At 35.8% G+C, this 72089-nt stretch overlaps 1 protein-coding gene and 1 non-coding gene across 3 annotated transcripts; one reads left to right on the forward strand and one right to left on the reverse strand.

Annotated features, from left to right (window-relative positions):
* The first annotated feature begins 26269 nt into the window (after positions 1 to 26269).
* Positions 26270 to 55970, forward strand: FAM174A (family with sequence similarity 174 member A). 2 transcript variants are annotated; one of them, XM_037529571.2, is made up of 3 exons: positions 26273 to 26931; positions 40820 to 40954; positions 55375 to 55970. In XM_037529571.2, the coding sequence occupies exons 1-3, from the start codon at positions 26492 to 26494 to the stop codon at positions 55376 to 55378; spliced, it is 579 nt and encodes a 192-aa protein (XP_037385468.1). In that variant the 5' UTR covers positions 26273 to 26491; the 3' UTR covers positions 55379 to 55970. The 2 variants fall into 2 exon arrangements, with proteins under 2 accessions (XP_037385469.1, XP_037385468.1); XM_037529572.2 differs by lacking the exon at positions 55375 to 55970 and having other exon boundaries at positions 26270 to 26931; positions 40820 to 40958.
* Positions 55971 to 60246: 4276 nt separating this feature from the next.
* Positions 60247 to 60353, reverse strand: LOC119261474 (U6 spliceosomal RNA). The gene has a single exon (XR_005129019.1). It is a non-coding gene; the product is annotated as a U6 spliceosomal RNA (small nuclear RNA).
* Between the last annotated feature and the right edge of the window lie 11736 nt (positions 60354 to 72089).

Genomic DNA, 72089 nt, shown 5'->3' on the forward strand with positions numbered 1-72089 from the left:
TGGTAAGTGCCAGCCACAGCCAAAATAATTATTTCTGCTTTCCTATGCCTTTCTATAATTACACTAGCTCTTCTCATTGGCAGAATCTAACCTAGGATATTCCGTGAGGAATTCTTGAACATGTAGTTTCCAGATTCCAGCTCCTATGACAAAAGGAGAAAACAGAAATGGAAAAAAATGGGACTGACTGGCCAACATAATTTCATACACTGCAGCACATTCCTTAGTTAAATTACCATCCTTCTTTCCAAGGAGTAGTTCCCATTTGAACTACAGTAGCAGATGCTAAGTATGTGTTCTCTGATTAAGACAACACTAATTCATGAGAGACACTAATAGAAACCTATTCCAGTAAATTGAAGCTAGTCAGTTTTTTTTTTTTTTAAGTACTTTTTTTTTTTTTTTTTGATTTATTTATTTATTTATACAAGCACTGGGTACAGTCAGAAGCGCGGGAGGGTGAGAGAATTCACCAGAGCCAGAGCGGGGAGCAGAGCAGGCAGAAGGACCGAAGTACACTGCTGAGGGGAGCAGCGGGCGGCAGGAGAGGTCTGCGCGCCATGCGGGACCCTCCTCCGGTGGCCGGGGAGCAGCCGGGAATCGAACCAGCGCTGCAGAGGCTGCGGGCAGATTCGCAACCCAGCGCTCAACCGCTGCGCCACCAGGGAGGCCCGAAGCTAGTCAGTTTTAAAGGGCTAGGTTGATTTGCCTCTAGCTATTATTATTACAACTCCCTTAGCAAGAACCCAATAAGCATAGTAAATTAGTGTAAGAGTCACTTGTAGGGTTGCCAAGCAGAAACTCATAACAGTTCTACACTTTTGCTAAATCCCACTAAGTTGTTGGAAAGCCAAAATCGGGAAAGCATTTGCATTCAGAATAAGTTGCACTGCTCTATCTTTTGCATGTAATAAGTTAATGAAAATAATTTGTAAAAACTTGACGATAAAAAAGGTACAGGGCCTCCCTGGTGGTGCAGCGGTTGAGCGCTGGGTTGCGAAGCTGCCCGCAGCCTCTGCAGCACCGGTTCGATCCCCGGCTGCTCCCCGGCCACCAGAGGAGGGTCCCACATAGTGTGCAGACCTCTCCTGCCGCCCGCTGCTCCCCTCAGCAGTGTACATCGGTCCTTCTGCCTGCTCTGCTCCCCGCTCTGGCTCTGGTGAATTCTCTCACCCTCCCGCGCTTCTGACTGTGACCAATGCTTGTATAAATAAATAAATAAATAAAAATAAAAATCTTAAAATAAAATAAAATAAAATAAAAAAGGTACAGATGAGAGTGCTTTGAAGATTTTAACTTAAACAACTTTGTGTACTGACATTGGTAAAGAAAGTACAGGTTTAAGAAAGTTTTAGCATGATGTGATCACTAAAATAACATATTCACTGAGTAGGTGACAAGGAGCCATTAGAGTTCAATTTAATAGTGAGACTTTGGAAAACCTGAGATTACATAATATCAGTGAGTTCATGAAACCATGCTCAATCCCTTTGACTCTATGAAAAGACAACAACTATTTTATTTGCTTTTAAATCTGAATATGTTAGATATCTTGTCATTTATTTCTCCTACATAATCTTTGCAAGCATTTCAAAAATCATCTTGCTTTGTAGGAGGCTCATTTTATTTCTGTTTAGGGAAAGTCCAGAGTCTAAGGAGAACATGCTAGTATAACAGGGGCCATTACATGCTTAAATTGAGATTGATGGAAAAAGTATTGGAAAACTTGAAACATTCTTTAGTTTTAGGAGAAACTGAAATGTAAAGGTCATGCTTGGCAATGTTTGAACTTATGCCTTAGTAAGTACACAGCTTAAGACTTCAAAAATACAACACATGCAGTTTTTATATCATGAGCATGGGAGAAAAAAAGGCTGGATTTCTCACTTTTTTACTCAAACTTTAAATTTTTTTCAAAATTAAAATCATCATTCCTAAATTTATCAAGGAAAAAAATTCCTTCTCAATTTACTTGAAATCAGAGTTTTCATTTGATCAGGGCTCCTCACATCCCTAATATGTCAGGAATACTGTCACCTTTGCTGTATTGCAAGGAATACAGAATATGTTTGTATGACTGCCTCCTAACCACCAAATGTTCTCTCGCCTCATTGAATGGGTTGGAGCACATGAGGTTTGTAAATACATACTTTTTTTTGGTCTCTTTTAAGTTTAATATGTAAGCTAGAGAATGAGATGTCTTAGACAAACTGCTCTACAATTTTATGCTAGACCTGGAACCTTGTGATCTCGGAGTTCTTTGTATTACCACTCTCACTAAGAAAGAAACAGGAAGAGAACAGTGAGCTAAATATGGCTCCCCCATTTCCCTAAGGCCATCTGCAGAGCTGACCTAAAATTCTACTTGACTCCACCTTTGTCCCCAAATTCTTTCTAACCCTTCTTGTATATCAAATGGAGCTTAAACTTTTGGTATAGGGTTATTACCAAGGTCAATGAGATCACTTACAAAACAATAGTATCAAATGATTCAACCAAATACATATGTGCACATAGACTTTCATTTAAATAATAACATAAACAATATTTTAAAAATGTGTATGGCTTTGTGAATGAATGATGTCTGTGTTCACCTTCTTTGGAAAAATATAATGAAAAAACCTTCTGTCAAACTAAAGAAACTTTCCACAAAATCATGAGAGAAAAAAAACAGTTTTATGAATCAATTAGCATTAAATTTGAACATGATGAACATTATAAACAATCCACTAAGACATTGCAAAGATAAGAAGAAATTTCATCCTTTTATATAACCAAGCAGATGCAACCTATTTCATATTTGTTGTCAATAAAAACAATAACTGTTGCTCAAGTAAGAGCATTTGACAGCATTATTTGTCAAATATAGTTCTTCTTAAATTTACCTGGTAATTGAAATGATAAATTGTACTAGGTAATTGGATTTACCCCAAAATAAATTAATTCATAGCTTTATGACAGGAAGCAGTTTTGGAATCTGGCCAAGGTTAGTCTTTTACCTTCCCAGAGAAACTAGGAAATTGAGATGCTTTCTTCCTTGATGATTACTTTTCAAAGAGATGGTTAGCAGTTCTAGAAAAAGACATTCCTGGATTGTCAGACTGACTGACGAGAAGTTGACTTAACCTTTAAAAAGACTTAAGAGCTTTTCAAAGAGACAGAGAAAGTACTTAGAAGTTTCTAAAATAAATATCTAAAAGTTGGAGGGGAGGAAATTTCTTTCCTTATTTATCATAGGGAAATTTAAACCTCTTATTTAAAATTGACATTTGCCTTACACCTTACATATCAAGAATGATGACATTTACATAAAAGTGAGTACATCTCTATCATAAAATGTTATTTCCCAAAATTTAATAGTTGGGCTCTATGAGGTCATAACTGTATAGAAATTAAAAAAAAAAAAAGCTGTTAATGTTGGGTAAAAAAATATAAACTTACAGGATAAAAGATTGCTCTGAAAGCATGCTCAATACTTAATAATCTGTGTAGATACTATTTTTAGACCATTAAAAAATTAAACTATATACATATATCTATATACACACACATACATATACACCAAAAAAATAAATTTCAGTCAATTTTTATTTAGGGTAGATATAAAACCATGATCATATTGAATACTATATATTATCTCTCTTACTTAATAGTAATGGTATGATTGACACAGTGAAAAACACATATAGCAGATCCTGATGGTAACTGAAATGTTTGTCCTTTCTATTGTAGAAAATCAGTTATATTTGGGAATATAACAAGCTGACACATAAGGTTTTAAATTAAATAAATCAGTTATGCAAGGAGATAACACACATTGAGTTCATTATTTCTTGCCTGAATTACTGTATGATATAGTTCACTTGTGCATTCAGACTATTATATGAACCTGCTCAATCAGTATGCTTATCACACTAAACTATATGTAACCTTGTACTGCCAAAGTTTGCACTTTTTTTAGTATAATTATGGTATCCAATAAACGTTTATTGGATTAAATTTTGGAATGACTTAGTTTAAACCTCCAAAGATTTTTTTATGTATATTTATTTTCCAATGCAACATTAAATTTTTATTTTTTTCATTGAAGTAATATTTCATTATATTATATAAGTTTCAGATATACATCACTTCAAATAACCATATCTATACACTACATTAATGTCACTACTTTAAGTCCAGTGCTATCCTTCAAAAATGAGTCCAGCTTTTGCCATTTCTCAGGTGGCAGAAAAAGGAAGAAAGGAAATAGGACATAATGGGCTGTATCATTAGACCTTCCCAATCAGTTGTCTATAATATGAAAGTTGTATATGTCATGTATGTTTTTGTGTTAGCCAATGTTTGTTCAGATGGTCATTCATAGGAATAAAGCAGGTTGAGGAATATAGACTCTAGCGGGGAGAACAGGAGTCATGAAAATATGTTATGAAGTTGGTTGAGGTAGATTTGCTGGGATTTACTGTGAAGTTAATGTAGTATACCCTTTAGAGGCCCTCACTTACGTAGACTCATTCTAAGGCCCTGGGGGCCAGCGAGCTTACAACATACACAATTAAATACTACTCAGTTATAGAAAAGATGAAACTTTGTCATTTGTTACAATGTGGATGGACTTTGAGGGAATTATGCTAAGCAAAGCAAATCAGAGGGTGAAAAAAATCAATAATTTCACTCATATGTGGAATATAATGAAATGAAACAAGGAACAAGAAAAATCAAAACACACAAACCCTAGAAATACGACTGTAGAACTGAAGCTACCATAAAGGGAGGGCATGAGTGGGGAGGCAGGGCACACAATGGATTATGTTGGTGCCTTGGTGGTGGGTGTGATGTGGTAACATACATCTGAAGAGGTGGGGCCTTCATCTCTATTACTGTAAACATTACAAACAGTGTTGTAAACCAACATTGCCACTGTAAGACAAAACAACAACAACAAAATTTTAAATGGGAAAATGTTTATTTTTTACTGCTTAACCATTCCAATATAAATCTGCCCTGATATATAGGATCTATTCATAAAAGGACTATAAAGACAATAAATTCTGGGTGAAAATTCACTGTTTCTGTACCAAAATAATTTCTGTTATTTTACGATGAGGTCCGGAGAGGTTAGGTAATGTTCAAAAAGTACAGAGTTGGAACTTAAGTTTTAAATCCTGGGTCTGTATGACTCAAGGACATCTAACTATTGTAACTCTAATGCATCAAGAACTCAAATATTTTAGAACTTTATTTCCTCCTGGTACTATCTTAGGAGGAAAATTGGACAATCTAAAAATTACAAACTGATTGGATGCATCACTTTGTCCATATCTCTTCAGATGATCTAGGGAGACAAAGTGAAAGTGGAAGACAACATGAGAAGCTCCGCTGCCTAACTGACTTGACAACCATTTAGTTGGGGTTATGCCACTCTCAGATCAACACAAAGGTTAATAACACAGATGCAGTCAAAGATCTGATGGATAGAGGTTGTGAACTATGTATCAATAACTTACAGTGATTGTCTGGAGGTGGCAGATGAAGAGGCCTGCCATCAATTAAGCATAGCAACCCATTTTTATAAAATTGTCAGACTGGATTATTAAATTGCACATCTTATTTTCCTTGGGGAAAAATCAAATAACACTAAGGGTTGCATTTTAAAAACATTTAGTGTAAACACTTGCTTAAAGCCTCATGTCAAACTGTCAAAGAGGTGCTGTACAACTTGATCCATGTATTTGGTCTTTCCTTTTCTGAGTGAAAGTATTGCCTTATACATATTAATAGTTTTACAAATTTTGAGAAAAAAACTAATTGATAATATTTAGTTTAAGAATTTTGTAACTTCAGGAAATGTTTAATAATCAAGAAAACAATCTCAAACTCGATATGATTGCAAGTTGGAATATTTTTTCAGCACGTACATTTTTCAAAATACTTTAACAAAACATTAGATCCAGCCCTTGTTTTTACTGGATACATCATTTTGTCCTAATCTCTTAGGATGCTCTAGGGAGACAGAAAATTCAGAAAATCTGCTGTACTGAGCCACAGGGGACTTAAAGTAGTCTATCTCTAGATATGCTTTTCTCATTTTTATTAAATTTTACAACTGGATTCAGAGAATTTCATTTGAATTTATTCTAGTTCAGCTATATTATCTAATCTACAGCAAATTTTAAATTTCTAGTATTTGTAAACTATGAATGCTACAATTATTTTGGTAGTACATAAAAAAGGCTGTAGAGACCCAATGCAACACTTTCAAAAGGCATTTAAAAATATCCACTAGGCCTGAACGCTCTGTTCTCATCTTTCTATGAAATTTCAGCAAAACTATGAGATTTTTGTATGATGTTTAGTCTTTGGTTGTCGTGTCTTCTACAATAAGCATATTTAATTGTTATCGTCAGGCAAAATATAAATATTTGAGATTATTTTAATTATAAGTATTACTAGGCATGATTTTTTTCCCATAGCAAACTCGAATTTGCCTGGATTTTATTGATAAATGAGAATATTTTGCATTACTGTGATTAAGTAATAATTCATTGAACTTTGTACTGTTACCTTTATCACTTAAACTTACAGATAGAAAAGATTCTGCTTGGGTTTATCTGTTTTTATTCCCTTTTTATACTACAGTTTTTAGAGAAATTTTTGTTTTTAAGAGAACTTTTGTGTTCACAATAACTGACTAATGTTATTCACCTATAATCCTTGCCTCACACAGGCATATTCTCTCCCCCTTTCAACATCACACAACCAAAGTGGTATATTTGTTAGTATTGATGAACTCTAACCAAAGTGTGTCGTTGACAATATATTTCAGTCTTGCTGTTGTAAAAAAATAAATAAATAAATAAAAATAAAAAAATAAAAAAAAAAGAATTGCAACATTAAAAAAAAAAATGTAACACAGTCATGACTAAGTTTAACAAGTTCTCATCATCTTACTTAGGATACCATTCAGCTACCCCACAGTACACATTTCACACTTTCTGTTTCAGTAACTGTTTACTATCTTTATATGATTGTTCTAATACCCTTTTAAGAAAAATGTGTTTCTTTAGCACTGATTTAATATTATCTTAATCTACTTACTGTTTTATTTGTAGCAAGTTATACCCAATTCTGTACCAAAAATCACTTAACTTAGGAATCTATTTGATGGGATTCACTAAAATATTGTGTAAGTTTAACTGTAACAAAATGAAAAGTTAAACAAAGATTAATGTGAATTAGCACACTGGAAAACATACCATAAAACTGTAGCAAATTGCTGAGAATCACTATTCTATAGATTGATACAGATAAAGAAGTAATTCATAGAACTCTAGAATTTAAGGTATAGTGGTTATTTTGGCAAATACATGTCATTGGCTCAAAACTGGATTTTACAAAAAAGTCACATGTTGAGTTGACAGTTGATCCCAAATTTGGATCTTGTATTGAATGTATCACATCTTAATGCCTTCCCCAAGATCATACCATCCCCAAAATAGCATGGGAACAATAATAAGAGTAGTATTTAAATGTAATTGTTTGAAACAAGCAAATTATGGGTCAGCATTTTATTCTCAGATTAAAATGTCTCCGCTATCACCCCCACCTGCAATATATCAATCTAGTTGGAAGATAAAATCAATATGCCTGTGTCAAAGAAACACACAATGCTTCACCTTAAGTAAAGGGTTGGAAAATAATCCTACAGGCAAATGGTATCCAAAAGAAGGCAGGGACAGTCATACTTGTATGAGATAAAATAGACTTGCAACTTAAAAAAAAAAAATAGAAAAGGATGGATACTACATAACAATCAAGGGGAAAATACACCAGAACACATAACATTCATCAATATATATTCACCAAATGAGGACGCACCAAAAGACATTAGACAATTACTATAACCTCTGAGAACAAACATTGGAGAAAACACATATGTAACAGGAGACTTCAACACCATACTTTCATCAATGGATAGATCAATATGACCGAAAATAAACAAAAGCACAAGAGCCAAAAAACAAGAATCTAGACCACATGAGCTTAATATATCTATATAGAACACAGCACCTCCCAAAAAAAGAATACATACTTTTCTCAAGTGCACATGGATCATTCTCCAGGGTCAACCATATACTGGGTCACAAGACAAACATCAACAAGTACATGAAAATCAAAATCATACCAAGTATCTTCTCTGACAACCTAAAAATCAATGATGCAAAGAAACTAGAAATCAACTAGAAATCAACGATGCAAAGAAAATAGAAATCAACGATGCAAAGAAACAAGGAGATTCCCCCATTACATGGACTGAACAACAAGCCACTGAAAGACCACTGGGTGAATGAGGAAATCGAACAAGAAATCAAAAAAATACCTTGAGACAAATGAAAATAAGGCTACAACCTGTCAGAATATATGTAATACAGCAAAAGCAGTGTTAAGAGGGAAGTATAGAGCAATACAGGTCCATAGCAAGAAAGAAGACTAAACCCAAAGAAACAACCTAATCTCCCATCTTGAGGAACTAGAAAAAGAAGAATAACAAAAAATCCTAGAGCCAGTAAAAGGAAAAACTAAAAATCAAAGTAGAAATAAATGAAACAGAAATTTAAAAGATAGTCCAAAAGATCAAAGGAATGAAAATATGGTTCTTTGAAAAAATAAACAAAATACAGTAGCCAGGTTAAAATCATCTCAAAACACTCCATTTGGGAGTTACACAAGGCAGGAGAGTTTCCATTATGCCCAAGGGGATGTCTGGTGTGAGCATCCAGGCATTTTCCTGGGGGGGGGGGGGGGCGGAGTTCTTACCTTGGGTGAGCGACTCTTCATTCACGTGCTGCATGAGCTTCAGGTTCTGGAAATAAGAGCAGAAAACAAGGTTAACTTTTGGGGGGAACCATAAGGAAAGTCGCACGCTAAGAATCGCCTCTAAAGAAGTAATGTTGAGTCTGCGCAAGTGGTGTGGGACCTGTAAAGGCTGCCAGGCCTCCCTCTTGGACGCTGCCCGAATCTCCGCGCCATGGTGGGAATGCATTTCCTGGGCCCCTTCTCCTGCCTCACACCCTTTCCTTTTGCTTTTCATTCCTTTACCTGGCTCCAGCCCATCACTGCAGGGGAGACAGCATCTTCAACTAAGGACCACTGGTACTCAAGGGAGCAGGCACAGAGGCCTTCCAGGCTCCCTCCGTGGTTGTGGCTCACAGGAAGGGAGAGGCCACAACAAAAGTCTGGGCTAAGGTGCTTCCCGCGAGAACAGGATGCTTGCAGGTGAACAGGGTCAGAGACTAATGGCCAACAATGCCCCTTCCACCGTGGAAGCAGGGGCAGGGCCTGACAGAAGAGTAAACCTCATTGGCTCGTAAAGCTGACTGACGTGACTTTGACCCCCTATTTCTGTGTTTGCAAGAAGCTTTTGCAAGAATTTAAAAGGGAGAAAATCCTTAAAAGGGTCAGTGGTAAGTTACTGTGAGAAAAGATGGGTATTTGGGGGTGGGGGATGCTTTACTCTTGTAGACCTGACTCAGCCCAAAGTAGCAGAAACTGCTGAAGCAAATTTTGAGAAGACCCTCATCCTTTTCAGTGGTGTGGGCAGAATGTATATAATGTGTGCTTTTGCATGCAATGGGTCTTGAGTAAAGGCAAGGAACAAAGATAACACTGCTCTAGCTTGGCATTGCAATAGCTAGATATTGGATGTAGTATATAACAAGAGGGCAAGTATTCTTGGTGTGCATTTTTGGTAAGAAGGGAGACTCTTGGGAGTTGGAGGTAAGGAGGAGATAGATTTTCTCCTCCTCCTGGTGATAAAGTTGAGAAGATGGAGAGGAGAACTTGGGTAAGATATTTAGTGGTTTTCTTTTCTTGCTTTTCTTTTGAACAGAAAATATTTGTGTGGTTAGAATGCTTCATCTTTCCTGAAACCTTGGCTCCCTTTGAGATATATCGAGGCCTGAAATTTGACATTTTCTCTTATACAAATAACATTAATAATAATAGCAACAATAAACAGCAGTTATATCATGTATAGTTTGGTTAGTTAGTAACTTGTAGGCTGGCAATTATAGAATGTTAAAGTTGGTACCTTAAATTCCAGTTCCCTGAATTTTAAGTTTAATCATAGAGGCCAAGGCACGGGTTTTGTTGACTAAATAAATATTGTAACTTTCTTTTTCTTCTTTTAAAAAAAAAGTTTTGCCTTCTGAAAGTAAAATGTAAATTAACTGGTTGACTCTGGGACACACTAGAACTTCCCAAAGAGTGTTCAAGATCACCATTCTCTACAGGGTCCGCAAAAAAATTTCCAATATCAAACATAATTGAAAAACTTGATATGTGGAGTACCAAATCACTGAAGAGTTTTCAGTGAAACAAATTTCTAAATGTAACGGAAATCTCTTTAAATCTTTCTTATCCCCACTACATTTTTCCTGTTTTATACAAACATACAAATTTTCTATTAAATTATGTTTAATGTCAAAGAATGAAATTATGTAGTAAGTAATTAATGTCTGCTAGAGATATTATGATATTAAATAATCACAAAATATTTTCATATCTATATTTCAAAATTGGGACAATAATGCAATGTCTTTCAAAAGGCAGCTTTAGAATGCAAACTTTAAAATTAATACATCAAACTTTTCTATCTTAGAAAAATATAAAAAATATAAAAAATATATCTCTTAGTTGATATATTTTGTTCTGGAACTTATGATTGGGAAAAATCAGTTTTACAAAACATTCGGTTAATTTAAAAAAAGATGTAGTAGGGCCTCCCCGGTGGCGCAGCGGTTGAGCGCTGGGTTGCGAAGCTGCCCTCGGCCTCTGCGGCGCCGGTTCGATCCCCGGCTGCTCCCCGGTCACCACAGGAGGGTCCCACATGGCGCGCAGACCTCTCCTGCCGCCCGCTGCTCCCCTCAGCAGTGTACTTCGGTCCTTCTGCCTGCTCTGCTCCCCGCTCTGGCTCTAGTGAATTCTCTCACCCTCCCGCGCTTCTGACTGTACCCAGTGCATGTATAAACAAACTAAACTAAATAAATAAATAAATAAATGAAAAACATGCCTCTATTAAAAAAATGTTTAAAAAAATAAAATAAAATAAAAAAAGATGCAGTAATAGAGATCTCAATTTTTTTTTTTAAGATTTATTTTTTATTTACCTATTCATACAAGAACTGGGTTGTAGGTCAGAGGTTCAGGGGGTGAGAGGATTCACCAGAGCCAGAGTGGGAACTGAACAGGCAGATCTATTGAAATACACTGCTGAGCAGTGCAGCGGGAGAGACAGAAGTCTGCTGCACCATATGGGTGGCTCACTGGCGGGGGGACAGAAGTCAGGCCACAGTAGTGATATCACTGAGACTTAAACTCTAGCCCACCAGGGAGGCCCTGTTTTTTGTTTTTTTATCTAACAACTTTATCTTTTATTTTATGAGATAACGTAGAGAGACAACAAACCGGGAAAAAGGGTAGTAAGAATCATCTCTTTTATGTGGCCAAATAATTTATTTTAATGTCCTTATTAATGTGAACTGAACCTAAAAATGTCAACATGTAGGTATATTGATTGCTTGATTCCAATTTTACCTGCATTACTAAATTTTGTCTTGTAAATTGCATTCTAAGGAATAACTGTTGGATTGTATGTTCATTTATTTTTCTCAATTTCCAGCTAAATTTTCAATTACTTTATATAGTCCAGTAATAAATTATATAAAAATTAAAGCCTGATATACTACAGTAGGCTTTATAAAGTTTTAAGAAATACTTAAAAATAAAAAATTTATAGAATGCTTTGTCATTTATATTATCTTTGAAATTTCAAAATTTACAAACATGGATGACTGACATACCTAGGCTTTGTTTTTCTGTTATTATATTACAGAGTATTTTATTGTATGAGATTCTAACTTAACCAAAACTGAATTACAATGGATCACATAATTGTAATCAGCCATATGTCTGCTTCATTCTAAACTGGTTAGTTTTAAAAAGCCATTCACCAATATTCCTCACTGGAGGAAGAATAAAAATAGAATTACTAGTGTGTACCTCAAAGCTATATATTCAGCCAGTCATTCTGTTAGCTGGCACTAAATTCCTCAACAGCATAGTACTACAACACAGGTCATCTGTGTGATGATTAATGGAGAGTCTTCATGTGGTCTGGGACTAATCTGATAGACATGGCCTTTGTAGAGGTAGTTACAAAATACAGCATTAATTTTGAAGGAGCAGGGATGAAAAGAATCATCTCTTTCATGTGGCCTATGAATCTTATTTTAATGTTATTCTGCTGCACACAGACCTTAAAAATGTAAGAGAGAGATCTATTTTACTGTACTGAGAATTATTCTCTTGGAAGAGCACTTCTAATCTAAAGTACTCTCAGAAAGCATCCTACTTATTAAATATAACTATGGTTCAATTTCAGATGATGACTTGGTAGTTTTTTAAATCTTTTGGAACTTTGTTTAATGTTCTGTAAAGAGTTAAAATGTGTTCAGGGAAGGTTAGGATAAGCTGAAATAACACTATTATTGCTTATTAGCTATACTTCCAACCACCCACTAAACATACATTCAAATCATTACTCTATAGATGGCATTGTAGATTGGGAAGTCCTGCTTTGAACATAAAAAGAAAAATCAATTTCCTTTATTACTCTTCTTCATTCATCAATATATCATACCATAAAAAAAGATGGTAGTACAACCCATTTGTACGAAATAGCAACAAAGCAGCAATATCTACTGTGAACATTTTACAAATACAAGTTCAAAACTAAAAGGAACTAACAAAGGGATTTTATAATCTTTATTTTGAGATCATATCAATGACTACAATTTTACTGAAAAACAAAGCTTAGTTACAAACACATGTGTGACTGTGCACACACAAAAGTAGACTGGTGTGTAATAAAATACATCCTGAGGCAAAAACTCATAATGAAGGACAGGGTAGTCCCATTCTGAACAACATATTCAATTTTAGATTTTCTGAACAAGTGACTACAAAGTGGTACATCTACCAAAAGCAGTGAAGCTTAAAACATGTTTTTAAACCTAAGGGGGAAAAAAGAGGTTCTCTGATTCATCATTCAAGTTAAGATAGTTTGGTTTATTTTTCAGTGTTGGCTTATGCTTTCTGACTATTTTATTAAGAAGGATACCTTAGTAACTTTTAAACTTTAATATTAAATACTCACAAAAGGAGGCTATTAAAGAAACCATTTCTGAAACCAGAAATGTGAAAGGAAATTGTGAGCAATGTGAAAAGAAATACACAAAACAAACAAAATATTTATATTCTGTCTCAGTCAGTATTAGTATTTATTTATGCATATTTGTATACTCAGTGATTTTGGAAATGATTAGGGAAAGCTTATAAAATACAAAGAAATACAACAAAATGCATATGACAAAAAATTAAGCATTTGTGGCAAAGGTACATAAGGGTAGAAACAATAGAACAAATTCAAAAATTATACAAAATATATGTCCTGGGGTACAACAGCTAACATGAACCTCTAGTAATAGTAAAGCAAGAGAAAATGCAACAAGCTACTTAAGCTATAACTTTCAAAATATGAAAATAGATAGTTTCTCACATGTATGGCTAATATAGACATCAAACATAAGTATCTTTTCAAGACAAAGTGATATATATCCTCCATTCCTACAAACTGCCTCTCATGAGTGTACTATTTCTCTCTCTCTCTTTCTCTCTCTCTCTCTCTCACCCCCATTTTGCTTTCTTTTTTTTTCCCCCCTTTGTTTCTCTACCACACAGTATACTGCCTGACACTGGTAGACACTAAATCATTTTTTGGTTAAATGAATGAGTGCATAACTAGATGAAAGAATGGATGGCTGGTTTAATATTTATGCACTAAAGTAGTACTACTTATGAATAATTACTTCCCATTCCAAGTTCCAGAGCGCTGCATTATCAAAATCAAAAGGAAACCATGATTAGACTGTACCATTGCATCTTACTAAAACATGAAACAGGAGTTGACAATTCAGTGGCTTTCAACAAATCAACTTCTGTAGATCTCATTCTGCATTTTGTAGATTATATATTTCCTGGTGTTTGCTTCTGGGTAGACCCTTAAATTTTTGTAGCAGGAACAAGGTCTGAACTCACTGGGAGTAAATTCACTGCAAGCATGTCATTTGTTGAACATAAAACAGAACAGGAAATTGCATGGAATTGTTGAAGATTGGTGATAGCGAGAGGGGAATAACATTGAGTATATGTGATGTGACAGGCATATTTTATATAGTTTCACTAGTAAGAACTAAGAATTGTTAACTTCATTTGGTAGCAGAGTAAATTGAAATTTAAACTGTAAACAACTCGCCTAAATAACCAATTGTTAGCATGTAAAATTACAGAATATATTCATATAACTCTAAAATGCAGACATGAGATTTCCACTAACAAATGGACAGTTCATGAAAAATTATAATTTGTTGGGACCTCCCTGGTGGCACAAGGGGTTAAGTCTCAACACTATGAAGCTATCCCCAGCCACTGCAGCATGAGTTCCATCCCCGGCAGGGAGGTGACCCAAGTGACAGCAGACCTCTCCTGTCTCACCTGCTGCTCCCCTCAGTAGTGTATTTCATTCATCCACCTGTTCTGTTTCCCACTCTGTCTGGTGCTAAGTGTGGTGTGGCAACATACATATGAAAAACTATGAACCTATATCTCTAAATCATATACAGTGGATAAGCCACTGATACCTCAATTAAAAAAATAATAATAAAATAAAATTCTGACTATGAAAAAAAGTGATAAATTCTTTCCACTGAATTTTTCAACATCAGTTCTCTTTCCAAGCTGGTGCTAATTTACTGAAACTCACATTGTTTCGATGTCTTAGCAGTCTGAAATTGGTGTGGTTCTTATGATTTTGTTGATAAGATAGCAAAACTGACTAACTTGCAATTGTCTGTGTATGTGCATCAAAACTTACAGAAAGGGTGTCAGTAGCTTAAAAGAAAATCTCAGAGAAACAACAGAGCATTCTTTTACAAAATACTGCATCATCTATTCTCTTGTAGTCACAGAAGAAATTACAGGAAAAACATGCACACTGACCACTGAGACAAAAAGTGATTCACTAGAGTCAGCATTTCATGTAAAGATAATTCAAGAGCATCTTAACTAATTTGTTTTCCTGAATTTTTTTCTGCATTTACAAATGTTAAATATAATTAGTGTTTTTAAAATCCCTTTCAATACATGAAAATAAAACTGATGTCATAGGCAAGCATTTTATTATGGCTTTAATGGAAGTATTTGTGTATTTTTTTTCTTTTTTAATGGTTCATAACATAATGGTAGCACCTTGCAATTGATAGCATCTTAGATTTGATGACATACAATCAGGCTAAGAACTAAAAGATCATTTCCAAATTCAGAATAAGGATTTGTGCAACTTCTTAGCTGTACATAAACTTTATAAATTTATTTCCTTAGTACTTTCTGCTTCAGTTACTATAGTGTTTTTTTTTTTTTTACAAAAAGAAGTAAACCTATTTTTAAAAGAAAGGATATATACGAAGTGAAAATCTGTATTGGATATATATTTTATATTTCTTGCATATGTGGTAGAGTCTGCATTCAAACCTAGTTTGCTAATGTATCTTCTCTATTACTCTCTTTGATTAATCAATGTTGTACAATTTAAATCAACCAATGTTTACTTTTCTCATAAACATACAAATGATTATTAATATTTCTTTTCTGTGGTTAAAATGCTTTGAAATGGACTCTTAGTTAATAGGTAGCCTATACTTGAATTTGAAACTTATCCAATGAGTTGGTGCTGGTAAAAGGATGAGCTTAAAATAATGAAGTGGTCAGCTGAATATCTTAAGAACAAAAAGGTCATAATAAGAATTCAGAAGAATATATTTGGGACAATAAAATTTGATTAGAAGGAAGGTTGAGATCCCTCTATAATATTCCTGATTGTCAGGATGATGACAGGGAGAAAATATGGGAAGGGATAAGTATATGGTATTTACAAAATTCTGGGCACCACACAAAATACCTTACAGATATGCACTCATTTTAACTCTCCAACAACGCAGTACCATTATTACCTTCAACTTACACAGATAAGACCTGACACCAAAAAATACATACAGGAAAATTTAGAAAGTCCAGTCTATCTATAATGTTGCCTTCAGGGATATCTTTGGGTACTCAACTCCAATAGCAAGAAAACAAAGGCAAAAGTAAACAAATGCAACTACATCACACTAAGAAATTTCTGCACAGTGGAAGAAAATATCATTAAAATGAAAAGATATACCAAATGGGAGAGAAAGTTTTCACATCATACATTCAGCAGCGAAAACCTAATACCAAAATTCTACAAATAACAATTACAATTAAACAAAAAGAAAACAACCCAATCAAAAAGTGAACAGAAGAAGTAAATAGACATTTCTCCGAGAAGATATACAGATGGCAAATAGGCCAGTGAAAAAAATGCTCATCATCACTTATCATGAGGGAAATTAAAATCACAACCACAATTAGATATCACCTTGCATCCACAAGAATGGCCCATATCAAAAAGACCAGACAGAGCAAGGATTGGCAAGAGTGTAGAAAAAAAGATACCCACTGTTCCATTGTTGGTAGGAATGAATATTGGTAAAGTCCCTATGGAAAACAGCATGGACTTACCCAAAATATTAAAAATAGATCTATCATATTATCCAGCAATCCCTCTCCTAGGTGTCTATAAGAAGAAAACACTAATCAAACAGATATATGCATCCTAGTATCATTGTAACACTAGTTATAATAGCTAAGCTGTGAAAACAAAACAACCTAAGTACCCAAGGACAGATGAGTGGATAAAGCATATGTGTCATATATGCATAATGGAGTGCTGCTCAATTATTAAAAAAAAAAAAAAAAGGTTTGCTTCTCTGTTTTTTGGCTAAGATCAAGTGTTAAAAAAAAAGGTTGGGACATTTACATGGATGGGAACTGGAGGAGGTTATAAACAAAATAATTCAGGAGAAAGATAAATGCTGGATGATTTCACTCATATGTGGAATATAAATTACAAACAACAATAAAGGAACATATTAAACTAAACAAATACAAACCCTAGAAATCTGATTGACTACAGAATTGAGTCAACCAGGAGAAGGTGGGAGGTGGGAAGCAAAGTGGAGGAGTAGACCCCATGAACTATGGTGGAGGATTATTGGTACTTTGGTAATGGTGATGGGATGGTAACATACATTTAAGGAACTGTGAGCCCACAGCCCTAAACAATATACTGTATTATAAACCACTGTTACTGTTACAGGGCAGGGAGAGGGGCAGCCCAGACCCCACAAACCTGCCTACTCTAAATGGGTTCTGCCATCCGCCGCATCAACACAAAACATATAAGACTTTAATGGGAAGGAATTTTAATATAATTAGAAAACAATACAGGAAAGGCAAAGAATCTAGTTTCTAAATCAAGCACCCAAAGTTACCCGTCCCCTCGTGGGTAAAAGTCCACCCAAGCAGGATTGGCCCAGAGCAAGGCCCCAAAGCCTATCACAAGTCTAAAGCATCTTCCAGCGGGGGGACCCACAGAAAAGGATCAGAAACAACCAGACAAGTCTAAAAGGAAAACAGCAAAATCAAAATCAAGACAAAAACCACCATTGTCACCTCCCCACGGGTCTCTCACCCACATCTGTGTCACCCAGTCCACGACCAAAAGACAAGCGCAGTTTCTTCCCGTGTCTCTCTGCTCCATGTGCCTCCTCCAGGTCTCCTTCTGGCTCCATCCTGCTTCCTTCCTTCCTTACTAGGTCTCTGCTGCAGCTTCTTCTCTCCCTGCTCAGCTCCACCCTCCTTTTGGGTGGGGCAGGGAACCTGGAACCTCCCCCTTTCCTGGGGTCCATCCTGTTGCATTACCTCAATAAAAAAAAAAAAAAAAAAAATGAAAAAAAGCAGGCAACATATCAAATTATAAACACGAGTGGATAAACAGTCAACCTCAAGTAAAACAACTGTAAAATACTTTTTATTTTCAAATAAGTAAAGTTTAAGAAGAAAGCCCGTTGTTGGTAAGGGTGTTGGGAAAGAAAATGCATAATCACTACTGGTGTTTGTTCTTTTTGGAGGGCATTTGCTTTTCAGTGTCAAAAAGCATTATTCAGTCACAGTAAAATTCTCTTTCTAAGATTTTTTCATTAGAAAGCAAACAGAATAATTCCTGCACTGCTCTACTCAAGCAGGACAGGACCTAGCAGGGACTATGTTTGATGATGACTATCTTAAATTCACCTTAAGGCACATTTTAAAAGGCTGCAACTTATTTGGCATTCCTCTCATTGAGATGCAGAGTCTATTTCCTCTTCCTTTCAGCTGATCTCCTTGGCTTGCTTTACCAGGGATGTAGAAGTGATTTTCTGTAACTATCAAGGTTAGGTCCTCTGAAGTTTGAAGCTACCACTGGGTTTCTTGTGATGTTTGCTCTTAGAACTCCCTTTCTGAACCCAGGCATCATTCTATAAAAAGCTCAAAATACTTGGAAAATCCATGTGTGGGCATTGAGATGCACAAGTTCAGTTGAAAAGACCAACAAAAAACAAAAACATACCAGGAACAATCTAAATTTTCAACAATATAAGTATGGTGATATATGTACATATATTTTGCTACCTAGAATACTAAATACTAATTAAAATTGAAATGAAAGGATAATAATTGATATGAAAAGAAGCTTATACAAAATCAGTATATACATTATGAAGCCAGATTTTATTATTATTATTATTGAGGTAGTGGTTGCCATTGTTGTTTGTGCAGGATTCCCTGTTCCAGTGAAGCTGCCACAGTGCTCACACCACCAAAGCACCCATAGTCTTCTACCATAGTCTGTTGTACTCGCTCTCCATTTTATGCTCACCCCTCTTTCTTCCCTTAAAAAAAAAAAACAATTAGGTGTATAACTTACTATTGTAGAGAGCTTTGTAAAATGTAGATCTTGCTTTTAAGTTTGCCTCCTTAAACATGATTTTTTAAATAAGACACATTTTTTTTTTTTTAATAAATATTAAGTATAGACCAGGTATACAGTTTTAGAATAGGCTCACAGTCAATGAAAGTTACAAGCGGGAAGCATTTGTTTATTGAGTTTTACTGTTCAGGGTAACAACTTACCTGGAACAAATGTAGTTTAAAGATCTGTACAATCTTCATTCATTTTAAGATACAGACTTTTTTCTTTTATTGATCTTTCTCTGCTCATTATGGATCACTTCATCTCCCTTTGATTTGCTTGTCTTACCTACTTGGGGCTTTTTGTAGGTGCTTCACTTTTCACTAATGGCAATTGCTGACTATTGACCTAATATGACTACTGAATTGAAACTTTTTACATTATTATAGCTCAATATTGGAAAATGAAGCTTTATACACTCTAAATTATCTCTGTTGATAGTATTAAGATATCTGAAGCTCATAAGGACCAATCATAATAAAATTGTCCAATAATACAATGTAGTTTAGAGCTCTCCTAATAATATATAGTAAAATAATTTGCTTACCTAGAATTAAGCAACGGGATTCCACAAATATCCCTTTACTTAATTAATATTTATGTTCTATCATTGGAATTTTTATTCTATTTTGTAATAGAACTGAAAAGTAAAATTAATCATATAGGTAACTATTTGGTCACTGAATAAATCAAGCAAAGAAAACAGGTTGTCAAAAGATTTTTCACATTTATACTTTGATTCCATTGTAATATCTACCTTCCTAGACACTCTCCTCTTTTTCAACTTAACTATGTTTTACTGATTTTCCTTAGTGGAGCTCACTGTTACATATCTGGCTATCTTATCATTAGTTTTTCATCTTCTCTTTCCTTGATGTTTGATCAACATCTTTGTTCCTATTATCTTTCTACAAGCCTATTCAGGATATCAACTAAAAAAAATACCTGCTTGGATGTTATGCTTTGTAATGTAGGGGTCAGATCCTAGGGATACTAGTCTGTGCCTAAGGATATTAGTTTCCACAACTGTGTCATCTGCGCCTAAGGCTCTTAGTTTTCATAGCTGTGTCAATGGCTGTGCTAATCTCTTAGCAAACCTGCTCTTTCTGGGCAGCTTTTCTTGTCTGCTTGTACCTTTACAAGTTTTCTTTATTCTTCCATCCCTTTCCCTAATAAAACTGCTCTTTGAATATAAAAAAAATTCCTCCAGCATTAAATTTTTTCATGAATGTATGGCATATTTTAATTTAATAATAAACTGTCAAGAGGAAATACTCTATATGTTTTACCTTGGATGAAACTAAGAACCAGAGCGAATAAATTGCAGTCAATAAGCCAGTAAAGCAAGTAGCTACTTGAATTATCTGATTGATAAATTCTATGAAAACAAATTTTACATATAATAAAACTTGCTTTTCCACCTTGTTTCAAATTTAATAACATCAGCATACACCAATCACTCACATTTCAAGAGACAGCTCTGACTATTCCATCTCCAAAAACACCTACATACAATTTGCTCATTAGTTTTGATAAATGAGTAGCCAAATTATATTTAACTAAATTCCTTTCCATTTTTTTTTTCTTCCACTATCCTTACTCACAGACTTTCTAATATCAGGTCTAGTTCATTCTCTTCCACTCACTACCTGAGTTAAAATTTTTAAGCTTAGGGCCTCCCCAGTGGTGCAGTGGTTGAGCGCTGGGCTGTGAAGCTGCCCACAGCCTCTGCAGCCCCAGTTCAATCCCCGCCTGCTCTCTGGCCACCAGAGGGGGGTCCCACCTGGCGCACAGACCTCTCCCGCCACCCACTGCTCCCCTTAGCAGTGTACTTCAGTCCTTCTGCCTGCTCTGCTCCCTGCTCTGGCTCTGGTGAATTCTCTCACCCTTCCGTGCTTCTGACTGTACCCAGTGCTTGTATAAATAAATAAATAAATAAATAAATCTTTAAAAAAAAAGAGTTGTTGAAGACCCATTTAATATGAAGACCCATTTATTTATTTTCATTTTTGATGTATATCATTTTAGTGTCATATCCAGCAAAATCACAGAAAGACCAATGTTATTATATTTTCCCTATGATTCTTGTCCCCTTTGACATTCCTTGAGATGAGTATTATGGAAATGTTACATCATATTGTTATAGAGCAACCCCGATATTAAACGGGTTCCTGGCTGTGGGTCCTCACCCGCGCGCTTTAAAGGGACTTATGAATACTCTACTACAGACACACGCAAAAGGGTTAATAAAAGGTTTATTTACAAGAGAAAAAGAAATAAGGAAAATGTACAACTCAGGGAGAAAATAGGGAAATAAAATCTTTAATGCGTCCTACCCGATCCGACGACCTGGAAACCCCAAAGTCACTCTCAGAGCTAGACGGACGCCGCGAGCTGGCCGAGGGCCCCAAAATGGAGAGAGACCCCAAAGCCCACGTGTCTGCCTTTTGTATCCACCTGGCTGCTTAACCCCACCCTCAGGTCCCAGCCACCTTCCCTTTGGTGGTGATGGGATTTGGAGTTCCCAGTGTCTTTGGCTTTGACCTGGGGTGGGGGTGGAGTCCACAAAGCCTGTATGGAATTTGCTTTGGGACTGCCTTTTCCCCTACTGAGGATTTAGTTTGCAAACTTTTACTATGCTGTTAAAAGTTTGGAATCAAGGTTGAGAAAATTTGTGTTTTACATCAGTTGAACCATTTTAACATTTTTTCCCTGTGATTTTGATATATTTGCTATCTTGTTTTAGCCAATTCTCCAAATTTTTTTTTCTTTTGGCTTGGATAATGGACTATTTTTAAGTAATGAAACTCATACTGGACATTCATGGACAATGCTGCTGACTAATTGTTGCTTCTCTTACACACATTGTAACCCTGAAAAAAGACTGTCTCCTAAAATTACACCATGAAATCTGTGCCACCATAGATATGGTGGAATAAAAATTAAAAGGGGGGATTGTAACAGGGTGGTCCCCAGGAAAGGGGGAGGTTCCAGCTTCCCTGCCCCACCCAAGGAAGGGTGGAGCTGAGCAGGAAAAAAAAAAACTACAGAAGAGACTGAGGAAGGAAGAAAGCAAAATGGAGCCAGGAGACCTGGAAAAGACACATGGAGCCTAGAGACACGTAAAAAAACTGTGCTTGTCTTTTGGTCATGGACTATGTGACACAAATGTGGGTGAGACCTGTGGGGAGGTAACAATGACAGCTTTTATCTTGATGTTAATTTTGCTCTTTTCCTTCCGGGCTTGTCCAGTTGTTTGTGACCCTTTTCTGTGGGTCCCCACTGGAAAATGCTTTAGACTTGTAGCAGGCTTTGGGGCCTTGTTCTGGGCCAATCCCATATGAATGGACTTTTACCCACGAGGGGACGGGTAACTTTGGGTGCTTCATTTAAAAACTAGACTCTTTGCCTTACCTGTATTGTTTCCTAGTTTTATTAAAGTTCCTTCCCATTAAAGTCTCCTATGTTTTGTGTTGATGCGGCGAATGGCAAAACCCATTTAAAATAGACAGGTTTGCGGGGTTTGGGCTACCCCTCTCCCTGTCCTATAACAATATTACATTTAAAGTGTTAACTTGATGAAATTGCTTGCTGCTATTAATTAACAATGCCAAAGTGGTTTACAAACCATTCATTTCATTATAGATCAAATAAATTTTAATGGCATCATGCTGTTAAATATGAACCAGCAATCACACTTTTGGGTGGCTATTTAAAATAAACAAAATCATGTTTGAATAATTATATATTCCACAATGTTTAGAGCAGCATTATTTTTAACAGTTAGGATATGGAAGCAACCTAATAGGAGACTTTAGAAAGATGATGTGGATATACAGACAATGGAATACTAGTCAGTATAATGATGAAATGTTACCATATACAGCAAAATGGAAGGAACTTAAGGGAATCATCTGAAGTGAAATATTTCAGAAAGATAAATAATATATGATTTCATATCAATGAGTAATGTAATAGATGATTTCATATCTATGAGCCAAGTGAATGAATTGACAAGCAAAATAATTATAAACAAGTTGACACTGATAACAGAACTGAGGTAAAGAGGGAGAATACACCAAAGAGGTATAAGGGATGATGGTGGGAAAAAGAAAAAAAATAATAATTGCATTCCATTTTAACAAATTTTAACTAAACAGAAAAAAAATGTCAGAGTGGAAATGAATGGGAAAATGGAGAAGCAATAGGAAATATCAACAAAACTAAAAGCTGCTTGTTTTAAAAGATTAAAAAAATGATAATTCTCTCACTAGACTTATCAAGGAAAAAAATTACCAGTATCAAGAATAAGAGTGCTGGGCCTCCCCGGTGGCGCAGCGGTTGAGCGCTGGGTTGCGAAGCTGCCCGCAGCCTCTGCAGCACCGGTTCGATCCCCGGCTGCTCCCCGGCCACCAGAGGAGGGTCCCACATGGCGGCAGACCTCCCCTGCCACCCGCTGCTCCCCTCAGCAGTGTACTTTGGTCCTTCTGCCTGTTCTGCTCCCCGCTCTAGCTCTGGTGCGTTTTTTCACCCTCCCCTGCTTCTGTCTGTACCCAGTGCTTGTATAAATAAATAAACAAGCAAATCTTAAAAAAAAAAAAAGAAAAAAAAAAGAATAAGAGTGCCTACATCACTATACATTCCACAAATATTAAAAAAATAAGGGACTACTATAAACACTTAATGATAAAAAAAATTTTATGAAATTGACATATTTCTGAGGTAGGTGAAATGCCAAAACTCATTCAAAAAGAAATAAAGAATCTGATTAGCCTTAGATCTATTGAAAAAAAAAATCAATCTCTGGTGCCTGGTACAATTTGTTTGCAAGCCAACTGAAAACATATAAATGAATAAGAAGTATTGTCACTAGAAGATGATGAAAAAAATTAAAAGAAAAAATTAAGAAATGACAATTATACTCGGTTTGACAGCTTCTCTTTTACACAGACAAGTGTGCCCAAAGTTGTCATTGTACTACACAAGCAAAATAAAATATTTCACCTAGGAAACTTGTTCATAGCTCCTTTGATGGATTTGAAAATATTGTTCCATGACATTTTATAAATAATATGGTATTATGAAAGAAATAGTAATTTGCAGCTGCTTTACCTGCTTAAAAACACTGTTGTTGAGAACTAAGAACATCTGAAAAATAAAAATCTATTTGTTTGCTGTTTGCTTTTTAACCTAAGAAAAACATTTACTATATATAGTAATGTATATATATATATATATATATGTATGTATGTACGTATGTGTGTAGATATATATTTTTTTAATTAAAAGAAGGTAGAAAGGGTTGGGAGCCAAAGCAGACTAATATATAGCCCTAGTAATATAAAGATTATTTCCTGTTAAAGAAGCAGGGAACTGAAAATACTAAAATAATGAAAAAGATATTTAGGAAGTAGAGATTATCTGACATCTCAGATGCAGGTGACAAAGGAATACAAAGATTCTTATACTTTAATGTAAATGAAATTACCCTGAAAGATTATTCAAAATACATACAGTCATCATATTCAATCCCAAATATTCTGGCTCAGGATTTCTGGAGTAGTGATGCAAAACTTTCATTTTTAGCATACCCCCTTTCTGATTATGATTCAGGTTACATTTATATTTTGAGAAACATTAGCACTTGATATGTTCTAATCATTTAGAACCATTCCTTTGAATCTGTTATTTCAGAATCACTTAGCACTTAGCATGTACCATATAACAGATTACTGGCAAGGACTGGTGCAGATACTTGAACAACTGAGAGAAGAATAACACTATTCATCAAGACAAGGAAGCAATGGTAAAAGGAGTTATTTTAAGAAAGGAAAGGTGATACATTTGGAGGTTAGTGAATAGGGTTGGGAAGATGTTGAATATTGAACTTCTTTTTTTGAGGGGGTGGGAGTGGCATTAAATAACAACTGTCTTCCAAGTATAGCTTTAAATAAGGTTCAGAGTAAGGAAGATAGGAAATCAAAAGGAGTTATTTTATCACTAATAAATGCCAGGCTGGGAGCTGAAATGAAGGTGTGTCTTCAACCAGCTTCCTCACATGGAACTGTCTTTTGATGCCTAGTCCCTGCAAGTCCATCATGCAGGAGTAACTACTACATCCAAGTTGCAAGAAGACACTACCCTGTCCTGTCCACCTACCAATGATAGTCCTGTCCCAAGTTTTTACTGTAGATCCTTACTTGTCATTTATAGCACACTTTTCAGAATTCAGAATGAGGCAATTAGGTGTTGTATTAATTATACTAGAACCTAAGTGCTAAGAGGATAGAAACACAGCTTGTTTACTATCCAATACTTAGCATTTAGTACAATTCTAAGACAGGAGTAAGAAATTTAAACAATTTGTTAAATGAATACAATTCTAAAAATTACATATCATTTTCGGCTTCTGGTCAGGTTTTGTTGCTGTTGTTAATATCTGCTGAAACCTAGGTTCCAAGTTATTTGGTGTCAAAGTTAAACAGATAAGGAAAGACTTTGTTCAAGATTATCGCAGTACAGAAGTTAGACTAGCACTGTCTGAATTCAACTTCGTAGAAAGAAATAAAGGACCTAAGAGATTTTAAGAGCAGGGGTAAGGAGCATCACAAGCCCCCGATATTTACTAACTGGTTTTACACAAAGGAAACGTTAGCTTTTTCGCCGGGCATCATGACAGGAAGCTTTAACTTAAGGCTATGTGTCTCTTCGTATTACCTTCCTACCTTTCTCGAGAGACTGAGATAAGGGCACACTATCTTCTTTGTTGCTTACATTTCAAAAGGATGCCTCCCAGGTCCTTAAAAACGACAGTAAAATAGGTAAATCTTTTTTTTTTTAAAGGCTTTCCTCTTACAATAGCAGAGAACAAATTTACGACAACTTTATTTTCTAAGTAAATATTCTAAAAGGGAAGCCAGAGAGACCTGCAGACAGGAGGAAAGCTGCCTAAAATTTATATTTGAACTGCGGGAAATGACAAGCTCACCTTAATCAATAACTAACTCTGTTTTTGCATTTCTGGAGCAAGAAACTCAAATCACACGCTTCCAATTTCTGATGATCCCCACATGCAGGGTCGCTTCGCTAACACAGCCCTTTTTTATTTACTTCCTTATTTGTGACCCATCCCAGAACTCGAGCCCCCGCCTACCGACAGGGCGCGTGCGCACACCGCATGCGAATCTGACGTCACTGAACGCGCCTGCCCCTACATGTTGGCAACTGAAAGCGTCCGTGGTAGCAGTGGCTGCTGAGATGTACGAACTTCCGGTTCTCCCGGCAGCTGCTGCCTCTGCTGCCTCTGCCGCTTGCTGCGGCCGGGCCTCAGCCCGGGATTTGGGCACCCCTTCCTCTTTCTTCACTGCGCCCATGGTCCCTCCTGGAGCCAGGGCGCCGGGCCTGGCGGCTCCCGCGTGGTGAAAGGGCTGTCAGGGGACGATGAAGGCCCCGCACTGCAGCTGCTGCCTCAGCCGCCTCCTGACCTCCGCCCTCCTGCTGCTGCTACTGCTGCCAGGGTTAAGGGGGCCCTTGGCGGTGTTGCTGCAGGCGGCCGAGGCCGCGCCTGACCCTGGCCCTCCCAATGGGGGGCCACGAACCCTGCGGCCTCTGCAGCCGGGCCCCACAGCCGCCCACTCTCAGGGCCGCGCTCCAACCGAAGCCACTGGGCCTCAGGGCGCTATGGGCGGTAATGGCAGCAGCACCGGGGCGGAGATTGCCGCGGACGACCAAGGAGGCAAGGCAGGGGAGGAAGGCTCAGTGGGTGGTGGCCTCGCTGTGAGCCCCAACCCCGGCGACAAACCCATGACCCAACGAGCCCTGACAGTGTTGATGGTGGTGAGCGGCGCGGTGCTGGTGTACTTCGTCGTCAGGACAGTCAGGTGAGGCGAAGCCTCCATGAGCCTCCCCCCTCAGGGCTGAGAGTTGGGATGCCTGGCAACCTTGGAGCAAGGCAGATTTCAGTGACCAGGCATTACCCCCTCCCAACCCCTCCTATCAGGGGTGCTGCCTGAGAGAGTTTGTGAAGAGGGTCTGTGATTACCTTCGGGAGAATTTAAACCAAGTAGTTGCTCCCTTTCATTTACAAATTATAAATTAGTATCCGCCTCCAAATTTCTACCTTGCCTCAATGAACACACTTCCCTTAAAATGGAAGTAATCGTATATTCCACCACACTATCTTGTAATACTTCTTTCTTTCTGCTCTATATATTGTTGTGTACTTTGACATTTTGCCTATCAGAATGCAAACTTCTTAAAAGCAGAATTCCTATTTGGTAGCCTTTCTAAGTCTTAGAGCTTTGTTTGCACAAATCGGTTTTTATTTGAGTGGATTAATAGAGCAGAAGGACCTTATTATGGGTCCTTTATAAAATGTAGAAGAAAAGTTCTTCCTTAACAGCAATTTCTTAGTTTTGACCTTTAACCTACCACCTAACTAATTAGATTGTACCATACAAAGTTTTCTACATTTTGTTTTGACCTGGAAAAGTGATGGTTTTGTATGGTTCAGTCTAATATGTTTTTTAGTCCTCATTAATCAGAAACATCATTCATTTTTATGGCACAAAATAGTTCAATGCAAATTGTTATCAGTTGCATGATAAGATGGGAAATTGATACCTATACAACAAAATAAATGAAATGTCATAAATATGACCCAGTTTTAATATTTGAGCAAATCTTTATTATTCTAATAACATTGTCCACTTTAATCTGAAGAAACTGTCCCAGAAAGGTAAAGTAATTTATCTGGTGTCACATGGGGCTCAATGATAATCTATGATTTTACAGTCCACTAATTGCTTTCTTTGAATTTTTTCTTTATAAAAGATGTTTATGTCCTAACCATGTAAAACTTTTGATTAAGTAGACCAGGTTGTTTTATTGCAAGTACCAATTTATAACTAAAAGTAGATGATTGCCACTAATTTACCTACTACCCTTAATGCCTTATTAAGTTAAAAAAAAATCATTATCCAATTAGTGATGGTTGGTATTAACAGTAACTTCAATTTGATATATTCTTTTATTACTGAAGTAAATTGTCTTATGGCATTAATCATGATATTAAAATATCCCAGATGTGTAATACAATTGATTTGTAAAAGTCTGTAACTTACTTTTTTGAAGTGGGTTATTGGGGACCATCTCTCTGAGGAAATGAATTACAGAGCCAAGTCATCACTATTGGAAGGAGCCAGCCAACAATGAGGGAGCACTGTTCAGGTAGTTTCTTCCTTTGTAAAACAGAGTAGAGAATAGGTTGTAGGAATGCACTCGTTCATTGTTTTCCAAACTATTCCACTGCTCCCCCACACTCCATAACTACCTACTCTCCTATTTAATATATTTCTTAAAATCATTTAAACCCCTTTAAATAAATTTATTGTCATGAATGGAAAACCAACATCTCAGCTTAAATAACTGATTGAAAAAGTACAGTGTAAGCCTGTGTTTGTAGACATGTGGTCCAGGAGACCCTATGAGGTGGGAGGGTTCTATAATACCTCTTCAGGGAATCTGTGAGAGCAAGACTATTTTCAAATAATATATTTTCATATAAGTTTATCAGGTACAGAAAGTTGACTGATGTACTTTCAAATTCCATGTTGCAACTAACATATAAGAAACACCACTTGTCAAGTTTTGGTATAGTATCAAAAAAGAATAACCACTAGTATTTGAAAAGATTATTAAAATGCTCACCCTTTTCCAAAGTCATTTTTATATAAACTTGAATATTCTTCATATACTTCAAATATTACATTGGAAATGATCGACTGCAAAACAAATCTGAAAATCCATCTGTTTTCTATTTTTATTTTTGATCTAATTCTGTTTAAACCAGATCTAATATGGTTAAATAAATTAAAGGGATATGAAAAAAATCTAAATGCCATTTTTACTATTTTTTTACTGTATTTTTCATAAAAAGTCATATTGACATGTAATTATGGTAATGAAATGATAAATATTTAAAAGTTTGCTTTAACATGTTTAATATATGTATGTATATACATATATATGTATATATATGCCACAAAATATAAGTTCTTTGGGCTCCTGAATAATTTTTAAGAATATGATGGAATCCTGAAACCTAAATATTTGAGAATCACTGGTGTAAACAAAATTATTTGAGCTAGATGCTATTGGTTTACAAAAGTCAGCAAATCCAGGTCCATTTCCTGTTAAAAGGGAAGTAGGAGATTGTGCAATGTAAAAGAAATATTACCACCAGACTGAGACTTATTAAAATAAGAAAAGATTAGAAGAAATTGAAGCAGAAATTATTTTTCTTTATTAGTCACTGTAGTCTGAATAGTGCCTATAAAGGACCAGAATACATTGAGCATTATGTCTCTCATAATATATGGTTTTATAAAACCATATATAAAATTGGTTTTGGTTATATGAAAACAATTTTGATAACATTTTGTGAATAATGGCCCTTGCCTTAAAAGCATAGGTATTACTTATTTTTCATATATTTGTGAGATAAGTGAGATAAGTTTTGGGGATGATTTTTACTTTTTCATTTTGCTTCTGTCTTATTTATAATCTATATAAAGAAGTTTTATTGTCATTGATTTTTCTCTTCATTTCTGTGAATCTTGGAAGGTTGGTCTTTTCAGATTCTGTGTGACTAATGTATGTTAACAACCAAATTCAGAACCATGGTTAAGAAAAATCACACTATATAACCATCTAATACTCTTTCTATTCAAATCCTAAACTGAGTTGGTTACCTGATGCCCAAAGCTTGCTTGATGCTAGCAATGTCTGGGCAATGTTCAGAATTCATACATTTGACTTCTAAAATATTGCTGAAAACCAATGATTTTGTGACTGCCCACCCCACCTCCAAAATATATGTGTGATAATACACTCGCATTAGTTATTTGTGCCAAGGAGGAAGAACAGACTAAAGCCATCATTTTCTTAATATGAGGTCACATTGAAGATATTTTACTTGTGAAACACTTGTACTGTGAAACTTCCAAATTGTGACTAGAAATAACTTCCAACTGAGACTGGAAATACTCCAAAGAACAAACAGATTCTCTCTGTAGAAACTGAAAAATATGTGTACGGAACAGAGTAGTGAGATGAACATACAATCTTTGAACAAAGTCTTTTACTTATTCTTTACTATAACTCATGGCTGAACATCATGTACAATATAAGGTGGGCACTGAATAGTAGCCTAGTGAATACACATTCCTTAATTCTTTTTTTTTTTAAAGGTTATTTATACAAGAACTGGGGTACTAGGCCAGAGGTGCGGGAGGATGAGAGAATTCACCAGGACAGAGTGGGAAGCAGAACAGACAGACGGACCAAAAACACTGCTGAGGGGAGCAGCAGGCGCCACAAGAGAAGTCTGCTGCGCCATGTGGGTATCTCCCTGGCTTGCTGGAAATTGAACCCATGCTGCAGAGGCTGTGGACAGCTTCACAGTACTGCAGTCAACCCGCTGCACCCAACCCACTGCGCCACCAGGGAGGCCCCCATTCCTTCATTCTTTATATTGCTTTATATTCCTTATAATTCTTTATATTGTTCTATATCTTTATATTGCTATATATATTTGGAAATTCAAGGGAATTATCTCTTATTGGTAGAACAAAGAAGTATGAAAATTTCAATCTTAGATTTCCTTCTCTATAGGACAATCTTACAGTAAAATCTATAAAGCAAGAAAATATTACTCTGTAGAATTATTATTTTTTAGAATGCCTGTTGGTTATATAAAAACAATTTTGATATCACTTGGTGAATAACAGTACTTGCCTTAAAAGCATAGGAATTACTTATTTTTTTCACCCTGGAATTGGCACTTTTTCATTTTATATTCAATATGGTGTATTGTAAGGAGACTAAGGCTTAAATTCCAACTCTGCCTCTTTTTCCTTCTGTGATTTTCTATAAGTCACTTCACTTCTCCAGTTGATTTCCTACTGTGAAATGGGAATAATAGAAAGTTTTTTTATATAGTGGCGATGAGATGAAAATTTAATATGTTATCCTTCATTCAGCCAATTTTTATTCAGCTGCTTAGAACTGGAAACTAGGTATCAGTTGTGAGTGAAATAGACATTTCTGTCTCCATGGCATTCAGAGAGCATTAATCAATCACATAGATAATAAAGAATGTACAGAATCTATGAACAGATATTAAAGCCTATCCTGTTCATGCTTTATATATAATAAATGCATGATGTTAATTTAATTTGAATGGTTACCACACCTATAGGCTAAGACACAAAATTAGTTCTGTGGAAAAGAACCTTGCTTTGCAATGGAAATATTTTTGAGATGCTTACTTGCTATCATAATAGCTAATATTTATTAATTGTTTGTGTCTCCATTATGAGTATGCCACATACATACTGCCAAAACCTTCCAGTAGGTAATATTCCTGTATAGGTGAAGACGTTGGTGAGACTGAGCAAGGTTAAATAACAGGCAAAACCGTTTTAGAAACCAAACTCTGTCTGAACTTCAAGATGCGTTACCAACATGCTGCTTCCTGTGGTTGCTTAACCAATTTGAAGTTTATTGCACATAAGGATGCCTAGTTTATTTATGGAGGAAAAAAACAGATGTACACAGTGCCTATTAAAAATATACGGGTTTTGTGACTATTAAAGCCCCTAAATTTCACTTTTAAAAAGTAAGTCAACTTAGCAATTTATTGTTTGTGTGCATACCAAATTGAATAATTTAGTTTCCTAACTGAGCCCCCTGCCACCCTTTCATCTTTGAAAGATTTTTTTTTAATGTCCCAGACACAGTTAAATAATGGTGATATTTTAAAGCAACTTCTGTTAATCTGACCATACATATTTCTAGCACCATGTCTTCTGAAACAAGTCTTATTGAATTATGAATGCAAGATTTGTAACAATATCTTTCCCACCAAGAACATATGTCTCCTAGAAGACATATGTTGTCAGCATTACTTGTAAAAGTAAGCTATCAATAGAAATCACTCAGTTTAGGCAAAGCCGGGGAACACTTTGATTATTTGTTTATGCATTTATTTATTCTCTATCCTTTGTTCAGTATCTGCTATTGAGCACTTACAGCCAGGCCCTGTGAAGAGAATTAGCAGTGCTCAAGATGGGAAAAGTCCTTGTCTTCATGGACCTTCTATTCCATTTGTTTATATATTTTGAAAAGTGTAGTTTTCCTAGCAAGTTTAAATGGATCTGGTTTGCTGTTAGCTATTCAGCTGCATAGTATATATTTAATGTTTTACATATATGGGGGAGACCCAGAAGCTTGCAAATGTATATAACAAGTATAAGTTCTTAAGGAATTCATATCCTTTGCAGAGATGAAACTTAACTTCCCTAAAACATTTAGTCACCCACTTAAAATAGCAAATATTAATTTGGCTTTTTGGTCAAAGGCTAAATTGTCAGGGTAGTCATGTATCAATGGCATAAAAGTCTGATAAGTCAGGATTTGGTATGAAATAATATTCTCAAGGACAGCTCAGAAAAACTTTAAGAACAGAGGCTATTTATCATTTTTTATCCAGTAAGAGCACAGGGTTTGTACTCAGACATTTGGTAAATGAAGTAGGTTTTATTAGACTGAGAAAATAAATGATCTATATTCTACCAGAAGAGTCTTTATTCTAAAGCGTTTGGCTGCATTTGTTACTTCTCATTCATTCTTGAATTATTTTCTTTTATTGACTTCTGTTTCATTTCACTATCCTGATCTGATTTCATTGTAACCTGATGGGAAGTTAGACTCCCTGAGTTCTAATTCCAGCTTTACACAAGAGTATAGTATACTCTTGGTTAAGTTACATACCATCTCTAAGGTTCAACTCAGGCTTTGTGAAATAGAGAAAATGACCTATTTACAGAAAGCCATATTTAAGGAATCTTGGGAGCCTGCTGCAAAAACCTCTTGTTTATGTTCTTGTATGCCAATGGTTTGAGCAAGTCGAATATAATCACTTAGGTTCTTTTACCTTTTAGGGGCCAGGGCTTTTTGAACATCCGTATTTGCATTTTCAAATGCCAATTGCTTACTCAAAATATCTGCCGCCTGCCTGAGTAACCTAACATCTGATGGCTTTTGTCAGTCTGTCTAGGAAATCAGCAAAAAGATTCAGAGGGTCCATGTAATATATGCAAGAAAGACTGATCTGGTTCCCTAGGTTCAGGCAAGCTCTACAAGACTCGACGCGCTATTAAAGTTACCTATTGATATGCCTGGGGGGGGGGTCATATAAAGTTTGTAGGTTTAAATCCAACCATGCATCACTACCTATAAGTTGTTCAAAAGAAATATTGATGTTATTTTGCTGATTAATCCTGGCATGTTCTTGTGCGTAGTCTCCAAAACTTGCCTTCCATTGTAAGTCTGCCCCACCAGTTAAACTCACTTTTGCAAGCATGTGCCAATCAAAAGGAGGCAACCAAATTTGTTGAAAAGTATATGGAATAGTCCAAGTGAAGGGGGTTTGGAATCCATTTTCCCAAACACTGTCTCTTAGAGATTTTAAAAGTTGGAGGTCAAAAGATTGATGTTGCCGTAGCACTAGATCAGGGTTATTAGGATCAGGCATTTCCTGTACTGGAAAAGCCATTAATACTGAAGCCATTTCTGGGTCATCTGCAAAAATTGTCTTTTGTTCTTTTATAGCTTTGGTTAAGGGAGTTATACCAACAACTGATTCCCTCTGAAAAGGATTATTATGGGACCATTTATTTTTAGGGCTTTTATTTTCAGGGCAATTTTCCCTTTCATTTAGTGGTACTGAAGGTATCGAAGGCTGAGAAGTACCAGGTACTTCATATTTATGTTTAATTTCTGTTTTTAAAATTTCCTGAAAAGATTCCAGAACCCTTCATACCAAAGCCCATGTTGAAAAAACTATAGTAGGAATTTTCATACCTTGTTTATGATGCCTTTTCAAAGTCTCACTGATTCATTCCCAAGTTTCTACATCCAAAACACCTTCATCTCCGGGAACCATGGAGAGGTCTGAATGACCTAATCTAACAGCTCATTTAAGCTGTCGGTGGAGACAGCAGCTCCACTCTGTTCTAATAGGCATTTTAAAGTGGTTATATAATGATGATGAGCCGAATTCTGCCCCATTTGTTATCCAACCTTGAATAATCCCCCTTAGTCAGTTGTGACCAATGACTATAGAGGTTAACTAGAGAACACACTTACCACACACAACTTCCTTGAGGTTCTAGGGTTAGTGTCCCTGTTTGGGCGCCACTGCTGCAGACAGGACAGCTGATGAAGTTCTCTGCCATTAATGAAGACTCAGAGTCTAAATGAATTTGCAGTGAGGGGAGGCTGGGGAGAGTCTTTTGAGAGCAGCTTTGCCTTTCGCTCTCCCAGCCCAAGCTTTTATTATAGATATGAACAGTGGAACAAGAAAATAGCACGCAATTGTGCTTTTGCTTCTACAAATTAATAAGTTACTGCTGAAAACAAGTTGTCCTGGTGGGTAGGGAACATGCGCACAAGCCAGCACATTCTCAGAGAACAGGAGTCAATTCTGGGAAGTCTGTTTGCAGAACTTCTAAGGTCCTGGAACTCCATGTGCAGAGTAAACAGGTACTCTCCAAAAACTCCAGCTCCCTGCAGGGCAGCAGGCTCCCAACAAAGGAACTACACCTAGTACTCAGCATAGTTTCTGGAGCATAATTGCTCATTGAATTTCATAGTGATAATTATAATTTTTTTCTTTTCTTACTATTCATTTCTGATCTCTTCTGATCTCTTCCCCACTAGTGTCATCCCTTTTCTCTTAGAGTATAAATAATCAATCTAGGCTCTTGGGAGTACTTCTAAAGCTATCTTTTTACTCTCTTCTTTCATATGTGATAAATTGTATTTAAGCAGAAAGAAGAGAGGGAAAGAGGGAAATACGTCCATTTAAGAATGAACTATCTAAATATATTCGAATGTGAGTAGAAGGGAAAGAACCAGTAGACAAAGGAATAGTTGAAGTTAGGGAAAGGAAGGCCTTTGAGAAGACATGGAGAGAGAGAATCTAAAGCTACTATGACAGGAATGGCATAAGCAAGAAAGGGAGAGAGATCCTCCACTGAAATGTCCTTTTTTTCTATACTTTTCATTCTCTTCTATGAGGTGCAGTGTGGTCTCCTACAACTCTAAAACTGGCCTTGCCAGGGATCATTAATAACCACATCACCTCAGTTTCATGGACACTTCTTTCCTGTTTCAAGCAATACCTTATTTCTTATTTTGACTTATGCTTTTTACTTAACTTTCTGATTTTCTTCTTACCTCTGAGTATTTATACCCCATCTTCTCCATGAAATTTTTTCTGCAGGGACTCTTCTTCCCACTGTTAAGATTCTTCTACAAATCATTCCCTAAATTTCAGTGGTCTCTGGCCCTCTCCTTAACTCTGCACTTTGCCCCATATTCTCTGAATGATACATCCAAAATTCACTTCTTTAATTACCACTTTTAAGCTGTTAATTGCCTTCTGAGTTTCCATCTTGTATAGCTAGCCAATCTCTCCCTGGACTGCTCACTAGAGAAAAATAATGCCATCCTATATGCAATTTCTCAAACTAAAATCCTGAGCTACCCCAAGTCTTTCCCTTTTATTTACTATCTACATCCAAGCATCTAATTTTAATTTTTAAATATTTCTTGACTACATTACCACTGGTGAGCTTTGCGAGCATCACTTTAGTTTAGACTCATGTCATTTGGCTGTCATGGCGTCATTCTAACCTTTTTCTCCAAGTATGTCTCTTTTTGTATACCTTCTAAACTGAAAAGACAGTGTTCCTTTTGAAATGTAAATTTTGTTTGTGCTTGTATTCCTGTATAGCTGTACAGTATAGTACCCCTAGCTACATGTGCTTTTTACAAAATAAATTTAAATTAAAATCCAGTTTATTAGATGCACTAGCCACATTTCAAGGACTTAGTAATCAGGAGTCTACTGGCTACATAATTAGACACCAATTTTTTCATCATGGCCAAAAATTCCATTGAGTAGTATTAGTCTATGACCTCTAATGGGATAAGGCTCATATTCCTTAGCTTAGCATTTAATGGTCTAAGCCTGATCCTCTTTCTTGTATATATCTTATTTTTCAGTCTCAAGTATGCCATATTTTAATGGATACCTTTTTCAAGCAAAGGGATTGTATAATTTTTCTTCCTTTTGTCTAACTCCTAGTTGTCTATAGATGAAAATAATATCACCTGAAAAGTTATCCCAGACCTCCTTGTGAATATTTACTTCCTTAGTCCATTCAGGCTGCTGTAACAAACATACTACATACTGGATAGCTTATAAACAAAGGAAATTTATTTCTTATAGTTGAGGGGGCAGTATGTCCAAACTCATGGTAACAGCACATTCAGTGTCTAGTGAGAGGCCACTTTGAGTTCATAGGCATGCTTTCTGGATGTCACCTCACCTGGTGAATATGCCAATTCTTGGGCCAATTTTACAAGAGTGCTAGTCCCATTATGAGAGCACTGCCTTCATGACTTAATTCCTCCCAGGGGTTCCACCTGCTAATGGCATTACCTTGAGTGCTGTATTTCTCCAGGTATTTTAGACAGAAACATTCAGACCATAGCAGTTGTATTATGACATTATTTCCAGTGAACTATAATATTTGGCCTACAGAGCTGAACACAGGTGAATTGGTGGTGGGAATTTCATGGGAACTATGCCTGAGAGGAGAAAGCATACATTGTATAAAAATGAATGATGTAAAAAATATAAAAATAATAATTCAAAAAAAGAACAGTAGATTGAAATGCCACTCTGAAAGTTTTGACCAGGCAAACCTTCAAGCAAAGACTGCCCATTATAGGAGAGAATCTTCTTTTAATACCGATGGCCAACTTGGCCATACTCAGTATTGTACTGAATACAGACTCTGGGAAGGCCCTGGGATGCTGTGATAGAACAAAACTATAGGCTGCCAGTAAACTATTTTCCCCACAACAGCATCTCTTAAAGTCAGATCAGTATATGTCTACAGCTGCCATAAAGTCCCACTGACCACTGAGTTCATTTATATTGCATATTCAGTATTTGAGGCATGGGGTACCCTATAAATGTCTATTAAATCCATCTGTTCTAACTTCTTGCATAAGACTTTTGTTTCCTTGTTGATTTTCATTTTGGTTGATCTGTCCATTGATGAAAGTTGGGTGTTGAAGTCTCTACTATTATTGTTTATCTATTTTAGGTTCATTAATATTTACTTTACAGTTTTTATACTCTTGTTTAATGCATACATATTGATGAGTGTTATGTCTCCCTAATGCATTGAACCCTTTTTTTTTTTTTTAATGGAGGTATGTTTTTTATTTATTTATTCATTTATTTGTTTGTTTTGTTTTTGTTTATACATGCACTGGGTACAGTCAGAAGCACGGGAGGGTGAGAGAATTCACCAGAGCCAGAGCAGGGAGCAGAGCAGGCAGAAGGACCGAAGTACACTGCTGAGGGGAGCAGAGGGCGGCAGGAGAGGTCTGCGCGCCATGTGGGACCCTCCTCCGGTGGCCAGGGAGCAGCCGGGGATCAAACCAGCGCCGCAGAGGCCGCGGGCAGCTTCGCAACCCAGCGCTCAACTGCTGCGCCACCTGGGAGGCCCTGTATTGAACCCTTAATCATTATATAGTGTCCCTCCCTGTCTGTTCTTACCTTTTATTAATGGAAATCTGCTTTTATCTGATATAAGTTTGATTGTCTCTGCCTTTTTTAGGGTACCATTTTCTTGTAGAAATATTTTTAATCTATTGATTTGAGTCTATTTTATCTTTGGAAATCAGTTGGGTCTCCTAGAGAGAGCAAAAAGTTGAGTTTTGATTCCCATCAGTCACTTTGTACCTTTTTATTGGTGAATTCAAGCCAATAGGATTTAGGGAAATTATTGATAGAGAAATATTTATTGCCATTTTGTTATTTGTTTTCTGGGTTTTTTTTTTTTTTTTTTTTTTTCACTTTGTTTCTGTTCTTTTTTTTTTTCAGTTCTCTCCCCTTCCATTTTGTAAGCTTCCTGTTGTGTAGTGTTTAGTTTACATTTTCATCTTCTTTGTTTCTTTTAGGTATTTTTGAGCTGAGATTATTATGTGATTAATATATCATTCTGTACTTATAACCTATGAAATTGAAGGCAAGTTTATCTTGAGACTTGTGGGACAGCAACAATAGTATCCTTTTTTACAATAGTAAAAATTACAATAGTATCCATACAATAGTATTCTTTTTTTTAAATTTACTTTACTTTATATATATTTTTACATCATTTTTCATTTTTGCACAATGTATGCATTTTCATCTTGGTTATATTCCCCATACAATTTCCAGCCCCCTTATTTTGACCCTAATTCCTCTCCCTCCCATCCCTGACCCCCTGTAGTGTGTCTCTGGTTTATAGTTGCCTGTTCATTTTGATTTTTACTTTATTATAATTAATCATTTTCCAGGTCTCTTATTTAGGTTCTAAATTCCTGCTATGAGTGAGCCCATCCAGTATTTCTCTTTCTCTTTCTGGCTTATTTCTCTGAGCATGATCCCTTCCAGTTCTATCCATGTTGCTGCAAATTGCATGAGTTTATCTTTTTTGATTGCTGAGTAATATTCCATTGTATATATGTATCACATCTTCTTGAACCAGTCATCTATTTTTGGGCATTTGGGTTGTTTCCATAGCTTAGCTATTGTAAATAGTGCTGCTATAAACATAGGGGTTCAGGTGCCCTTTTGAATTAATGTTTCTGTGTCTTTTGGGTAAATACCTAGGAGTGGAATAGCTGGATCATATGAAAGCTACATCTTTAGCAGGTTGAGGAATCTCCAAGCAACTTTCCATAGTGGTTGGACCAGTTTGCACTCCCACCAGCAGTGCAAGAGAGTTCCTTTTTCTCCTCATCCTCACCAACATGTGTTGTAGCTAGTTTTTTTAATATGTGCCATTCTCACTGGTGTAAGATGGTATCTCATTGTAGTTTTGATTTGCATTTCCCTGATTACAAGTGATGCTGAACATTTTTTCATATGCCTGTTGCCCATTTGCATTTCCTCTTTGGAGAAGTTCCTTTTTAGCTCTTCTGCCCATTTTTTGACTGGATTATTTACTTTGTTTTTGTTGAGTCTCTTCCTGGTTCTGGCAAAGCTAGGTGGAGCTATGTACCGTGTACTATGTGTCTATATCTGCATCCTCTCCAGACTCCACCAACTCCATGTGCTCTTGACTGTAGGCATCTTCCAGCAATAAGCTGATATGCAAGATATATGAGATCTTAAGTTGTTTTTTGGAGTATTTATGGAGATGTTTTCCTAACGTGGGTTACTCCTCTGTGTTTTCTGCTCAGTCATTAATCCACCCTTTTACAAAAATAAGACAAAAACCTCTGTATTAGATATATATTCATTTATTAAGATTTATTCAACTTCGTCATTATGTCTAATCACATAGGACGTACATATATATAAAAAATACACAAAGTTCCTCAATCTAAGTTTGAATGTGATATAGAATAAATTAAGAATATTATGTATACTAGTGCATGCTTAATGATACCTTATAGGCATCAGTTAAAATAAAACAAAAAGAATAAATTCCCACAGGTACAACAAGTTACATTGATCGGTTTTCTCTGTTTTATAGAATAGTAAAATGGGGTTTTATTCTGCTGTGTTTATTTTATGTGGCATAATACATTTTTACATAAAATTTTATCAAGCTTACTTTAGTAGGCTGGTTTTATTTTTCTACTGTTCCTTTTAATGTTATTTAAACAGAAATAATTCTTACATACCTGAGTTTAAATGGAATATTGAGGAATTTGCATCTATATGGGGCAGGTATTTGAATCGTAAATTGAACACATAGAAGGGATCTGATCAAGGTCATTTACCTGAATATAATTCAATGTAATAAACCATATAGTTATTTCCTTTGACCCTCTTCAGCTGCCATATTTACCTTTCTACACATTTATAGATGTGTCCCTGCTTTTTTATTGTCTAAGACCTAACCAAATTTATTAGTAGATTACAATATGCATGTACTACATCTAGTAGAAAAATATGTTTATATATAATTATAGGTATGTAATCATTTACACCCATAGACAAGTGTGATGAGTTGGGTGAAACATTCATTTGTAGGAAAAGAACAACAGCTGTTAAAATACATGAATTTTAAAGTCTCCTCTACTCTGCTTAAAAATAATGCTTATTTCTTATTAAAAAGATAAATATAGGCATTTTACTTAAAATGTCAATATATGTTCATGTGCATTATATTTTACATGTAATTTTTAATATTTTAAATATATTGTTATTGAATCAGACCAAGAATTTTGAATCCTCTCAAGAGTTTTCAATATTCCCAAAGCAAAATTACTGCATATGGATATATAGGTATTTTATTACATTTGATTTTTTTTAATCATCATTTAGTTGTCATGACGATGTGGCCTTCACTGTCTATATCCTTGAACTTAGGAAAGATATTTCAGAGAAGTTCCATTTCAAGTTTAAATTCTGTTTAGCAGTATATAGTTTATTTGACTTATTTTGTATGAATTAGTAACATTTACTAAAATGTGCTGTTATAATATAGGTTCTTGTTTTTAAACAGCTTGGAGTCAGATTTGAAGATTGCATTTGTATATAGGACTAAAGGAGAACACAGTCTAATATAAGTATCACCAAACTGTGTTCAAATATTTTTTCCATTGATGTGTTCTATTTAATAGGATGAGAAGAAGAAACCGAAAGACTAGGAGATATGGAGTTTTGGACACAAACATAGAAAACATGGAATTGACACCATTAGAACAAGATGATGAGGATGATGATAACACATTGTTTGATGCCAATCATCCTCGAAGGTAAGTGCCAAGCAGTTTAATTCTATACAAGTGCTTAACAGATAAAAAATAAATTTATCCTAACAGATTTTATCAGTTTTATTTAATAAAGAATGAATGAGACTTTATTATTAAGGAACTAATAAAATTCTTTATGCTACCTAAACAATGCTCATTTTGACATTTGGCTAAGCCAAAATTATAGGACTGGTGGCCTATGGACTGATAGTGTAGCTGAGTCTGTCCTCAAATCTAACTCACTGAGTGTTAGAACTTTTCCTAAGAAATCACATGGATATAGACTTAGATTTAATGCAAATGGATTAAGGAAAAGAGGCAATATTCTACTTAATAGGCAATATATTATTAATAATAATAATTATATTATTGTTATTATTATTCCACTCAATAAGCAACATATAGCCAATGGACTAGTACCTAAAATTAAAAAACAAAATAATGTCTTTTGGGACAAAATGAATGGACCTTGAAGTGATTGTGCTAAGTGACCTAAGTAAGGTTGAAAGGCAGATAGTGGATGTTTTCATTTCTCTGTGGACTATCGAGCACTAAAAAAAATACTAAAAAAATACAGCAAATTCAAATCTTAGACTCAGTGAAAAGGGTACTGGTACCAGAGGGAATAGAGGGAAGGATGGAGGGGGCATGAAAAGGAAAGAGGTAGAGAATTGTTTGGGAAGGTACAGTGGCTGGTGAGTGAAGCACTTTTACATCTGGTGTAGAAAAATGTAACCCAAAGGTTATACAGACAATTTAATTTTTTAAAAAGTATTAGAGATTAGTTATATGAACAAAACCAAATCTATTCATTCATTAAGGACTCAGTCTCTTAGTGAAAACAAACATGAATAAAATGTATAAGATAAACATTTTGGAATATTCAAACATACCATCTGAAAAACCCTTCAATTGCTTATAAAGTATTGCACAATTCTTAGTGCATCAGTTATTGTCTGTTGCTAACTCTTCTTTAGGTGTGAACCAGATGAAGTGGCTAGCATGCTTTTGGAGGCCAATGTGTGTAATACATACTTATCTTTATGCAGTAGAATCACAGGAAGAATAATGTAAAATTCAGTAAATTTCTAAGTCTGACTGAAGGAATAACACAGCATTTCTCTCATCTTGGCTCACCCTATAGAAGGTGCCACTGAATACAATGGTGGTGGAGACTCAGGTTTTTATATCATTATTATTTTTGTTTAAAATTATGCAAAGATTTTGTAGTATAAAATGTATGGTACTTGTAGTATTTTAGAAGATGAAATACTTGAGACATCTCTTTTGTATATACACAGAAAGAGAACACAAAGAACAGTTAACTTATGAACTCAGGATTGATTCCAAGAGGAACTGAATTTGCATCCCAGTTAATATATTTCAAATGTGTTTCACTAAAGACAAAGGCTGTTACAGGCAAAAGCAACTACCGAAACTTCAGTAGTTGTGAAAGATAGTAATTTGTTCAGGGAATGAAAACAGCAAAAAATGTCTGGAATATGTAGCCTCTTATATGTATACCTATATCTATACATGCAAGACTGGCATTCAACTGTGTGCACGGGGGCGTGCAAGTTTTTGTTTTTGTTTTCAGAGAAATATGAAGAGTTTTGTAATCTGCTAAGGAGTTTGGTGTTAGTTTGCTTTCATTAGAGCTGTATGATGTTATTTGTCTAGAGTGTATGTAATTGGATAATCAGATTTATGTGGTAGGAGAGGTGATATAGGAGGCAAAGAACTAGGGAAGGCAGGAGGAGCATAAAAAAGGGGACAATTTCCACTAGGTAGCTTAGCTATCTTTTATTCTGCATCATACCTCAACACAGACCTTTCTCCAACACTTAAATCCCTGTCTTGTGCTCCACGTTTCATGAATGCTACATTCCATTAGAGAGCTAGACATTAATCAGAGTTACATAAACAGGGAAAGATTAAGTGTAAAGTAGTGTGAGAACTTGTAGCTTGGGCATAGAACACTTAATCAGAAACTGATGGTCCAGAAAGTTCTCTTGGAAGCGATATGTAAATTAAAACCTGAAAATGTGTAGAAATTAGCTAATAGAAAGGTAGGTATGAGGTAGGGTTTGACAGAGAACAGTAGGCACAAAGTACTAGAGGCAAAACAGTGTGTAACTATTCAAGAAACCAAAAGAAGTTAAGCAGATGCGATATTAATATGTGTCGGAATAACAGAAGGAAGGAATAAATGATTTTTGAGCTTTGTTACAGAAGGAAGGAGTAATGGGTAAGCAGAACAAGGGATCAGAAGGCATATGATGATCTGTGTTAACCAAATGGAAATATTTCTACTTGGGAAATTTAAAACATGAAATATAATCAAAGTTGCATTTTGAGGATTATTTTCTATGAATTAGGAAAGAGGAAGACGAGGAGTAACATGACTGGGAAGAAGACCATTGAGCTGGCATAGGCTGTGCTAGAGTGATATCGAGAGGTAGCGAGGAATAAATTATTTAAGAGATTTGGAAAGATATTGTTATCAAAATTTAGTCTTGTGATTAGAGGGAAAAGGTAGGAGAAATGGTAGTAATGGAGAATGTTGTTTCGGAGATGGCGATTGATAATGAAATCATCTTCAGGTGTTTGATAGTGTGACTATGTATTTAAAAATTGGAAGATGTGTAGTGTACCTATGCCTTTGTAGATTAGGAACAACAAATTGTGAACTGTGCATGCCGGTGTGCTCATTCACTCATCTATCCATCCATCCAATAAATGTTGCAGCTACTTAAATAGCAACTAATTTTTAGTGACACACATGGGTCTATATGTTTGGCACACACAGATCAACAAAACAGAAAGGAAAAAAATTCTGACTTTCTGAAGCTTAACTTCTAGTGTGGAAAAGGTGAGATTGGTGGGCTGACAGTTCATTTTCATTTCCACTTTTCCTTCTATATCCTCCTATATTGTTTAATTTTTTTTCTCTTTACAGAGCATTGATTTGTTCATTGCTTTTTAAAAAATGGGAATAATTTCAAATCTGTAGAAAAGCTAAAAGGATAGAAATCATACAAAGAAAACCCTTGTATGCTTTCTTAAAATACAGATACAGAAAAATGCATCTACCTCATTTTTTATTTACCTGATGTTCTAATGTTTCCTCATAATTAGATTCAGGTTATGCATTCCCAGGTGAAATACAACATAGATCATCCCTCTCCTCAAATTATCATATCGGGAGACACACAATATCCATCTGTCCTTAAATAGCAGTGGTAGTTTAGTGCATCTGTTCAAGTTTTTGTCCATTTTCCCAGTATGCTACTTCTCCCCTGTGCTACTAATAAAAGACATTTTAAATTCATGAAAATATTCTACTTCTTATCAAAATATCTCCCTGGGCTTAAAAAGCATTTATCATGATTCTAATCTTCACTATGATCATTCCAAATAATAGTTTTGCAACTTAAACATTTCCTCTCTATTTACCAATCAGCACTGATACTGCACTATAAGCAAGAGTGCTCCCTCGTTCCTTCCCTTATTTCTCTATTGGACAGTTTGGAATCAATAAATCTCTTTTTTTTTTTTTTTCAGAGGTTTATATCCCATTGCTGTGTTTGCCAATGGGATCTTCTTTAAGCTAGCTTCTGTGCCCTTGTGACTTGCTCCCATTTTTTTAAGTCCTTCCTTACATTCTGACTTAAAAAGATATTCTAGGATGACATTGTACCTGTCTTGCTCCAGACATGGAATCAGGCATCTCTCCAAGGAGATTTGGTTTCTTAGAGTGGGCACTAGGGGAGCTTTTTGCTACTAGGATGTCCTTGTATCTTGGTCCTTCTGTACCCAAGCCTATGAAATGTATGTGAACATTAGTCCGCAGACTCATGTGTGTGTGTTTTCACAGATATACGCATGCTTGAGATAGTTCCTTCAGACCTACCGTTCTTCCAGCCCAGCATATTCAAACTGCTTTCTTTCTTGCCTTCTTCCTTTTCCAGAATTGCACTCTCCTTGTTCTTTGAGGAGACTGTCTCTCAACAAAATTCTGGCGTTCACCTCCAACACATTTGCTTATTTGCTCATTCCTATAATAAAATTAATATTATCTCAGAATAGTTTTGCTTATAGCACTATAATAAACTAACCTACAAGGAATAGTTTAGGATTTATTTGCAATCTCATCCTGCCCAAAATGGAGAGCATACAGTCAGGTATTGAAAATGACTTTTTTCCTCTACTCTTTGGTACGGTTATAGTAGTCATTTGAAATATTATTTAAGTCAAGTTTGCTTTCAGTTTTCAATTTCTCCCTTCCCATTGTTTGATATGAAGAATGATTCAAAAGTAAAAACTATTCAAAAATTGTTTAAAAACACTCAATGTGTATCCTGTAATGTTTCTTCTACTCCATTCTTTCTATATCACCTCTCTAAGCTAATCAGCTTCATTATTTCCTAGTTTATCTTCCCCGTAGTTATTTTAATAAATGTTGACAAGTGTTTCTTATATTCTTATGTTTCTCTTCTTCCTTACATAAGAGGGAGCATACAAATATTCTGTTTTATACTTTCTGTTATATTTTATAATATCTCTTATAAATACTGTATCAATTCCGAGAGATATTTTCATTTTATGACGGTAATGTTATATGGTATGTATATATCTTAGTTTATTCAATCAGTTGCCTATGCATTTATAGTTTATAATCATTTTGAAATTAAAAAATAGTTTATAATTAGGGCCTCCCCTGGTGGCGCAGAGGTTGAGCGCTGGGCTGGGAAGCTGCCTGCAGCCTCTGCAGCGCCCGTTGGGTCCCTGGCCACCGGCGAGGGTCCCACATGGCGCGCAGACCTCTCCTGCTGCCCGCTGCTCCCCTCAGCATTGTGTTTCATCAGTCTCTCTGTTCTGTTCCCCACTCTGGCTCTGGAGAGTTCTCTTACCCTCCCGCGCTTCTGACTGTACCCAGTGCTTGTATAAATAAATAAATAAATCTTTTAAAAAAATCAGAAAAAAAATAGTTTGTAATTATTTCAAAATTATAAAATATCCCACGATGAGTAACTCTCTGCATATATATTTTTCTATTGTATATTGTTTTCAAGTATATTTTCAGAGTAAATTTCTGGGAGTAAGATTCAGATTCAAGCGGTATGATGTCAATTTTAACCATGGAATAGAAGGTGTCTGTAAGGTATCCCAGTGAATATAAAAATTGGATGGATTCATTTTTTCATTAAAAGCCATGATAAACTTTCTGCCATGTGTCCCTAGGCACTTTGCTAAGCTCTAAGAATGCAGTGATGAACAAAAATGGAGAAAATGTCCAGCCTTATGTAGCTGACAATGTAGTAGACGAACATAAGCCAGAAATATAGACTAAAAAAATCTTAGACTTTGTAGGTATGTTAAAATGCCAGTAGGAGAGGCAACACTCTCTGATAGGCCAGACCTATTTTTACCTCTTTTAAAATGATCAATAAGATGAATATTTCAGGACACCAAGAAATGAAGCCCAAATGGTTTTTCTGTTGTCCATTTATTTTCTTCTTCAAGCTATATTAAACATCACTTAAACAGTATCCACGCTGATTGTAGACATCTGTCAATTTTTTGAAAGCCAGTCAGATGTGGTACCACCTTTCTGTTTCACATTTTGGGGAAGGTGGGCACATTTCTTTTCTAGGAATGGATAGCAGTTTCAAAGAGTTGTGAGTGAAGGTGCATTTACATTCCTGTTATCTTTTGTAGCTTAGAGATTATTTTCTATGACAAGATATACAGTCTAAATTCCATTACTTCATTTGAAGCTGATTCAGTTGCCAGGACTTTCTGATAGTCTAATGTTAATGGTAGAGATTAAGCATATTTTATTGCTATCAACTTAAACATTTTTCATCAATTTATGCAACATTTTAAATATGTTTACAGGAAATATGCATATTGATCTTATTGTGATTCACACTAATAACAAATGGTGATCATGTTGAATATATTTGTCTCTCCCATTAAAGGGGAAAAGTCAATACCTAACATGGAGAGTATATTATAATAAGGTCTTTTAGATCTTAAAAGAGTACTTTCATCAAGGGCTTTCCAAAACAGCCATAGAAATGGCAGAAGAGGCCAAGAGAATGGATGATAGTGATAGAATGTATTGGGAGGAATAAGCTCTGGGGTTCTATCACTGAACCATATGGGGAGCCTGTACAGAGTCAGGTAGCAGAACTACAGTTAGAGTGATTGTTAGTAACTTACTAGTAAATGTACCAGACAAGACTTCTTACACGCAGAATGAAATCATCAAGATAGTCTTTTAAAGTAGTTCCTGTTGCTCTCACTTTAAAAATAGGAAAACCAAACCTTAGAGAGTTAAGTAATGTAGGTTTCTCTTCCTGATGCAGTCTCATTCCATTTTTAAATGTTGATTTGATTGATATCTTAAAGAGAATAATTCTAATTTCTATTTATTCTGCCTTCTATTGTAACACTTGCTATTACTTTTCATTTTTGAGGTGAAGACCCCCAAAATAAAGAATATAAATATTCTGATTTGCCTGGTTTTCCAACTGCTATGCAGATTCAGATTAGTCTACAAAGTAACTGCTGGCAATTCTTATTGGATCATCTTTTACTGATGCTGCCTTCATTGTTTAAATGCTTTCTAAAATTAGTTTCTCTTAATTTTTCCAAATTCCAACTACAAAATAACAGGAACTAAGTCATTTCCAGTGAGGTAAATTAATTTCCTTGCTTACAGTTTTATCATAGTATAAAACTATCCTTTTGTATTCAGCTCTGTAAGAGGGGTATTTTTATTGTAACTTTTAATATTCAAAATTTAATAATAATTGTTGGTAATAAGGAATTTAGGGTCATTATTTCACAGATTTTTTGATATTAGAATGAACCATTTGCTGCCAATATGTGATTTATCTTGATTTCATAAGGGAAATTTATTATTTCATGTAACAGGAGATCATAGATTGGCCAACTCCAGGCACAGTAAATCAGCACTTCTGTTCTTCTTTTTTTTTTTTTTTTTTTTTTAATAGAGGCATGTTTTATTTATTTATTTGTTTGTTTGTTTGTTTATACATGCACTGGGTACAGTCAGAAGCGTGGGAGGGTGAGAGAATCCACCAGAGCCAGAGCGGGGAGCAGAGCAGGCAGAAGGACTGAAGTACACTTTGAGGGGAGCAGCGGGCGGCAGGAGAGGTCTGCGCGCCATGTGGGACCCTCCTCTGGTGGCTGGAGAGCAGCCGGGGATCGAACCGGCGCCGCCGAGGCTGCGGGCAGCTTCACAACCCAGCGCTCAACCGCTGCGCCACCGGGGAGGCCCTTCTGTTCTTCTTTTTCATGATTCCTTGGTTCTGCCCACCTTTCTTTGTTGGCTTCATTTTTAGACCAATAATAAGATGGTTCCTGAGGTTTTATAATCACACGCAAAATGGTAACTCTCCATGGAAGTTAGGGACTAGCTCTTCTGTGTCCTATTTCTTAGAAATGAAAACAGTTTCCCCAAAATCTCTCAACAAAGTTGGTTTTTGTTTTTGCTTTCCATATAATTCACCATGTGATCATTCATAAGGTAAATATTTGTAAGAAAAATGGAAGCGATAGAAAGACGTGTCATTTGGGATTGAATGGCTATTGAAGTACTAACCGCTATAACTACTACCTACCACTATGTCTTTTAATCTTAGCATTAAAGTTAATACAGTCAAATTGGAAAAGGTTGTAAGTATTTGAAAATAATTGTTTGGGCAGCTTGGTTAATATAACTTCTTTTTAATTTGCTATTGATATGCCAATTTTGTATTTTAGAGGTAATTTATTTAGTTACTAAAAATCATTTTTCTAAACAAAGGAATTTTAAAACTGAAAAATATCAGTTCTAAATATCCTTTAAGATATTTCAGTCCTTTAGATAGAAACACTGATGAGTAATTAGAAACTGCACATAGCTAATTAAAATTACCTTCATTTTTGTCAAAGAAAGCCAGTCTCAGAAAACAACTTAAAGATAAACCTTATAGCATAAAAAGAGTGGGAACAATACCTTCTTGCCATTATGTTGATTTCTACCAATCAACTTCAGTTCTTGTTGTTATTATTATTTTATAGTGATGCTCGCTGATGGGCATTGGGACAATCATGATGGCAGCTTCTAAAAGCTAGGACTTCTAACACTTCACTTTGCCAACTATATGATTTTAAAAATAAACTCTAAACTTACTCTTTAATTACCTGTATTCTGTTTCATTACATTTAATATTATATTGTATTTGTTCATTACATGTGCCCATTGTTACTTGGCACAAAATATTTTCTGGTTATTAACATCAGCATGTCAGAAGCAAAAAGCAGATTTAACATCAGTATTTAACCAGAAACTATCATTAAGAAGATCTTATTCAAGTTAACAACTTGAAAATAGTTAATCAATATGAAAATAGTTCTAATTTCTAAAACACTTCTCTAAATATTGAGCATAGCATTGTCACAATAAAAATTGTTATTAAATGTAAATAGAATATAGCAAATTATGAAAGTATTAATGTTTATTTTAGATAGAAATTCAAATTTTAGGTTTTCTAGTGCTTTTTTACTCCTACGCTAGTCTGTACTTAATGCCTCTAAAGGGGATTATGCTGTCTCTGTCGCTGAGGAAACAGGTAATGAAAGAGAACATTCCTGTAGGATTTTACATCCTTTACTTCATTTCAACATGTGCTCTTGAGACTATTTCCCTTCTTTTCTGTTTGAGTAAGTTATAAATGAATGAATGAATGAATGAACGAACTATATGCTGTTTAGAAAGAAAAGTCCCAGAAAATATATCAAAAGTACATTTGTAAATGGAAAAAAAAATTGTAATATGTGGGACACTACAAACTTTACTTTCCTTAGTATTCAAAATGCTTGTACCTGTTGAATATATATATATATATATTAACAAATCATTAGAAAAATTAGCAAAGGACTGAAATAGACAATTCACCTAAGAGAAAAATGCATATTATCAGTAAATACATGGAAAGATATTATCTCTAAAGGGAAATTGAAATAATTGTTCATTGATACTATTGATTATCTCTCTTACACATCACTCAAATTGGTCCTGTTAGTTCTTTATTCACTGACAATAAGTTTAATTCAGTCCACCTTCATCTCATTCCTGGATTAACATAATAATTCCCTCATGGCGTTTCTTTTTTTAGTCTTTTGATTTGCAACCTGGATTATTTTCCTAAAACCTGATCATCTTATCAACCTACTTTAATTTAATTAGTGGGCACTAGGAAAGACTATTGTAAAGTTATTTGTCTGTCATTAAATGCTTTTTACCACATACATCTATAGCTACTTCCTATCTTTTTTTTTTTAATTACTCAAACATACTATCTCATCACAGGCCTCCAGTGATTTACCTGTTGTATACTCTATTTCAAGTATACTTTCCCTATCTTTCTCTAGCTCTTAGTACTCATGTTACTAGTCCAAGTTTATGGATGGGAAATGACTGAACCACAGTTATTAAGGTACACAGTTATTAAGGTACACACCATTCCCAGCACTCTTGGCTTAGTGCTCATGCTCTAAAATCCATTGACATATTTCTGTAAAAGAATCTGAGGGTAAAAACTGCCCTAGGGTCTAATATTTGATTTATTTAAATGCATAAAGATCAATAATACTTTTGACTGTGTAGAACAATTTTTCCTTCAATTTTGATTTAGATTTATAGCTATTTTGATAGTTTAGTATCTTCTGAGTTAGCTCTTTGTCCTTGGAAGTAATGTATTTTTATTGTACCACTGTACAATGTGTAGAGACAGAACATTCTTGAAGCTTTGAAAATAACTCAGAGGTTTGTATAAAATTTATTAGTCCCATACACTTGCTTTAACTCACAGAAAATAATGGTGATTTTTTTTTTTATTGTGGTAAGAGTATTTGAAATGAGCTCTACCCTCTTAAATTTTCAAGTATACAATACAGTGTTTTTAACCATGGATGCAATGTAGTAGAATAGTCTCCAGAACTTACCTTGTAAAACTGAAACTTTATACCTATTGGATAACAGCTCCTTGTTTTCCTCCTTTTCTGTCCCCTCGTAACCACCACTCTGCTTCTAGAAATTTGACTATTTTTTTTTTTTACAAGTAATAGAATACTCAGAATTATAGACACTCAAAAGTTTTTCTCACATCATAAAAGTGTAATGGTTAACTCCTGGCATTGATTCAATGACTGTTTGATGACAAAGTTCAAATCTATGCCGTTTTCTGGAACCTTTCTTCATGTTTATCTTCCCAATGTCATATGGTTACTAGTTTCAGCCATCACACCCATGTTCTGGATGACAAGAGGGTAGGAGGGAAGAAGCCATGCCATGTCTAACTCGATCAGGAAACCAAATTTCTTAGTACTGGTTCCTTTCTTCTACTTGTCTCTGTGTCAGTTCTTTCTTATCTCTCTCCCTCCCTTCCTCCTTTTTTCTCCCTTTCCCTGTCTCTCTCCCTCTCTCTCATACACACGTCAGCATTTTTTATTAGAAAATAAAATGCTGGGAACAAATATTTATTATACAGTTTATTATATGTCATTCTGACTATTCCAAGTATTATCTGAAAGTTAAATTTGGCACCTGGCAAGAGAGAAATGTTTGGGAACCACTGAATAAAAGCATGCTTTTTGAGGACTATTGTTCATGTGCCGCAATTGTACAGAGAAATAAGAGGCATTTGGGACACTAGGAGCATGAAGTAGAGCACAGATTATGCCAGTGGCATACCACTGCTGTTGTCTATTTGTGTTTAGTAACGAAACCTATTGTCATAACCAGACTAGCTTTTTTTTTTTTTTTAAGTACAGTGGGAACTTTCTAAATGGTAACACAATAGAGTATTTGACTTGATCTAGACTTTAAATTTCAATGGCTAAATCCTCATGACAGTATTGTGGAAAAATAAGGAGCAAGAGTGTGATTATATAGACTGAATGTTTTTTGAGTTTTTGTTACTGATCACTAAATGATCTTCTATCAGTCTCTTGAATTTTGATTCTTCCTATTACCAAGCCACCTTTCAAATGGTATGCCTTAACTCATCTCTAAGCCCTTTTCTAATTTCTTGTGATTTTGTATTAAGAGAGCCAGGGAATTATGTTAATTATTTTTCTTCATTGTTTTTTTCTTTTTTTCTGTCATCACATCCTCCCCAGTACCAAGCAATATTTCTGGCAGATAATAAAAACTCAGAATATGTTTGGTGAATAAATGAATGAATGTCATTTTTTAAATGTATTTAATTATTAATCTTAGTAGCACACACAATTCAACATATTGCATGCCCTATTTTAAATGCATTGGAAACCATCAAGGCCTTAAAAACTGTTGTTACCTGTATCTGTCATTAAGTGAGATTATACATTTGGAATAGATTTGTCTGTACTTGTTATACATGTCACTATCATAAATTGTGGTTGTGAAGATATAAGATTCTTATTTTTTTTACTTCTTAAATTGTACTGGTGAATAATTTGTCAATTTCTGACATAAACATTGTCAATTCAAAATGTAAACATCAATAATTAAAGATTCTTCACACCTTTTTCTCCCTTCACTTCAAGTTGAAATAAGTTCTATGGAGTTGTGCACTATTATTTATTCAAGAAAAGATGCTATTAATTTTAAGTTGTAGGACTAAGGAAAAGACAGTGTCATTGTAATTATTAAATAATATATTTTATGTATATACATATATATAATATAAAAACTTTCATTTTTCATCCCTTCAAAAAAATTTGCAATTTCTTCTACATTCAGATGCCTTTTTGGTTTCTTAAAACAGAACTTAGTAGTTTTTTTTATCTAGGATATCTTCCCATTTTAAGAAACATGGCTTTTTTGTGTAAAAATTTGGAATTGACACCATTATATTAGTGATAAACATTTGCTTCACTGATACAGAATTGGTACTGACCTCTTTCATCTCTTTCAGCATATATGATTTTTTTTTTTTGCTTCAGTAATGATTCCGATATTATCTTCATGAGGGCATTTTAAGCATCCTAAAACTTATTCCTTATAATGTCAACAATGCATACAATTCAGCTGAAGTGACAACTATAAAGAGCTTTGATCAATTTTGTACACATAAAGGCAGTGGTAATTGTTTAACAACTATCACCTTTTGGACAACAGTTCTAAAATGTCAGCAATTGAAACATGCATTCCAAAGCCAGAAATATTAACCTATTAAAAATGTCTGTTTCATAAACTATGAAATGTACTTCTGTCCATAGGACAGAATACACTTGCAATCCTGCTTGGTTATGGATCTTCCACCTTTGTTTCTGTCCAAAATGCGTATTTTCATTTATTTTTTAAAAGTGCCTCTTTTTAAAAGTTCCATCCACATTATACTCCTGATTCTATCTCTAAGTATCTATGAATCTGCCATTCCACCTTCTACAACTTTTGATCACCTCTCCAGGCTGAGGAAACCTGGTTATTTCTCTGTTCTTTGCTAATGCTATACAGTGTTCAGACTGATGAAAGATCACTGAGAAATTGAATCAGGACTTGAAATACCGGAGATTTCACTGAGGAGGTGATATGTATAAGATACTATGGTGATACCTGATGGGGAGCATCCTAATAACACTTCAATTAAAAGAAAAAATAAATAAATTTAAATAAAATCTTATGACAGGCCAGAAAGATGCATTTCCAGCAGAGTAGAAAGTTTAAGCTAAGAAGGTGCCCAGTGTGAGAGTGTGTGCATGTTGTGAGTCTGTAGAACAGAGGATATATGCTAAGGTCAGTCAGATTTGGGAACAAGACAAAAACAGCATGTTAAAAAAATCAACATATTAAGGACTTAGATTTTACCATGTGTGACAGTTGTTATAAATCATCGACTTTTGTGGAGGGAGGGAGGGATGCCATGAGATAGATGTTCTAGGAAAATGATTCTGGTGACCCTGTGAAAGACAAATTTGAGTCTGGCAGAAAGTAAGCTCCAATATTTTGAAGCTCTTTCAGTTGTTCAGGTGAGAGGTGTCAAAGCAAAGGCAAAGACTATTTTAGGAGGAGGGAAGAAAATGAACATTTTTGACAAGATAATAATAAGCAGCATTACTTAGGGTAAGAAGTAGTCAGAGAGGACTTCAGCACTCCCATTGGAATGATGATTAGGTAGTTGGTGTTATTATTTCAATGAAGAGGATACAAAAGAAGACCAGGTTGAATACTGGAAGATGATGGTTTGATTCTTGATGAGTTAGAAGTATGTCCTAGGGGACATGAAGATAAAGAACATCTTCTTTATCACACAGTCTGTAGTTTAACCATACCAGGTAGAGATTAGGAGAAGGTGGTTCCACATAGCACATAGTGCTAGACAATATATAAACATCTGGAATGGAGTTCTGAGTAGGATCCAACTCCAGGAATGCAATACTTTAAGTAGGAAAGCGGATCGTTCAGTCTGGAAAATATAAGTAAATTTAAAAACTATTAGATAATTACGCATGTTTTCATATGTTTTCAGATTGATTATGAATCTCAAAATGCATTTCTGAAACTGTACGTTAAATATATAATGTACTAGGGATTTTAGATCATGAAACATCTTATACTGCTGTAGCTAGATGTTCCTTAGGTTATCAAGTGGTCCAAGTTCATAAAGCTACTTACTGCTAAAGTGGATACCTATCATGTTGTATTTTTATTCTGGCAAATGACACTGTAATTTTTATTTTACTGATTTTTTTTTTCATAATCCACAAATCCATTATCAAAATGATCAGGAGTTTCAAGCATGTGAAAGACAGAGGTGTTGTATCAGAACACTATTAAAACTTTAGCTTACAATAATCTAATAATCACTTAGATGCTTATTATAGATTGCTTACTATAGATTCAGGTAAAACAACAAGTTGGAAGAGAGAATTACTCACCTTCTTCTATATCTTAAATGATGGGATAAATGTTAATAAAAGAAGATTTAGCAAGTCAGTAAAATCTGTACATCTTTGACTATTCTGTTTTTTCCTCCTGTCAATTTTTTAAATTCATTTTAATCATTTTATATATTTTACATCATTTTTCATTTTTGTACAATGTATGCATTTTCATCTTGGTTATAGTCCCTGTAAAATTCCCACCACCCATGAACTATCACCATGGTCCCTTGTGCTCTTCCCACCCTTGTTTTGATCCTACTTCTCCCCCCACCATAGTATGTCTCTGATTTATAGTTGTCTGTTATAGTTAGTATAAACAAAATAATCAAGTGTTTTATTTGTGTTATTTATTAAAATTTCTTTAGATAAATACTTTCATTATCTTCTTCCTGCCACTACAAGTCTTTGGAAATATTTTGAAATCTGTTTAAATATATTTCAGAATGAGCATTTATACTGTTTTTTATTTCTTGCAGGTAAGAATGTGCCTTTTTATGAGAGGATTTCATCTTTCTACCATGAAGAGCAGAATTTCTGTTTAAGGAATAAGAAGCCACTTTATAATGGGGGGGTATTTAAGTTACATTTATTATGGTAATCTTTAATTTTCGTTGAAAGGAATACTGGATCTTTTGTTATGACTTTGTATGTATAGAAGAGCTCTTACTGGGCATAAAGTTGTTGGGAAAAAAGTGTACTATAATAGAAATGTTTGAAAATTACTTTAAAACAGGGTATTTCCTGATCAGTTTTGTTTCTTGCTTACCATATTATTATAAACTGTTTTCCTTTTATGTACTAATCAGTTGATATTATTTTGCTATTGTGTTTTAAAAAAATGTAAATCCCAACAACCAACTGGTATGTAAAATTAATTAAAAATTGCCATTACCAAGATGTTTTCCCATTTTGGGAAAAAGAAACCAAATTTATTACTTTGCATTTGGGTTTTTTAATATTAATAAATGTCTGAGTTGTTGTATGTAAAACAATAAATGATTTAAAATACCATTAAAGTGGTCCAGACAGTGTGTCTACATAATAAACCTGAGATTAAAGACTTAGATATTAGCATCTGTACTTTACAATTTCTATAAATAGCTGTCAAAAAAAAAAGTAAACTCTATTTTAGCAACTTTCTTTTTTTTTTTTTTAATAGAGGCATATTTTTTTGTTTGTTTGTTTGTTTGTTTTGTTTGTACATGCACTGGGTACAGTAAGAAGCACGGGAGGGTGAGAGAATTCACCAGAGCCAGAGCAGGGAGCAGAGCAGGCAGAAGGACCGAAGAACACTGCTGAGGGGAGCAGCGGGCCGCAGGAGAGGTCTGCGCGCCATGTGGGACCCTCCTCTGGTGGCCGGGGAGCAGCCGGGGATCGAACCGGCGCCGCAGAGGCCGCAGGCAGCTTCGCAACCCAGCGCTCAACTGCTGCGCCACCGGGGAGGCCCTATTTTAGCAACTTTCTTATTGAATTAAGGTATCTGCTTTGATTAGATATTTTAGAAACCAGTGAATTTTAGCTGTATGATTGGTTGAGAATATTATAAAAGAGATAAATAATGCAAATACAGTATAGCTCCAAGTTTCAGTTACGGTATGATGTTGAAGAATGAGGAGTTAAAGCAAATGCATAGACTTTGGAGTCAGACAGATCAACATACTGAAATTGACTTTATTGTCTAAATTATTTGACCTCATTGAGCTTCATTTATCATATTCTAAAAATTAGAGGAGATTTATAGGAAAAGCATGATTCACTAATTCAGTTGGTTACAGGGCCAGGGAGATAATTTCAGTCAGAATTGGCTAGGTCACATAGTAATAACTGATGGTCCCCAAATCACAGTGGGGTCACAGCACAGATGTATTTCCCACTCATTCTGCCCATTTGTTTTATTCTGTGATTCTACAATTTGTTGTCTTTTTTCCAGGTCTAGGCAGATGGAAAAACCTCTTCCTGGAATATTGCCTCATAGCTTAATGTTCAGACATTTAGCTACTAGTTCATAAACTTCTATCTGCATACTAGTTCATAAATTTGTATCCTGTAGTGATATATTTCATTTCCATCTGCATTTTATTTACCAAAATAAACCCTAAGGCCACTCCAGAGTTCAACAAAGCATGGATAGGTAATCTTTTAGCAATTAATTAAGTTGGAATACTTGGCACAAAATGCCAACTTAGTTTTGCCTGGGTGCTGACTGGCTTAACATAAAAAGTCAGCTCTTCCTCATGTCAGTATATTCATGTATTTTGCAAGCAGGAACTAACCTGAAAATACATTTATTACAAAGGGATCAGACTCTGTTCAAGTCTTACTAATTGTTATGCTGAGGAAATACCCAGTATTGCTACATATTTAGTTTTAATTTCCATGCAAAGCCAAGACGCAACATTACCTAAGTTTCAGTTGTGCATCATTCAGAATCAACATGAACATATACTACATTAAGTTCACCAATAAAAGTCCAATTTATCTTTCACCATAATATCTCCCCCCTTTGCCAGATATATCCCCCTCTCTGACCCCTTCCTTTGGTAACCACTAATTGGTCATAGTTCAGAATCATTTCCTTTAATTAGTTAGTTCATCTGTTTATTTTTTTTTCTGTATGTACCACACCTGAGTGGAATCATATGGTGTTTGTCATTCTCTGTCAGGTGCATTTCAGTAAGCCGGATTCCCTCTAAGTCTGACCGTATTCTTTTTTTTTTTTTAAGATTTATTTATTCATTAACACAAGAACCAGGGTACAGGCCAGATGCGCGGGAGGGTGAGAGGATTCACCAGAAACAGAGCAGGGAACAGAACAGGCAGACGGACGAAATACACTGCTGAGGGGAGCAGCCGGCAAGACAGTAGAGGTCTGCAGCGCCATGTGGGACCCTCGCCGCCGGCCTGGATCAAACTGGCACTGCAGAGGCTGTGGACAGCTTCACAGCACAACGCTCAACCACTTGAGCCACCAGGGAAGGCCCAAGTCTGGCCATATTCTTGCAAATGCAGGATTTCATCATTTTTTTTATTGCTCAAAAATATTCCATTTTGTTTATATACCATATCTTATATACCCATTCATCAATCAATGGACATTTACATTGTTTCTGTTTCTTCTATTGTAAATATTTTTACAATAGGCATGAGGGTGCAAGTATCTTTTCAAATTAGAAGTGGAATAATTGGGTGATAGAGGATTTCTATTTTTAGTTTTTTTTTTCATATTCTCCATACTGGCTTTCCATTACTTGTTGTTTCTTGTCTTATGGAGAATAGCCATTCTCACAGGCATATTGTGATATCTCAATTTGTTTTCATATACTAGTAAGAGATGATGAACATCTTTACATGTTTCTATTGATCGTCTATATTTCTTTTAAGAAAAACATCTGTTCAGATCCTCTGACATTTTAAATTGTGTTTTTTTAATTATTGACTTTTATGAGTTCTTCATATATTGTGGATATTAATCCCATATCAGACATATGATGTGATAATTCTCCCATGTTGTAGAATGTCTGTTCATTATGATATGATTCTTTTGCTAAGCAGAAGCTTTTTAGTTTGATGTAATGTGTAATTTATTTTTTTATTTTGGCTTCCCTTGCCATTAGAGACCCAAAACACATCTTTGAAGTTGATGTGGATGTGTATTGCCTGTTTTCTTCTATGTATTTTGTGGTTTCAGGTCTTACAGCTAAGTCTCCAATCCATTTTGCTTTAATTTTTGTATATAATGTTAGGTAGTGGTCTAGTTTAATCCCTTCGCAAGTGACTGTCCAGTTTTCCCAGCACAATTTATTGAAGAGACTTTCCTTGCTTCTTTGTAAACTCTCAGTTCCTTTATCCTAAGTTAGTTGTTCATAGGTGTGTGTTTTTACTTGTGAGACAAGATCTCAGTTATTTTCCACTGATATGTGTCTGCATTTTTATTCCACTACCAAGCTGTTATAATTACTATCACCTTGTATTTTAGTTTGAAGTTAATGGAATGTGATACCTCCATTTTTGTTCTTATCTCTTAGGATTGTTTTTGCTAGTTTGGGGTATTTATAGTTACAAATATATTTCATGATGTGTCATCCTGTTTCTTTGAAGAATGCCATTGGGATATTAATAGAAATTGCATTGAATTGATATATTTACGTAATACATTCATTTTAACAATGTTAGTGCTTTCAGTCTATTACCACAAAATACCTTTCCATTTTTTTGTATCGCTCATTTACTTTACCAGTATCTTATACTTTTCTGTATACAGATCTTTCACTTCTTTGGTTAAGTTTATTCAAAGGTTTTGAATTCTTTTTGATAAATTGCACGTTTTCCTGATTTTTCTTTTTGTTAGTTCTATGTTTACATATAGAAACACCTTTCCATAACATGACTCTTATAATGATACAATGAACATAAACCTGTATATATTCCTTTGAATTAGTGATTTTGCATTCTTCAGGTAAATATCTAGTAGAATTGCTGGATCATATCGTAGAATATTTCAAACATTTTGAGAAAAATACATACCCTTTTGCACAGGGGATGGATCAGTCTACATTCCTACCAACAGTGTAGAAGTTTAATTTTTCTCCACTCCCTCATCAATGTTCCTTTCTGGTTTGTTTGTTTTAGCTATTCTCCATTCTCACAGGTATGAGGTGGCTGTGCACAGTGGTTGTGAAATCCTGTTCCCTGATTAAAAGTGATGATGAGCACATTTTCATGTGACTATTGGCCATATGTATGTATTCTTTGGAGAAGCATCTATTTAACTTTTCTGTCCACTTTTCAATTAGGCTATTTTTTTTTTTTTTTTAGTGAGTTTGTTGTAGATTTTGGATATTAAGCCTTTGGTTTGCAAATGTTTTCTTATTTTCATGTGGGTAGGGTGAATTTTCTCTTTATTGATAGTTTCTTTAATTGTGCAGAAGTTCTTGTTTGATGTAGTCCCATCTGTTTAGTTTTTATTTTGTTTCCCTTGTAAGAGTCAAGGTCCCACAGACAACATGAAACCAATGCCCTGGAATGTTTTGCCTGTGTTTTCTTCTATGTATTTTTTATAGTTTCAAGTCTTACATCAAATCTTTAATATATTTTGAGGTAATTTTTATGTGTGCTGTGAAATAGCATACTAGTTTCATTCTTTTGCTTATGGATGTCCAGTTTTCTCAAGACCTTTCTTCCTTTCTCCACTTTATATGTAGGGTCCTTTGTCATAGTTTAACTGTCCACATAAGTGTAAGCCTATTTCTGGGCCCTCAATTCTACTTCATTCATTGGGCTGTGAGTCTAATTTTTATTGCAGTGCCATGCTGTCTTGATAACTATAGCTTTGTAATATAATTTTTTTTTTTTTAATGGAACGCTTCACGAATTTGCGTGTCATCCTTGCACAGGGGCCATGCTAATCTTCTCTGTATCGTTCCAATTTTAGTATATGTGCTGCCGAAGCAAGCACTGTAATATAATTTTAAGCTGGGTTTGTGGTATATCTGTTATTCCTTCTCAAATACTTCCCAAAAATTGAGGAAGCTGGAATTGTTCAAAACAAATTTTATGTGGCCAGTATTACTCAGTTTCTCAAAGCAGAAAAGGATATCACCAAAAAAAAAAAAACCAACAACAAAAAACAAAACACTACAGACAACCATTATGAACATAAATGCAAAAAAACCTTAACAAACTCTTAACAAACTGAATTCCACAATACATTAAAAGGATCATATATCCCTGAACCCATAAAATGTGTATATAAAAAATAGGCAAAACACTCCATGACAGGCCTCCCTGGTGGTGCAGGGGGTTGAGCGCAGTGCTGTGAAGCTGTCCGCAGCCTCTGCAGCATGGGTTCGATTCCCAGCCAGCCAGAGAGATTTCCACATCGTGCAGCAGACCTCTCCTATCTCACCCACTGCTCCCCTCAGCAGTGTACTTGGTACACTGTTCTGTTCCCCACTCTGTCTCTGGTGGACCCTCTCACCCTCTGACACATTTGGCCTATACCCCTGAAAAACGCTACATGACATCAACTTCAGAAATATCTTTGAGGACTCATCTCTAAGAGCAAGAAAAACAAAAGAGAATGTAAGCATCTGTGACTATAACAAACTAAACAGCTTATGTGCAGCAAAAGAGATAGCAACCAGAATGAAGTGATACCTTAATGAATGGGAGAAAGTATTTGCACAGCACACATGTGACAAGGGTCCTTACAGAACTCAAAAACAAAGCAAACAACCCAATCAAAAAAATGGACAGAAGAACTAAGAAGACAATTTTCCAAAGAAGTGCAAATGGCCAAAAGGCACATAAAAAAAAATGTTCAACATCACTAATTATCTGGGAAATGCAAATCAAAACCATGAGATACTCATTCTTGTGAGAATGATCCACACTGCAAAAAAAAAAAAAAAAAAAACACACAGAAATAACAAATGCTGGCAAGGATGTGGTGTACAAGGAACCCTCTTACACTGCTGGTAGGAATGAAAACAGGCCCAGCCACTATGGAAAGTTGTGCGGAGGTTCCTCAAAATACTGAAAATAGACCTGCCAAATGACCCAGCAAATACACTCCTAGGAATGTACCCAAAGACACAAAAACACTCATTTCTCATTTGAAAGAAAACCTGTACTCCTATTTTTTTTTCAGCACTATTAATAATTCTAAGCTATGGAAACAGCCCAAATGCCCCAAAATAGATGAATGGATCAAGAAGTTGTGGTATATATACACAATGGAATAATTCTCTGTTATCAAAAAAGATAAACTCATACCATTTACAACAACTTAGATGGAGTTAGAAGGGATTATACTAAGCAAAACAAGTCAGGAGAAAAAAAGATAAATATTGGAATGGTTTCACGTAGATGTGAAATATGGAGAACCAAAACAAAGTATAAGGAAAAAAAAAAAAGAAGACACAATCTGCAAAATTTGAAAGCTGACTATACACCTGAGACATACACCAGGAGAAGGTAGGGGAGAGAGGTCAAAACGGGAGGAAAGAACAGAAACTGTGTTGGTGGGTCATAGGTCCTATGGTGGTGGGAGAACTACAGGAACCACACCAGAGGGGAGGTATTAAATATGATACAAAAATTAACAAAGATATAAGAAAATAAATAAATCAACATTAAATTAAAAAAAAAATCATGCAACACGAACAAATGGATACATTCCAAAGGAATTAAACTTTCCTTTGGAATGTATGTAATTCACCACAGCAAATGGAAAGATAAAATTTTCATGTCACTGGAAACAGAAAAAGCATTCGATAAGATTCACCATCCACTTATGATTAAAAAAAATTTCAAAGTGGATATAGAATGAACATAAAAGAGACCATATAGAACAGAGTCATCATCTGGGGTCCAGTTCCCCATGATCAGATAATGTCTGGTTCTTGAAGGACCAGTAGTGCTAATCTTGGTCAACACAGGTGTTTGCTGTGGGGATGGGTAATCTGTGGAATTTCCTGTTTTCCATAGTTTTATCAGGGCTGAAACCTCCGCTGTGACTCTAACTGCCTACTTTCCCATCTAACTTCCTCCTTTGTGACTACTTTAAAAAGATTATACTTCAGCTGAATGTGGAACTTCTGGCATGTTAAAAATGCTTTATTTTATTATTTTCATATAGTCCTGTCTGAACTGCAAATCTATTGTAATCATCATAATAGGTCATTTTTGATTAATGTGTCAGCAAGCGAAATTTTAGCCTCATTAGACACTTAACAAGTTTGGTGATAAAATGGTTAGGAGTTTCACTTATGAATTTATATGCACATTTATCAAAAAGCTGGTGATATTTCAAAGTGAAGTAAAAAAGGAAGGATAATTTGTTGCTCTCATATTCGTAGGTATGAACTTAGAAGAAAAATGATTTAAGGGGTGAGTATAGTGAAATAATCCATTCTATAAATACTAATGATTGGAATTCTTGTTTCCTAAATATTCCTCTGACTACCTCACCAACTTCAAGGATGATTTTCATAAACAGCTTTACCTTCAGTAATATGTAATAATCAAGTAACAACTGGGCCTTTTTAGTAGCCCTGGGGTTAGGTTTCAGCACTATCAAGCTATCACCAGCCACTGCAGCATGAGTTGCATCCCTAGCCAGGGAGCTGACCCACATGGCACAGCAGACCTCTCCTGTCCTACCTGCTGCTCCCCTCAGCAGTGTGTTTCAGTAAATCTGCCTGTTCTGCTCCCCACTCTGTCTCTGGTGAACCCTCTCACTAACCCCCCACCTCTGGTCTACACCCCAGTTTTTGTACGCATAAATACAAAATTTTAAAAAATATATAATAAAATAATCAACCAACAAATACACTCAATATAGATGCTATTCTTGATTTACTAAGATAGATGTTTGATATTTCATTTCACACTCTCAGTCCTTACATCTGAAAGTTCAATGTGTTAAATCTAGTCTCCAATATATTATGGCTGCCCAAGTTCTAACAAGACAAGAGGGAAAGTTAGAGGAAATATATTTGGGAGGCATTTCAAATCTTACTAGTTGAGAAACTGGATGCCGTGTGTCCTGTGGGTGCTGTGGCGGGAGCTATGATATGGTAACTGAAGAGGTGTGAACCTGTACCTCTAAATCACATACATTGCTATAAACCAACATTACCTCAATAAAAATAATGTATCTTTTTAAAGAGTAGGAAATGATTTTTAAAAGTTGAATAAACCTACATGCATAAAAGTTTAAGGAAAAAGATCTTATCACAGAACCACAGTATATGATATAAAGCCAGGTTTCTGGATCTATTTTTTGCATCTGACTCTAAATATATGTGTTTTTAGGCCTCCCTGGTGGCACAGCGGTTGAGCGCTGGGTTGCGAAGCTGCCCACAGCCTCTGCATCTCCGGTTCGCTCCCCGGCTGCTCCCTGGCCACCAGAGGAGGGTCCCACATGGCGCGCAGACCTCTCCTGCCGCCCGCTGCTCCCCTCAGCAGTGTACTTCGGTCCTTCTGCCTGCTCTGCTCCCCGCTCTGGCTCTGGTGAATTCTCTCACCCTCCTGCGCTTCTGACTGTACCCAGTGCTTGTATAAATAAAATAAATAAATAAAAATAAATAAAGCAATACCAAGCTTAGTGTTTCAAAAATAAATAAATATATGTGTTTTTATTTGAATTTCTCTCCATTCTTATTATTCATGTGTCTTTAGTAACCATGAAATAATGGTTATTTGCCTTATCAGGGATAAGGCAAAATTAGGTTTTCCCACATAGGTATTTAAACAAAGTAAGCTAAACAACTCAGATAGTTATTTCTCTTAATTTATCAGGGCCCTTTTGGGCAACCTGGACCCACACCTATTGTCACTACCTAAAAAGGATTAAAGGTTCAAATCATCTTTTTTTTTTTAAGATTTATTTTTATTTATAGAAGAACCAGGGTACAGGCCAGATGTGCAGGAGGGTGAGAGGATTCACCAGAGACAAAGCGGGGAACAGAACAGGCAGACTGACTAAATACACTGCTGAGGGGAGCAACAGGAGAGACTGGAGAGGTCTGCTGTGCCATGTGGGTTGCTCCGAGACCGGCAGGGATTGAACAGGCACTGCAGAGGCTGCCAACAGCTTCAGAGCGCTGTGTCAACCACCTGGACCACCAGGGAGGCCCTCAAATCATCTTTGATGCTGTTCAGCTCCTTACCTGAAAAAAGTGCTCAACATAGAACACAACTTTGGTTGTTTCTTCAAAAATCCTTTATCTCTAAAACAAGAAAGATGGTAATCTTTAAACTTCATAGTTTAGTTCTTATCTCCTAGTTTTATGCAGATTTCTTCCTGAATCTGTTGTTACAACTTATTCAAGCAAGGTCTAATCTCCTTCCCTAAAATAGATTTTTTTTTCCCAACTGTTTTACACAGTAAGCTTCTCACAGACCTATAAATCAGCTACATTTTAGTTAGATTAATAACAATGTTGTCATGATGTCCCAGGAAAGCTGCAGATTTACTTGTTTCCAAGTAATGAACATGTGACCTTTGATTAGCTGCCCTTGGCTAGTCAGATTTATAATATATCATGCCCAGAGCTTTGGATTTAACAAATCCTAAGATCTAAGGTGAAATCAATAGGTCCAATCTTTCAGAAAAGACAAACTCCAGATCCTTTCTTCTTATAACATTTTCTTTCCTGGGATATGGCAAACAGACTCAAAGGTAATCATCCAGGTCTTTGGATTGTCTTGACTAAAGAATTTCAGTATTCTGTTTTTCAGATAGTGAATTTTATTTCACAATATTCAATGCCTTTTTAATCCAGACCTTCTATGGTAAAATGGACTTTGGCAAATAGGTAGTAGAGTTGGCAAATTTATTCTTGCATCCAAAAGGGCCATCACTTATTGTCCTGATATTGCTGCATATCAAGTATGTAATATTCCTAGCAAAACACATATTCTAGATATCAACTCACAATTTTACTTACTTTCTAAAATATACTGTTGTTATTTTTAATTCCTTTATGGTATATTGATATAGGATACAAAAAGCAATTATATCTGAGGACCTGAAAGTCGAAACTCTTACCAGGACTAAATGGACTCTTCATAGAAGAAATGTTGAGAAACAAGATTTCTTTTCTACATGAGATGTCATAGTTCCTAACCTATAGAACATGTCTTAAAAGTATACATTTTCTTGTCCCACCTTCAAGAGTTCATGTTATATTGGCATGGGAAGTTGTCTAAGCCTCTGTACAGTTAGAAAGCTCCATAAGTGATTCTATTGTAATCTGAGAGCAAGATCCTCTGTCAGTCTGAAGATTAACTAATCATGATTAAAAGCTGGACTTCAGAAACTTAACAGACCTTGTATTGAATTCTAGCTCCATCATTTTCCCCATATTAACTGTCTTCAATATTTCTTTTTCCACAATTTCTTATTCTCCATATATAACTCATAATTCAGATTAATTGGACACTAATGTACTAAATACTTTGAAGTTGTTAATTCATTCAGTCCTCTCTCTCACTAGCTCCTTGAGAGAGAGAGATCACTATCATTATTTTGCAAATAAGGACACTGAGGCTCAAAAAGAGTGAAAATTTGTAGTTAGAGTATAATGGCTTATTGAATATGAATTTGAAAAACTATATAAGCTAATATAAAATATCTGTTTCAAAAAAAAGGATAAGGTTTTTCATAAGTGTACATATGATAAAAAGGTCAAATCAATTTAAACAGGTGAGGAAATTGAGGCAGAGTGAAATAAAAGTTAAGAAAATGTCTTACCATGATTTTACTATTTCACATCCTTGCTATGAATTTCCATACACATACTATAAATGTGCCATTAATGCCACTCAGGAGAGAGGCAAAGCTATTCAATTATCGTTAGTACAGAAACCAGAGACCAGTTTCTTTTCTAGGGTTCTCAAGGAGTTATTTAATAGAGGTTCTCTGGTATACAGTAGTGAATACTGTCCTCAATATTTTTACAATAAACCCACAAAGTACATCATGTCCTTTTTTTTTTTTTTAAAGATTTATTTATTTATACAAGCACTGGGTACAGTCAGAAGCGCCAGAGGGTGAGAGAATTCACCAGCTCTAGAGCGGGCAACAGAACAGGCAGACTGACGAAATACACTGCCAAGGGGAGCAGCTGTGCGGCAGGAGAGGTCTGCGCGCCATGTGGGACCCTCGCAGGTGGCCAGGGATCGAACTGGCGCTGCAGAGGCTAAGGGCAGCTTCATAACCCAGCGCTCAACCACTGCGCCACTGGGGAGGCCCAAAGCCCTATTTTTTAATAATATTTTGTAATACAGATTAGTGATCTCACACTACAGTACAATTCAGTAAAATTAATTTTTGTGAGGAAGCAAAATAATCCTGTTTGTATTGAAATCACCTATTGATTAATATTCATTGAGAAATAAATTTTAATGATATCTAACACAACCTTTCCCAAAATCGTCTCAGAAGCAACCTATAGAAAGAATTACTATTACGCCTTGGCTTCAATCCCCCGGGGAAAAAGAGGTTCCATGTTCCCTGTCCCACCCTAAGGAAGGGTGTTGCTGGGCAGGGAAGGAAGCTAGAAAAGACTGGGAAAAGGAAGGAAAGAGACCGAGAAGAGAACCTGGAGGAGGCACATGGAGCAGAGAGACAGGTGAAGAAGCTGTGCTTGCGTATTAGCCTTGGACTTGTGCAGGAATTTGGGAGACATGGAAGGAGACACTTGAAAGAGACAAACGCACGAGTGAGAGACCTATGAGGAGGCAGGCAATGGCAGCCTTTACCTTGACTAATATTTTGACTTTGCTTCTTTCATTCCAGACTTGCCTGGCCCCTTCTGCCCCTTTCCTATGGGTTCCTACCAGGAGGTGCCTTAGACTTGTGGCAAGCTATTGGGTCTAAGTGGCCCTGCTTTGGGGCAACCCTATTGGTTGGGCATTTACCCACAAGGCAATGGGTAACTTTGGATGTTTCATGTGGAAACTATTTTATCTATTCTTTCCCTTCTATCTTGCATATTAATTGCATTAAAGTTCTTTTCTACTGAAGGTCTTATACAATAGAGTATATTTTGTCTTGACGTGGCAGATGGCAGAAGCCATTTAGAGTGGGCAAGTTTGGAGCCCCTGGGGTACCTCTCACCTTGCCCTGTAACCCTTTGATATCCTCCTTGTTTGTTTGCTTGCTTTTCCTCCTCTCTCTGCTTATATCTATTTTTATATTTCTACCAGATCTTCTCTTCTTCACAAATTGATCTCTGCCGAGGCATAACCCTACCTGAATTCATTTATCATATTCAGGAAGAGTCGTATCAAAAATTGCACCAGCAAAGTAATATATGAAAGGTCTAATTTATTCCAGGCTATTGCAATAGTGGGGAGAGGCCAAAACTGATCTGAACCAGAATCTAAGCTGCATTCCACTAAATAAGTGCTGGGATAAGCTAATCAGATAGTATCAGAGGATGTTAGAGGGAAGTCATAGGAGCTAATTGGCTTTATCCAAAGGAAAAATAAAGTTTTCATCTCTATGAGAGGAGATAGCTTTATAACTTGGCCACACCAATGTTAGAATGCTCCTCCATAAAAGCTGGGAGACTTAACCCTTGCACCGCCAGGGAGGTCCCTGATTTGATCATCATTTACACTTCTAATAGATGGCTCCCACGTCACGGAGAAAGATATTTGAGCTGTAATACTGTCAAAAGATTTTTTTTAAAAAAAGATTTGCATCTCAAAGGAATGAAGGTAGAATTTACCATTACAAGTTTTCTAAAGTAAATGCTAAAAATAAGTGAAGGTTCTTGAATTAAGAAAAGTCCATCAATTTAGTCAAATTAAATAGAATGTCATGGTCATTTTAGTCAGCAGATTACTCCCAAATGTCTATTTTTTAAAAATAGACTATTTTCTCTGACATTTATGACACAGATTTCAGCCCCCGTATGTAGGTACTTCCTACTTTATATGGATGGTCCAGGGATCCTTCAAACTTAACCTCACGCAATAGGTCTTACTTGGTTACCAAACTCAGTGAAGATTCCCACTCTCAAATACGAAAGCCAGAAGTCATGTAATCTTCCTCAGTGTCTCCCAGACTTCCAAATCTAAGTCAATACTGTTCATTCACATGTACAATCAAAAAGGATATTTGGGGGCCTCCCTGGTGGCGCAAGGGGTTGAGTGCAGCACTGTAAAGCTGTCTGCAGCCTCTGCAGAGTGAGTTGGCCAGGGAGCAACACACATGGTGCAGCAGCCCTCTCCTGCCTTGCCTGCTGCTCCCCTCAGCAGTGTATTTCAGTCAGTCTGCCTGTTCTGTTCCCCACTCTGTCTCTGGTGAATCCTCTCACCTCCTCCACAGCTCTGGCCTGGGCCCCAGTTCTATGCATAAATAAATATTTAAAAAAAAGGATATTTGGCAGTACCCAATTTAATTGTTTTTCCAACTTAAAATTATTGGGCATATATTCTCAATGTAGAATTTTAGCCTCTCAGTTTGCCATTTTTGTTGTGAAATGAATAGAATTGTTCCATGAGAAAATCCTGATTCTTCTGTCACTACTATCTCTCAATTAAACTTCGGATTAAATTTCAGTGTTCCATCTAAGCACTTTTCCTAATCAACTTCTTTTGTTTCTGTAAGATGGTGGTAACTCTAACTGCATATCAGTGTGTAAGTCCTTCTTTAATTGTATGTGATGTTTATATTGCTGGATTTTATCAGATTGATCCATCAAATTCTTATTAGTAATAAGTTGTTTTTTTTTTAAAATAAAGATTGGTAGTAGAAATCACTGGCCACTGATTTCTCTATATTCTGAATTTTATTCTTAAATTAATTCACACTGCCAACAGCTGTAAAACTGAACTTCATTGTTTTTCATTTTATAGAATTGTTTTTCATTTTATAGAATTGTTTTGGACTGTCTGGCAGTATGCTCTCACTTAAGAGCAGTGTTACAAAATATAAAGCTGTGAAAGATAAGGTTATATTTAGCTTGTTAACAATGAGTAAGTTGTATTCTACAGTACACTGTTTCTTTATCTTTATCTTTGTTTACAAAAGGACCTATGAGATATATTTACTTCAATTCAGAATCAAAAACGTTTGGGTTCCCATTGAAGAACTGGCTTAAATTTTACTTTTTATCCTCTTGCAACATTTTAATTGTGTAACTATTTCTTTTTCTTTGTCCACAAAACTCAAAGCTAAACCAGTAGCCTGTCTAACAAAGTACAACACTTTATAATAAAATTTTGTGTATTCAGGTGATCTCTGGGGTGTCAGTTTGGTTCCACGACTATGTGTGAGCAAAAACCCAATTACAAGATTCTTCTTTCCATTATAAGAAGTCAGGAAATTTAATTTCAAGGTCTCTAAAAATGTCTTGATAGAGCCTCCCCGGTGGCACAGCGGGTTGGGTGGCGGTTGAGCAACGCGCTGTGAAGCTGTCCGCAGCCTCTGCAGTGTGGGTTTGATCCCCGGCTGCTCCCCGGCCACCAGAGGAGGGTCCCACATGGCGCGCAGACCTCTCCTGCCGCCCGCTGCTCCCCTCAGCAGTGTACTTCGGTCCTTCTGCCTGCTCTGCTCCCCGCTCTGGCTCTGGTGAATTCTCTCACCCTCCCGCGCTTCTTACTGTACCCAGTGCTTGTATAAATAAATAAATAAATCTTTAAAAAAAAAAAGGTCTTGATATTTCCTTTATGGTGTCAAGGTAATTGTTTCAGCTGCAAGTGTCATGTCTTTGTTTGCAAAAGGAAGAAGGAAAGGGAGAGGAAAAAAAAAAGGTTGATCCTGATAACTAGTGTTCCTGTCATCTATTATTTCATGACAAACTTCTTCAAAACTTAGCAACTTAAAACAGTGTTTTATTATTATCATATAAGTTTCGGTGTACAGATTCTGCTCAGCAAGTTATCTTTACTTGATCATCTCTTATGTGATTGTTGTCAGATTGGGCCTGGGACTAGAGGCCTCTGAAGGCTGAAAGTCCAACATGGTTCACTGAGGTGGCTGCAAGTTGATGCTGGTTGTTGGTTGTGGCTTAGCCTTGTCATAGCATGGCTGCTGGATTCAAGAGGAAGTGTTAATAGTGAAAACAGCATGGCCTCTTAGAACCTGGTCTCAGATACTAAAATCTATTATTTCTGTCACATTCTGTTTATCAAGCAGAATACAGACTTGCACCAAATTCAAGGGAAGGAAATTAGAGTCTGTATTGTCATGTGAGAAGCAGGGTGTATGGACACAGAGGTAAGAAACCAGTGGCAACAATTTTTGGGAACAATCTACCATAGTCGCTCTCTGCATGTTCTTCCTACATGCAACATCAACGAATTCCTCTCCAAATATCCCCCAAATTACATGCCATTATGTAAGTGTTTTACAGCCTAGGATTCATAATTTAAATCAAGTTCAGATGAATAGGAGTATTCATTTTCTCAGATGCAATTTATCAAGCATGATTTTCTTTCTAATGAAAGATCTTCAACCTAAAGAAACATGTTACTGCTCAATAAGCTCAACAAATTTTCTACTTAAGACTCTCAAATTTCTAATGGTGTCACCAACTACAAAATACAAAATATATTACATTCATAGGAAATGGGAAGTCTAGCTGAGCAGATGTCACCTAGTCCTTGGCTGGGGCTGAATCCCACTGCCTGAATGAGCCACTTGACTGCACTTGACCTTTAGTGTTTGCTCTGCACTCTAAAACTTCTGCTTCTTTCATTTAGAAATGGCCTGTGTTTGCCTTTGCCATGAGTAGTTTTCTCAGTCTTCTTCCTGCTTTTAGAAAGTTGGAGCTTCCAAGATCTCCTTTTGCTTTAGAACTACCTCTATTCCTTTTAGTTGTCTTAAAGAGATACAACCCATTAGACTAAAGTCACCCCCACATCCCTCCACCCCCCCACCCCAAGAGGATCTTTTCTACTTTGGGCTGAGAATGGGAATCAGTAACCTTCTTAGGAATCTTATTTTCTAATTAAGAGCATATATAAGAAACTTTAGGATGTTAATTAAAGCTTTTTTGTATGATTAGGACTTGCCATATATGTTCCTTAGGCGTCAGTAAAGGGTGCTCTAAGTGCTCATCTGAGTTCATCTTTACTCTTATGGTATGTGTTACTAGACATGTTTTGGCTTTGAGTTTTATCCTAAGACCATTTCTTACTTTGAGAAATCTATTGCTGCCTGTAGAGATTGGAGATAATAAAGTTTTATTCTTGAAACCAGTAAGTTCTTCCTCTTTTCCTTTTCCTCTAAATTCTTCTATAACACATTGAATATTATCATTAGTTCATTCTTATTTTCTTTGTGTATTATGCATCTAATAAAAACCAATTTGTCTTTGTAAAAATCTACCTAGACACCTCTTTAGTCTAATATTTCATTTCATTAGGACTCTTTTCTATTTTCTACATTACTATAGCATGTTTTAACTAAACTTTAGTCATGAAGTTTTCATGTGAACTAATTCCAAAGTTCCTGTATATCACTTTAGCTATATCCTATCAGTCAAATCAGTTACCAAGGCAGTCACAGATTCATGAAAATAGGAATTAAACTCTACCTTTTGAGGTGTAAAGGATTAAGCATATAAAGAAAAGAACTCTTAATGGCTCTCTTTGGAGATTACCACATCCAGAAAGTAAAATTTCCCAGAAATTTTTAACATATTTTTTGTTATCATTGGCCAGATTG

This window comes from Talpa occidentalis, unplaced genomic scaffold (assembly GCF_014898055.3).
Source record: "Talpa occidentalis isolate TD23 unplaced genomic scaffold, MPIMG_talOcc4v2.1 talOcc4.6, whole genome shotgun sequence".
Taxonomy (NCBI): domain Eukaryota; kingdom Metazoa; phylum Chordata; class Mammalia; order Eulipotyphla; family Talpidae; genus Talpa; species Talpa occidentalis.

What these genes read in the sequence shown, in the direction of transcription:
- FAM174A (XM_037529572.2), top strand. Translation starts at nt 26,492, where the DNA reads ATGAAGGCCCCGCACTGCAGCTGCTGCCTCAGCCGCCTCCTGACCTCC. An exon ending in TTCGTCGTCAGGACAGTCAG is followed by an intron (nt 26,932 to 40,819) that starts GTGAGGCGAAGC and finishes TCTATTTAATAG; the next exon opens with GATGAGAAGAAGAAACCGAA.